At 47.0% G+C, this 62,696-nt stretch overlaps 1 protein-coding gene across 1 annotated transcript; it reads right to left on the bottom strand.

Moving 5' to 3' along the window:
- Positions 1 to 2,837: 2,837 nt before the first annotated feature.
- CCND2 (cyclin D2) lies at positions 2,838 to 33,634 on the bottom strand. Its single transcript, XM_042945556.1, has 5 exons — positions 33,127 to 33,634; positions 31,102 to 31,317; positions 28,262 to 28,421; positions 18,870 to 19,018; positions 2,838 to 8,361 (listed from the first exon to the last, which is right to left on the bottom strand). Exons 1-5 carry the CDS (start codon positions 33,319 to 33,321, stop codon positions 8,212 to 8,214), a joined length of 870 nt encoding a protein of 289 aa, XP_042801490.1. The 5' UTR covers positions 33,322 to 33,634; the 3' UTR covers positions 2,838 to 8,211.
- Positions 33,635 to 62,696: the final 29,062 nt, after the last annotated feature.

Raw genomic sequence — 62,696 nt, 5'->3', positions numbered from 1 at the left:
TAGGGGACAGGCAGGTGACATCAATGAGTGAGTCAAGCTCAGTGGATGCTAGGGGGCAGAAAACGGGTCAGACCATCATTGGCTGCAGCCCTTATTGTCCCTTGGGCCTGTCGTTGCCGGGACGTGGATTTAGCAAGAGTAGTTAAAATCCTGACTTTTATGTGGAAGCTCTCATCTTACATTGGCAAGTAAGTCCAAGGCAATTTAAATCATGGTGAGAGTCAAACTAAATGTGTCTGCAGGCTGCCAGTTTGCCAATCACTGAAGAGAGTCAGAAGTCATGAATCACACCAGCCCCTTCCAGATGGAGTCAGAATGTAGTAGTAACAGAGAAGCAGGTGAGGGAATTGCTGGTCCCTCTGGTGGCCGGAAACAGGGGTTCCTTCTGGGCAGTCATCCTACACCTGTTCACACAAGCATTTTTTTCTAAGTTGTTCCTGTCTGTGGTATTAGTGCCACCTTGTGGATTTCCCAGGAAGCACCGCATGTTTAGACCTGTATGTTGACTCCTACAAAGGCGGGAGGGTAGTCAGGGATGGGGGTGACCAGTTGAAGCCAGAGCCAAAGCAAATCACCACACATGAAACGGAAGCCATGTTTTGGATAAGCAGAAACTCAAGGCTCTAGTGGGAATACTGAGGTGGGGCCAGAGGGGCCAGCGGAATTCTGTCTTGCTGTTTTTTCAGGCAACTTAGTTCTGCTGGACTGAGCCTTGGGTCAGAGCTGATAGACTCTGCCCCTCCTCCGTGTTGGGGAGGCCCTCAGAGCCCAGAGCATGAAACCCTCCAGTCCATCATCTTCAAAGTGCCAGCCTTAGTTCTTTAAGCCTAGGAGAAATTGGGTAGGTAGGACTCAAAAATGAGTGTCTGTTGCCATGTTCATCCTGTTTCGTGAGGACAGCGTCTGTTTACGGCATTTCAAATTCACTATATGTGTTCTTAAGCTTTTTGAATATTTTCTCTTCATATTTTAATGTGCGTTACTCATTCTCTTCCCATCCCCTTATTTTTTGGAAAAGGCCAAACTGTTGTTTCTACTGTTTTCCAAACTATGCTGCGTCTTACCAAAACTGTTTTCCTAAGCCTCATTTGTTTGAGGAAACCTGTCCCATCTCAGAAAGTGTCCCCTCCCACACTTGGGGCGCCCTGGCCTTTGCTGTTAGAGCTCCACGCAGTCTTATCGGCTATGTGTTTTGTTTCCCCATTGAAAGCTCCTTAGCCGCAGGGCACGGGTTTTTTCTCTGCTCTTCCTTAAAGACTCAGCATAGGCCTTGCACAAGTGTTGGCTACGGATAGGCTGGACCTTCACATTCATGGTCACCAGTTGTTTTGCTGTCGTTACTGCTGTAAGGGCAGGGGAGAAACAGTCTGGTGCAATATTCAGTTTTGAATACTCGCTTCATGACAGTGTGTTGAGAAGATTACTAAGCCAACTGGAACAGTTTATTCTGGTGTTACCTCTGTGTCCTGCATAAAACTTCCAGATCTTTGGAAAGTCATAAGAAATACAAAAGTAGTCACCAGAGCACAAAAGACCTGAGATTTCTGGTTCTTCACTCCATCACAAACTTCCACTTTCACAAAGGGCACTTGTGTCTCAGGTTAGAGATTTTTCAAGTGTAGGATGAAATGGCTCTGAAAGAACCTGTAAAGGGGACCTTAGATTTATCAATAGCCAGCTGTGTGGAATGTAGCGCCTGCCTTGTCTTCTTCCCACACTTAGACATCCACAGTTCTGAACTGGAGAAGCCCTCGGGGTTACTGGAAGGCATTTGGAAGGAGTGGTGTTGTCCTGTAACAGACAGGCACGGCGACACTGCAGGACAAACAGATGGGGGAGGGGTGGGAGGGAGGGACCTGGCTGTACAACGGGTCTTGCAGAAGAGAATTCCAAGGATGGTTAGGAGTGGCAACTGGGGTCCTTGGAAACTCCCAAGAGGCCTTACGGACTCCACTAGGCAGAAACCCAAGAACAAAGTTATCCCTGCTTGTCTCCAAGAATGGTGGTTATCAGTGGGGGAATGGAGACAAAGGGAATTTTCTAGGGTCCTTGTAAGATTAGAAATCCTGTTAAGTGGAGTTGGTGGAGAATAACTGGCAATGTCTTAATCTGGACTTTCCCAATGACCAATTGCAACTCAGGTCAGAATTAAACGGGAAAACAGCCTCTAGTCACTTTGAAAGAGACAGGGATCTATAGAGAGCATGAGTGTTTATAGCAACATCAAAATGGCCATGAAGCCATTGCCTTTTGCATTACCCTCAGAAGCTGGTCTGAGGAGCTGTGGTCCAGGAGCAGCTAGGAACAGAGCCTGGCAATTCATCAAAGTGTGGACTCTCTCACCCCCTTCCTAGGCTCTGCCGTACCCCACCCCCCCAAAGGGTAGCTATGGCCCAGTCCTCCTGGGAGAGTTATCAGTGGGGCGCCACGAAGAGTAGCAGAATGGAGTCAAGAAAACTACAGAGGTGGAGTTCTTCACATCCCCCCTAGAATAGAATCTGGAGATGGCACTCAGGGCCTCTGGTGCCTCTCAAGGCAGGGATGCTCACTCACAACAGGAGTGAACAGCTGGCAGAAGTCAGGGATAAGCCCAGTCGTGATAGCAGGGACCTACCCACCTTAGGAAAGAAAGGTGGGCTGAGGCATCTAGTGCGTAAGATGGCTACACGGGGGCCCCAAAAGGGAAAAAAAGATTACTTGTCTTGTGATAACACAGACACATGTAGATTTGTGTTTTATGCCACTACCAATTGTTGCCAACAGAGTTCTGACATGAGAAAAGATATGTTCTATTCCGAGGACTGCTGGTCTAGAAATAAGTCGAAGTGGCCAGAGAATTTAGGTCAAGGTGAGTTTATTGTCCAAATAGCATAACCTAATTGCATCCAAAACCATTTGCAAATCCATCTTTAAGCTAGTCAAAATAACAGGCCATTATTTTTAAAAATCACTTAACACTGAACAGACAGGACCTCTTAAAAGGCAGCTGACTATACCATGTCACCATCATAACCAAGAAAACACTTTTGCCACACTTCCTAAAAAACCTTTTGTTTATACTGATCATGCTACTTTAGCACTTGCTAGCATCCTGACCAAATAAGCACCCACACCTCTTATAGAGTACATTGTGAGAGAATAACATTGACTCGATATGGCATCACACTCATTTTAAAGCAAAAAAAAAAAAAAAAATTATAATAATAATAAAAGAAGTCCAAGACGAGAAACTGTAACTGAGAGAGAAAGAGATCTGAGGTACATGGTACAAGGGTAATGAACATAATGGAAAAAATCCAATGGCCCAGTGATTTGCTGGGGATTTAAGAGTTGGCCAACGGTAAGAACAAAACCCAATTAAAAGAAACAAAAACAAAACAAAACAAAACAAAACTTTTTTTTTAAAGGACAGGCACCTGTCAAAATACATTGGATGCTGTAATGTCTACAGTCAGTAAGGCACTTTTTTCCCCAAAGTAGGCTGCAGGCAGAGGAAGGCATGCTGCAGCTACAGTGTGCACGGATACAGTTGCTGATGGCTTCTTGAAACCTGAGCCAAGAATCGGGTCTGATAGTCCAGCCAAGTCTAAAAGCAGAGACACACAAATGTCTGGCTGAAAGGACTGTTCTGGGCTGTTTAGAATCCAGAACCGTGAAAAGCCACGTGGTATGAGAAAGTCATAAACCTCCTCCTGAATCTTCCTGCCCTATTTTGTACAAACGGACGACAGCACAAGTAGCTCTTAAAAACTGCTCCGAGCCCACACCACTAGAAGCCTGCGCTCACTCGTTCTATAGCTACAGTTTGTTGGCTTAAGGGGACTTTACCGTCTCAGCACTAATTTCCCTTTTAAAGCTATACTCAGGGTTGGACTGTCTCAAAGATAAACAAAGAGGAATCCTTTTGGCTTAGAAGCCAACTGGCTTACTCAGACTTCCTCCCCATTCCTCCCTCCCATTCCCACACTACCAATATTATCTTCTTGAACTAGAAAATCATTATTTACATGATATAAGGTGCAAGTCTATTTCTTCTCCCAGCCCTGCCCCCTATGGCCCATGGAGAGAAAATTCCCCCCACCTTCTTTGAGAAAGTCATCCAATCCTGCCTAATGCTCTTTAACCTCATCCTCAGAGCCCCTGGGGTAGTGTAGAAGGCCCCAAGGGTGCCAGACTGCAGGAAAGCGACAGTTCCCCATGAAGAGGAGCCCATCCTGCTGGCGAAGGGACGACAGCGTGAGGGTTGCTTTACCTGACCCGCCTCTTGTACAGAGCACATAGACCAAAGGGGATCTGGCTTTAAGACATGGTGAACTCTTCAGTGGGGTCCTGGGGCAGTTCCAGAATAAAGCCTCCCCTAAGACAAGCTCCTTGCTCTGAGGAGCCCTCCTCTCAACACGGGAAGACATTCTACTGAGGGACCTGTCCCCAGCTTCCACCCTGCAGGGCTTCTTGGCTGTTACAAACCTGCATGGAATTGAATTATGCTTAGCATATATTTTTGGCATACTAGGATTTCTCCCCCGCCCCCGGGATTTGGCCAAACTAGGGGAGGGAATAAAATTTGGCAGGCTAGGGGAACAACTTAGCCCCCACTGATGGAGAAAAACAGTAATAGCAATGACCAAAAAAAACCAAAAAACAAAAAAAAAACCCCAAAAAACAAAAAACCAAAAACTGAAACAGAGAGGAGGAAGAACAGATAGAAAGACAACAAAGTAGAAAAAGACCAATAGGTTTGGAACCCCATTTGTGGGAGGTGAGAAAGAGGAAAAAAAAAATCTGTGGGGGAGAGCTGAACTCCGTCACATAAAAACTCCTACCAAGGAAACCAAGATCTAAGGAGAGGGCATCAGCTACTTTAACAAATCTAGGCTTCCTTCTTTTAAGGAGGGAGCAGGCAGAAAAGCCAAACAAACTAGCACCTTCCCCATCAGCCACACCACACCTCCCATCACACCAGGCCCCGAGGGCAAAAAGGAGAAAAAGATCACCCCAGTGGCACCCAGGAAGTTACAGACTGCAGGGAGAGTCTGCAGGCCTGTTCCCTTCCTTATTCATCAGGTTCTCTCATTTGCTGCTTCTGTTTGAGCCAGGGACAGTCACTGTTAAGTGACTTCATACCTCGCTTTCTTTAGGCTCCAATACTCCCAAGGACTTTAGGGACCACGTATCCTTCCATCCCGTGTTACTCCTCACGGCCCCAAAGAGTATCCTGTGCAAAGTGAGCTCTTGACAAAACACTGGCTGCTCAGCTTTCCTCTCCAAAACTTCAGAATTCACAACTCACCGCCCTACCAGAAACTCCCTAGAATTTTAGGGTCATGCTAACTCACCAAATCCTGAACCCTTCCAAACATACTTCAAGAGAGACTGACTCCTCTGGAATGGCATCTCTGTAGAGACACAGCCTCTCCACCTCCCTTCCACTACCAATCCAATACTTATCTGACCTATTTTCCCAATCTTGCCAATTCAATGCAATTTAAAACCTGAAGTCCATGTAGTGCCACTCAGCAGAGGGGCTGGCTGTGCATAGTGCCAGCCTGCCGCAGTCTGAGACAGGTAGGGGAGAAGGAACCCCCACGATACCACATGCTGCAGATTCACATGCCCAGATTCAGATCTAGAAGAGCCTCTGAGATTATCCTACACTGGGGATGCCCATGTCAGGGAAGGGGAAAGCTAGAGGGGAAGCTTTCAAGATGAAAGGACCCTAAGCAGATGAAAGCCCTGCTTTACGAAAGGGCCACAAGATGAGGGTCTCCAAATAGCCTGCTGGAATTCTTTTCAATCTGTCTCCAGATACCTGGTACCTAAGTGCAAATTATGACTTCCTAGTTCACTGCATAAAGGTTTTGCTGAATGTCTGCCTTGGGGGGGAAGGGGGAAGGGAAATCCCTTGGTTCTATTGTATTTTTTCCATCATGATGAGGATACCGGAGTCAAAATGGAAGCCTGATGACCTTCATGACTGAAAAGGTCCCTGGGTGTGAGACCCAGGACCCAAAACCACCCTACCCTCCACTGAGAGGGGCTTGAAGCCTCCTCCCCGACTTCTTTCCCCACACTAATGGCTCCCAAGCAGAAACTATGCGGCTGTGAGGTATTATGAAAACAAAAATGTGAATCATTTTCTTTTGTAGCTATTGATTTTGTCCAGTAAACCTGAGGTAAAGAATGTTCTGTCTTTGAAGAATGTGATCAGAGAGAGAGAGAGGGAAAAAAAAAAAAACAAAAACAAAAAACCCAAATGGAAAAAAAAAAAAAACAAACCAACAACAACAAAAAAAACCAACCATGAATACGCTACCAGAAGAAAATAAACTATGGAAGGGCTTTTCCAGTACGAAGAACTCCTATCTCAACCATCTACTTCAGGACTTGGGATTTAAGCAGTAAAATAATATATTATAAAAATGTTTATAAAATAGCAGCACACTCTGTGAAACATTACAGCTAGGTACTGTTAATGTGAATAAGGATGAATGATCTTAGCTTCTTAGCAGCGCAAAAAAAAAAAATAATAATAAAAAACTGAACACAATAAAATGAAAAATAAGAGACCCTTAGATTTTTCTCCATCTTCAACCCTCATACTACGAAACAAGGCAGAATCTGTGTATAAAATAATTCTTCAAAGCAGCCCTGTTCTGATTTTTCTTTTTTACTCAAAAAGGCAAATATTTTAATAGCTTCATTACCTGTCAATTATAATTGTGCAAAAAAAAAAAAAAAAGTTGTTGCTCCAACCTCTTTGCTAACTGAATGCCTCCAAGAAGTGGAGAGGAAAAAAAAATTCAAGTACGCTGAATACAACTTTGCAATGAAATTAACAAAAAACGGAAAAGGGAACACAATGCCACACTCTGATATTCATATTCAGCTGTCTGTCTGCACCAGCAATAACTTTTCTTTCCATGTCCAAAGGAGAAGTATATAGGTGGGAATTCAGATCCTTCTGTGCCATCAAAATGTAACAGCTTTTTGTTTGTAGGCTTTATGGAGGAATGTTGTGACAGGGATGTTGGTGGAAAGGGGTGTCTCTTGAGTCCTGGTAGGGATACCAGAACTGTGTACCAAAGAATGTCAGATACCAGAAGTGAATAGTCACCTGACTGAGGGCTGGAGGGGGAGGGGCACAGGACAAGGGAGGAGTCTATCCAGCATGATTTGCATAAACCATCCCATCTATCCCTCAGGAACAATTTTTCAAAGTGCTTTTCGAATGGAATGGTTTATAACAATGCTAAACTGTGGACCAGACATGCCAATCAGCACCAAAAATCAGTTGTTTTTTTTTTTAATAAAGGATGCCAAGGTCACATTACCCTCTTCAATACATTAAGAGAAAAGATTCCATTCCAGATCCCACCCTCGGTCTCCATCTGCCTCCATTTCATAGGAGTTTTGGTTATGGCCCAAAGCGAAATTGCCCCTTTTGATAAAAACACGGTGGTGTCTGCCACGAACCATGTTTGGAAGAAGAAGCATGATGTCAAAAAGACACGTGAAACCCAGGACCCCATCACCTGCGTCCGACTGGCAAAATAAAACCTCCTCTTTTAGGTAGCAGCTACTGTAGACAGCAAGAGTTCGCAACTAGAGATTCAGCTATGCTCCTGACTTAGTGACAAACAGGTGGTCGAGAGCAAAGGTGCTTCCACGTCCAAAATGGTTCGACCGCGTTAACAGATTGTTTTGTCCTCCCTGCCTCCATCATGTCCCTTATTTCTAATTCCTTCTTGAGTTCATTGCTTCGCAATCTAATGACGCCATAAATGGCACACGCAGTTCCTTGAAATTATCCTAAAAGGGGTGTGTACGTGCTAGTTCATAACATGAAAAAAAAAAAAGCCTCCTCTAATTTGTTCCCATATTTGCAGGCGTACATTTTTCTCTAGCTACTCTGCAGGGTCTCCTGTAAGCATTTTACTATTACTTTTAACATAATCAAACAATAACTGTTCGCATATACAAGGGATTCCCTTCTGTTGTACTTCAAATAGGCACCAAATGCTTTTAGTTATTCCATTTATATAGGACCTTTTTCTCTCACTTCTAAAAGATCTTTCAATATGATCTAGGTGGGGGCAGAATTTTTTTTTTTTTTTTTTAAGTTTCATCCTAAAACATAAAGAACAAAACACAACCAGAGAGAAGGAGAGAGCAGATGTGAACGCGTCTCTCCCATTCGGCCCGACTGCATCCTCACAGGTCAATATCCCGCACGTCTGTAGGGGTGCTGGCCTGGTCCAGTTCATCCTCCGACTTGGACCCATCCCCCTGGTCCTGACGGAACTGCTGCAGGCTGTTGAGCAGCACCACCTCAATCTGCTCCTGGCAGGCTTTGAGGCAGTCCTAAAAGGAGAACGGGTCAGACCAGAGCTGTTAGCAAGATCAACAATGTGCAGAGCGTTTCTGAAGAAAATGTACACAATGTAAGCCTTGCATATTGCATGCTAGTTTCCCAGTGGTAAGAAACGTGAAGTAAAGGAGATGTGTGTCCCCGTGGTGCCCTGGGACCACACTGACTCATGGGGCGTCCCCAGCCGGCCGCGTCAGTACCACCTGGGAGGCTTGTGGCAAATGCAGAATCACAGCCCACTCCTGATCAACCTATAACACAATCCATGTTTTAGCAGAAGGCCAGGAGAGTCGAATGCACATGAGAACCTGGCTAAGGTGACGAGCCACTTATGGACACGCAGCACCTGGTAATCAAGGTGCCAACTGGATGCTTTCTGCTTGTGGACACTGGGAGGTGACGGAGAGAGGAAAGGCCAGCACCACAGACAGCTACAGAACTAGGCAAGGGTAGCACTGGAAGAATGGATACAAAGAGAATGGATTGAACTGTACTCACACAAACCAGGTCTAAGTTCTTAAAAAAAACATTTTTCTGCTTACTTACCACCCTCAATTCTCATAAAAATGCAACACAGAATGTTTACAAAACTCCGGACACTTGAACCGTCCAATTTGGAAATAAGTAAGAATTTGCAGCATTGTTTGATATTATAGTCTATATTTGGTAGGGAAAACTCAGAGTGGGTTTGCCCCAGGCAGATGCTTCTGTTAGCCGGGTGCCTTGGAAGGCCAAGGCGACTCCTGGCTGTCACTAGGGAGGGGCTGGTTGCTCCAGCAAGTGGGGTGGGTGTGAGCTAAAGAAATCATTCTTACCAGACATCTTCCCCCACTCCTTTGCAAGGCTGCTTTTCTGCACTCAAGCAGCATATACATATGGAAAATACGTTAACTGGATTCTGCTTGGGTCTTTCCACAGCTTAATCTATGCTTCCCTTCTGTTTGTTTCACTGAGCAAGTTTCACTGCCCAGAAGTTACTGTTTGCCAAGCACAAAAGCATTATCTTTATTTTCCGAAGATCTAAAATAGAGTTGGAACTAACTACTCAGGGACACGGTTTCCATACCCCCCAAATTTTCCATTCGTATCTTGTCCATCCCACATTTCAAACTACAGCTTTTTACGAAAATGAAGGTTAGGAACAACAGCTATCCCCCAAAATGTAAGAAAAATGAAAAGAGGGACGGTAATATTTGCGACCACACACCGCACTTGTAGGCAGCGGCTACGTTTCGTCCACTTGTAAAGTAAGGATCAAAAATGCTCACAGGGTAGGGGCGCCTGGGTGGCTCAGTTGGTTAGGCGACCGACTTCGGCTCAGGTCATGATCTCACAGTCTGTGAGTTCGAGCCCCGCGTCAGGCTCTGTGCTGACAGCTCAGAGCCTGGAGCCTGTTTCAGATTCTGTGTCTCCCCCTCTCTCTGCCCCTCCCCTGTTCACACTCTGTCTCTCTCTGTCTCAAAAATAAATAAACGTTAAAAAAAAAAATTAAAAAAAAAATGCTCACAGGGTAAAGGTCAACTGAGATCACATATATAGGTTGTTAAACTCAGTAAATGATGACAATTTATTATGGAATGAAGATCATTCCAGGCCTGGAGTCTGGAAGAATTCTTTAGATTTCTTTAAGATGTGGTACAGAGAAGCATGTGCTTCAGACTGGTAAAGGGAGCACCATGCGTCTGCCACAGGAGGTGGATTGTGCCACAAGACATACAGAACCTGGCTGCAGAGGTCTGCGTGCCACCCCAAACAAGCTGAGGACTCAGGGACTGGCAACCAAGCACCCAGCAACCTCTCTCAAACTTCTGTGGCATGGTCACATCCCCCACCCTGTCTGACCCTCTCTACCTTCCCTTTGTTCCTCCTCCAAGACTCAGCCTCCAGGGGCTGTGCTCCCAGGTCACCTACCACTTGCCCAACATGCTTGGGGGTGAAGGCCAAAGGCATAATGTTTCTTAATTTTTTTTAATGTTTATTTATTTTTGTGAGAGAGAAAGAGAGAGAGAGACAGAGACAGAGCGTGAGTGGAGGAAGGGCAGAGGGAGAGGGAGACACAGAATCCGAAGCAGGCTCCTGGCTCTGAGCTGTCAGCACAGAGCCCGATGCGGGGGCTCTAACACACGAACTGTGAGATCATGACCTGAGCAAGCCACCCAGGTGCCCCTAAAGGCATAATGTTTCTAAGGGCACTTATGTTTCAGTGAGGGTTTCTGAACACTGTAAAGCCACACAATCTAAAGAAAACTGATCATAAATAAAGTCAAAGCTAGTGTGGGGATAAACACAGCAAACAAGTGACCATCAGCAAACCATGGTCGACTGTCCCTTGGGAAGGTTCTGTGTCAGAGATGGAGAGCAGGGCCCACTCTGCCAGTCTTCCTTCCAAAGTTGGAATTAGGTTGCTCTGTTCTCCATTTGAGCACCATCTGAAGGAGCTGACTTGTTCTTAAAGGCCGTGTTGGCATAATACCATCTTCACACACCCCGTCTCACATCTCCGGCTCCTTCAGCCCCCTCCTCATTCAGAAATGCAGGGTGGCAGAATTTAAATGAATATTAATTTCCTCTTTCTTTTTCCTTGCAGAGAATAAGAAGTTGAATCTAGGGGCGCCTGGGTGGCGCAGTCGGTTAAGCGTCCGACTTCAGCCAGGTCACGATCTCGCGGTCTGTGAGTTCGAGCCCCGCGTCAGGCTCTGGGCTGATGGCTCGGAGCCTGGAGCCTGTTTCCGATTCTGTGTCTCCCTCTCTCTGCCCCTCCCCTGTTCATGCTCTGTCTCTCTCTGTCCCAAAAATAAATAAAAAACGTTGAAAAAAAAAATTAAAAAAAAAAAAAAAAAAAAAAAAAGAAGTTGAATCTAGCCAGTTCTTATGGGACGCCCCTCCACTACAGAGGTCCTTCAGGAGCTGTTGAAGGTTATTGTACAAAAGTTTCTTTTCTGGGTGGCTCAGTTGGCTGAATGTCCAACTTTTGATTTCGGCTCAGGTCATGATCCCAGGGCCATGGGATCAAGACCTACATCGGGCTCCACACTGAGCATGGAGCCTGCTTGGGGTTCTCTCTCCCCCTGACCCTCTCCTCCACTCATGCTCTTTCTCTCTCTCTAAATAAAAAAAAAATAAACAAGTTTTTTTCTAGGAGGCAGGGAGAATGAGTCAGAACCCCTCCACACCATAAGGATGGTAACCATATGTTTGCCTCCATGGAAGACAAATCCTATCCAAAGCATATGGCATAAAGAGCTTTTTTTTTTTTTTTTTTTAAATCTGAAGTATAATTAACATACCGTGTCATATTAGTTGCAGGTATAGTGTAAAACAGCTTTTGTTATCCTCACTTCTCAGCCTTTCGGCTAAGATCAAGTGAAGAGCTTTTGTTATCTAAGGAGGACGGCAGGATTCTCAACTGATTGAGAAAGGGGGAAGGGGCAGACAATAGCTCTGAGCCATTAAATTAAAAAAGAAATGCCTGTCAGGTGTCAGGAATGAGGCCTCTTTAAAAAGAGGGCTTCCCATGGCACAGCCATTTGCTGAAGATTTCCTGATGTCAAGTTTGTGTAGAAAACCTTGCCCACACCACCACCCCCTCTTCCCCTCCCCAGGAAACCTCATGCCCCCTGGCCAATCCTGTCCAGCATTCCTTCCTGTATTTGGGTGCCATGGGGAGGTAATCAGGATCAGCACACCTTCCACCCCCAAGATACGACCATCTCAGGATTCCATGATCATCACTGCATTGGCCACACCAAGCATCCCTGAGAAAGATCGTCCTCCAAATGAGACAGAGCTCAGGAAAGCTAAAGAACCTGATTTCAGGCCGTACAGAGTCTTCCCTTGTGGGTCACCAATGTTTCTACTGTTTCTGGTATTTAGTCTTCCCCTCCAGCGGCCTGAAACCGGAAAGAAAGTTCTGGAAAAATCCTACAGGGAAGGCTGGGACATTTGGCAGTCACTTCTACTGGACATCAGAGCCAAGGGCCTTCAAGATATGAAGTGTCACATTTATAGAAGTTCCAGCCAAAAGCACGTGTATAGGCTTTCCCGAATAAACTGAAGGAAGTTTTCGTATAAAACACTTCTTCAACCCTGTTTTAATTTTAATCTATACTGTTACTGATGATGGCCAGCTCTTGACCTTTGATACCTCTTACTTGAAGAGTTAAGTAATGACTACAGCAGTTATCCCAGAAATGAGGGACCCTGAACCCCATTCCCTGTTCTCTTCTAGATTCACCTGGGACAGAGCAGGAAGTTAAATGTCTCTGGGGCCACTCATGTCCCCGCTCCTGGAAAGCTTTCTGGGGCCTCTGCCTAACCCTGCTCCAGGTTCCCCTTCTTCACAACTTGGCTGTTACCAGCTTGACTGTTAACTGCAGATACTACCACCCTTATCTAGATGAAAAACTTCAGGGCAAGAGCCTCTCACAGGAACAGTGTCGAACAGTCTGTGATGGTGGGAACAGAGAAATCAGCACCCTCCTGCCCAGACACAGAACTCACTCTCTGTATTTTTAATGCCTGCCTTTAGCATATTGTTAGGAGCCCTTCTTGGGCCTGCAAAGAGCATGAGGACTTCCAGTGAGCTGATGAAGAGGAAAATGTGTGGTGGCACCACTACCTGCGGCCAGACATGCCTACTTCACACACTCCTGCCCAAGGAGCCCCTGCTCTCCCGAGCAGAAGGGCAGGACAGTGCATGGGCCTGGGGTGGGGGAAGTGGTGACCTGAAGGGAGGGGTACCCTGCCACAAATCCAGCGGGGCCTGGAAAGAAAAAGGAGGCAGAGCCGGAGAGGAGCAGAACTAAGGTCATTTCCAAAGGGCAGAACTGTGGGACAACACACACAGGCGATTACAGAATCGGGGAATTTGGGGGTCTGAAGGGCTTTTGGAGCTCAGACAGCCACATGCCCTCATTTTGCCGCTAGAGAACAGAACTAAAGCCTGCTTGTCCCCCAGTTACATCTAGTTAAAAGCTAAGCCTGGCTTTAAATGGGCAAGCCTCCAGCTTCAGAACTGCTTCCCCTGACACCCTGTGCTTCTTCCCAGCTCTAAGTAAAGACATATAGGGCAGAGAATCTCCAAGAGAGGGAGTCATAGCCCAAGTGGCTGAGGCGGAGGGGGGCACGAGTGGGGGGGAACCAACAGAGCTTCCAGTGAAAAGATGCTACGTGCATGCAAAGTGCAGCGGCTCCGGGACCTCTGCTTTCCGGCAGCCTCCGAAAGCACCAGTCATTGTGTTAAGATGCCCCAAATTAAGCTGATTAAAAGGAAAGCCATAATGCTCGTCTGTCAGCCCGGACAGGTGGCACTCCACAGTGCTGGAGGTCGGGCAAACCTCCAACTTCGATGATGATAGGCCCCCTCCCTTGGCCCTGCATGCCCCCCTCCCCCCCAGCCCCAGAGCCCTGACAGCAGTGTTTGTGATCTCCAGCTCGTTACACGGGCCTCCGACTTCCTCTGCTTGCTGGCTCGGGCTCCGCGCCCTGCACCCTCCTCGGCCTCCATGAATGGGCTGACGGAACTCCTACCATTAGCCCTCAGTGTAACTGCATCACTCCATTGTCACCACACACGCACTGCACTCAACAGGGGGACAAAGGGCTGAATGAACCCCAGACCCGCGGCCAACTCAGGCAGAGACAACTTAGGAAACTATCTCATTCTTCCTTTCTTCACAGGCTGTTTGGCTATTTCCTTGCATACCAAATGAGGCCCGCAGAAAAAATAAGGCAGGAGAGGGAAGCATCAGCCTCCACTTCTATCCCGTCCCCCTCCCCACCCCCAGCCTCCCTTCCAGCCACTCTTCACAGGGTTCCTGACCACAGGCCCTGTGGAGTCTGCAGAGCCCCAGTCCTACAGGAGTCTTTAGGAGAAGGTGCTGTGAAGGTGTCAGTGCCTCTCACTAAGCAGGACAAAGACACGATGCTGGGGACCCTGTGAAGAGCATGTAGCCAAAATCGAGACTTCTTCCACAGCAGAGCTGATGGGTTTTTAATAGCTCTCAGACAACCAAGATCCTAGCATGCCAGGATGACCCTAAGGAAGGGATGTTCTAGAATCTTCTCTGGGTGATATTTAAGAATGCGACAGAGTTTGGCTGTAACCCAGGCAGAAAAGGATGACCTTGACGATCAGGTGACTAGCGTCTAGATCTTCTTCTGTTAAAGATCTCTGGGTAGCTTCACAGCATCGTCATGGCCCGGGAGCCCAAGTTCTGCCCTTTTTATTAGGCGACTTGTAAAACCGTGTCACGTGAAGGTGATGTGATTTGCTCAGGACCCTGACATGTAATTAGTGCTAAGAAATCTCAGGCTTTCCAGAAGACCTGGGGGAGACCAAAGAATTAGAAACCCACTCGAAGCCCATCTGCCTGGCCTTTGTCTGCCGTTCCTTCCTTCCTGCTTCCCTCCCTCTCTTCAGCATCATTCCCAAGACTCTGCCAGGGGCTCTGGATAAAGAGCGCAGTAAAAGTTGGGTCCTGTTCAAGAGGCTCTATAGACAAGCGAACAGAGAGATAAACGCTGGCACAAAGCAGGAGCCGAGCGCGGAGGGGACGGAAGAGGAGCCCCAAGTCTGCCTGGCGAAGCCGGGAAAGGTCCACTGGGGAACCGGGACGCACGGTCCCTCCTCTCAAACTCACCCCTGGCAACGGAAGGCCCGGTAGAAGTTTCCCCCAAAGCCAGCACTGCCTCGCTGGCTGGCGTCTGTTTTTAGCAACACTTATAACTGGAAGGAAAAAGTACTTAAAATATACCACCCTCTGAGACTTTTATTCCCTGTAAAACTGTCAGGCTTCTCACTCAGCTTTCTCTTTGGAATGAAGCGTTCCGGTTTATTTTGGCAACCAGAGGGAGCAACAAAGACCAACCTTCTCAGAGCTGCATGGGTCCCTCCTGTCAAAGCTATCTGCCTCCAGCCAGTGACCCAGAGGAATCAGGGGGGACTGGCTGTCTCAGAGGAATCGGGGTTGTGGGGGGGATGTGCTCTCAGCAGTTTGACCCCTGACAACGCACAGACAGAAAACACCGTAAGCTTGAAGACATCACAAATAACGAGGTGCACTGGCGAGTGCACCACTGTGGGGACTCCAGCGTGACACGTCAGCTCTTTCTGACTCCTGTCTGTCCTATCTCACCAGAGCCCATGTGCAAAACGTGGTGCTGTGTACTTGACTTCTCCATGGGAGAGCTCAACACAAACCTGTGGGCATTTCACAGTGTGGGTCTGAGAGCATTGTGTGTGTGTGTGTGTGTGTGTGTTTTAATTGTGGCAAAATAAGCTGAATGTAACATTTACCATTGCATCATTTTTTGGGTGTACAGTGGCATTTAGTGCGTTTACTTTGCTGTGCAACCACCTCCACTCTCCATTTCCAGAACCTTCTCATCATCCCAAAGTGAAACTCCATACCCATTAAATAACTTCCTCTTCCCCCCGCCGCCGGGGCCCTGGTAACCTCTATTTTACTTTCTGTCTCTGTGAACTTGACTACTCTAGGTATGGCACAAAAGTGGAATCATGTATTTTTGTCTTTTTGGGTCTGGTTTATTTCACTTAGCATGTTTTCAATGTTGTAGCCTGTGTTGGCATTACACTTCCTTTGTAAGGTTGACTAATATTCCATTGCACTCACTAAGGAGAACACATCTAAGGAGAATACATACCACATTTTGTTTCTCCATTCCAAGGACATTTTCTATCATCAAGTGGACTCTGCCAGGAGGCCTGCATTTTACAGTAGGCCTAGTAAGCTCCTTCCTCTACATTTAGAGTATATAACACTGTAGCATTCATTTCCTTATGATCTTAATTTGCTAGGATTTTGCACATTTCACTCTCGATTTGTCTTAGGATCGCTAAGTTCCTTCAGGCCAGGAACATCAGGTCTCATCTTCCATGCACTACCCACCTGCCTCCACTTCTACCTCCAAGCCATCCAGGCTTTCCTCATAATGCAAGCCTGCGGCTAGTGAGCCCTTAGTCAACATTCCCAGGAATGAACGGAGAGTCAAGTGCTTCAAACACCCCACCTCTCGACTCATGAAATAGTAAATGAGCTCAGGAAACAAAACTTGCCTCCCTCCAAATGCTAATGCTTTGTAAAGCCACTCCTTTCATTTTCCTTCACTCTCAGCCTCAGCACTTCAGACAGCACAGGCAGACAGATGGGAGGAGACCCAGCAGAACTCACGGAGGGCTCAAGTGGTTATCTGAAAAAGTGCTATGGATTTTACATTCTCCTCTGCTCATGCTTGGTTTTTGTTTTTTGGGGGCTTTTTTTGCTTTTAATTTTTATTTTATTTTTGAGAAAGAGAGAGACAGAGAGACAGTGCTAGTGGGTGAGGTGGGGGGAGGGGGGGTGGGGCACGGTGGGCAGAGGATCCAAAGCAGGCTCTGCGCTGAAAGCAGAGAGTCTGATGCGGGGCTCAAACCCACAAGCTGTGAGATCATGACCTGAGCCAAAGTCAGAAGCTTGACCAACCGAGCCACCCAGGTGCCCCTCATGCTTGGTTTTTAAATATTAAGATATGTAACTGAGGGCCCACCGGTAAACATGTAACATGTGCATGCAAGTCCAGTGCAACAGCTGGGATTTCTAAGAGACCTCTGAGCGGGTTTGCATCCATTTAACTCAGTCTGACAGCTAACTTGGATGGACTGGCTACATAGTATCTGAAAGGGGCAAGCACTTTCTCCAGTTTGCCCTGAGAAACTGATTTGCAGTCTTGAAAAGCACCCCAAGAGACTCCCAAGAGACTCCCAAGAGACTCTTGAAAAGCACCCCAAGTGGCACCTCAGGAGTGACCTCTGTCCATCTGAAACCAGTAAGGGGTGATAAAAGGACATGTGGAGAAGGCGGGAGACCCATGGGGCAACCGGCCAACTGGAGCAGATCTATAAATATCTTAAAGAGGTTACAGTGCCTGGGGTCAAACTGTTGTCACTGACATTCTTGTCTCTGGGGGGTGAAGGAAGAGCTGGTCTTAAGGTGGTTGCTGCTCGGGACTCCTTTTTGTAAGGCAGCCTTAATAGGAGATATTCAGAAAAGGAAGGAAGCTTCTCATTTCTATAAATGTTAGGTCCTGTCCACGATTTGTCTCTGGAGGATTAGAAAAGCATTCTGCACGTGAAGCTGCCTGGAGGGGTCTTTTCAATCTCTATTTTGGAAACCATGTTTTTAAAGCCTATGTTTTGGACCTAGAATTTTAAAAGCCTAAGAACTGCTTCACAGCAGGCCCCTAGGTTCCATGAGGCCCTTTAACACCTCCCTGCACTACTTCCTTGAGATGGTGATAAAGGCCAAGGCAAAATACAGATACGTAGGTGAGAAAGCCAGGAAGCTGCAGCCTCACACTCTCTGAGCTTCAGCCTTCTGCTCAGCATCCCTGTGGGGCATCAGCCACAGGCCCACAAACCACATTCTCTCTTAACTCAATATACTCCCACAGCAGGGCATTCGGAATCTCCCTGGAACATCCAGAGGGGGCATCTTCGTGTGGACTCTCCAGGGCCTCTGAGCTGACACACCTCTCGGAGTTGGTTTGGAGCAGAGGCCCTTCCCCAAACAAAAAGCTTTGGGAGCAACCACAAGGGTGGAGCGCAGAGTTCCCAGGCGAGGAGTCTGAGCTTCCTGGGTCCAGTCCCAGCTCTGCTAGTGCCCCACCCCCAGCTGCTTCCCTCAGCCCTCCGCATGGAAAAAGTCCCCACTGGAAGACGCAGGAACTGCCTCGCTGACCTCTCAGAACCACCCCGGCTCGGACCTTCTAAGGACTGCAATTTCCTACCAGCTGAATCAGAGCCTCACTTGACCCTGGTCTCTCAAGACCTTTCTTCTAAAGAGCTTCAAATTCTGGCAAGCAGAACTGCAGCCTCTGGGCAGTCCACGGGGCACAAGAATGGAAAAATCTATAGCTAATAATAGTTCTTTGAATTACTATGGCTCTTTATTCTTTCAGAAGTACTTTTTAATCCATTACCACATTAAACAAAAGGGAAGTGAGAGGCGGGTGGGGTTGAGAGGTGTGTCAAGGCCAGACACCATTCTCGTGGCAGGGCACCTCTTAGATCCCCACCGCCCCCAGTGCAGCAGAGCCAGGCTCTAGTCCCCTCTCCATGCTGTGTCTCCACCTTAGTGGCTGTAAGCAGAGCAGCACACTGTGGGGGAGAGGCAGCCTGAGGACATGTACATAAATGGAAATGAAGCAACGATTCAGACCCATGGGGAAGCCCACACCATGAAGGAAAATTAGTAAACAGCCCTCCTCCCACCTTGTTATCTGCCTGCTAGGCTCTTTTCTCTATTTAATGGCACACAGGCTTTCAAACCCTTAAGAGGAAGCCTCATCTGTTGGATTTTGTACTACCTTGGATGTTGATCTTGGAAAACAGAAACCACCAACAAAGAAAAATATCTCCAACACATCATCGTCAGGCCAACTGTCTCCCTCCCTGGGCTGAGAAAAGAGACATCTGGTTTTAACCAAGATGGCATCCACCTACCACATCCGTGTTGGTGATCTTGGCCAGCAGATCTACCAGGGCATCACCAGTGAGCGAGCTCACGTCCTCATCCTGCTGGAGCCCACAGATGGCGGCTCCCACACTTCCAGTTGCAATCATCGATGGCGGGTACATGGCGAACTTAAAGTCTGTGAGGACAAGAGGCAGAAGGTCAAGGCACAGGAAGAATCTGGATCCGGGAGCTCCCCAGCTTGAAGATACTCAGATATAGGGTGGTGATAGATCAGCTGCACAGGTAACCCCTTACCCCACAGACACAGTCTCTTTTCAGTCTTCCTTCACAAGATGCCCTTTATTTATTTATTTGCCATCCCTGTGGCAGGTCCAGAGCTAAAATGGGAAGACTGAGGCAGGGACGGTAGAAAGCCTATCTGAGTGCACAGTGAATTCTCAGAGGATTCAGGTCCCCCAATCCCTCATTCCACAATCCTGTGAGGGGTTAGCATATGCAAGGGGCAAGAAACATAGTCTCCTCTGGGGGTCATGGCAGGAATAGAGGAGGGAGGTCTGAGACGAGTCCAGACAAGGTAACCTGTGTGCCACAGAAGTGAGACAGACCAGGGGATCTAGACGGTGGAAGGCAGGAAAAGTGTAAGTTGGTAACATTTTATAAACAATAATCCTGATGTGATCTTGCCATATTCTGTGGCAAGTCAACAGGGACTGACATGGCCCATAACAAAACAACAGATGATTTCATTAAAAAAAGAAAAAAGGGAAGTGAGAGAAGCAGTAATGCAGGAGACAGTGCTGAGGGCCAAGTTTTGCACAATCCTCAGCTTCTAACCCAATGCCAAGGGCCCTCAGAATATTAGGAGGGAAAGCAGGCACCCAGTATTAACCACTGCATCACACGGATGACTTGGTTTAGATTTTATGGTTCTTGGGCCCTAAGATCGCATTTTCTTGCTGGAGAAAAAGAGCGGTTTGCTAATGAGATGTACACCAAGATCGATCGGAGGAGCTCAAACCCTCATCCACTTCCAGTTCTCCACAAGCAAAGAGAGGGGAGGCTCCTGTGAGGCCTCAGCATGGGAGACCAAACGCCTCGGTTTCCTCTGAGCACTCCCACAAGCTCTCAGGCTGAGGGATCGAGATCAGCCACTGCCCAGCCATCAAGGAGGAGACAAGGACACCCACACCTTACTCCCGTTGCTGCTGCTACTAACTGCTAACTACCCACATGTACAGTCCCTTCCGGGCTATGTCCCAGTTAATCCACACATCCACCACATACGGTGGGCACGAATGCCCTAACGTTGCGGATAAAAAAGGGCAGACTTCTGAGAACTTAAACTGCCTTTACCAGTGCCTTATGTTGATAGGTTAAAGAGGTTCCTTCCATCACTCACTGTCGTCAGTCCTGGAGTGGGGTAAATCCTCCAGTGTGCTACCTCTGGTTCTAGCATCACTCCAGAGAGTTTACTGTACAGAGGAGTGCAAGGAGGGGGTGGGAGGGAGGGACAGAGGGAGGACATGTGTCACACTTCAAATTACAGCATAAACATTAGGTCGAAACACAAAGTTCAACCTAACATTTCCCCTTTTACTGTAAATGCCCTATTACAACAGCATATTCCATAAAAGCACTTTTATAGGTGATCCTATTGTCCAGCGTCACGTTGGTGTTGTCAGAAACACTGCTGGAGCACTGAACCACACACACACCTCCCATGTTGGCCGAATCCCATGAACAGAGCGAGCCTGGCCGCCTGTCAGTCTGTTTCTATCCTTGGCTTTCTTTCCTTCGCTCGCTCACTATTTCTACTTCTTGAGGGATGTATACTACCGTGTTCTGGCCAAAGCCTGCTGTCCACTAACCCCTTCAGTTCCTTCTCTAGCCCCATGGATGGTGCCCAAGTCGGCCTCCCTGCCTCCTGCTCTGCTGTAGGTCTCTTCCACATGGGCTCACAGGAGTGTTTCTCTGCCCAATAACCTCGTTAGCTTCCCCCTGTGACATTCATAATGCAGAGGAGGCAGCCAGCCCATGGCCTTGAGCCCACAAAGGCCCTGGGTGGGAGCATCTGGCAGGGAAGGACAGGAGGATATCCCTGGCCCTCCCTTTCCTCTGTCCCAGGCCTCAGACCGGGAAGCACACCTCATACATGCCTGTCTTTTGTCACGCTGCTGCACGCAAAACTCACTTCCAATTTTAGCAAACTAATTAACTTCTGGAAGCCAGGGGGTATTTACAGGGTGGTCCTGGGGTGCAGCAGGTGCTAAGGTTGCTGTAAGGACTCTACGTCCCTTCTTGTTTTGCTAGGAAAATGCTGAACGGCATCCTCCTAGGGATACGGTCCCCTGCCTCCTGGAATTGGGGAGCATCATGGACAAGAACACAGCTGCCTCTTGGCAGCTCAGACTGGGGAGTGCTCCCGCAGCAAGGGAAGAGCTGCCGGAAGCTGGCCAGTCACTGCTCTTCTCCTCTGCCACCCACCACAGTGGCAAACCAGGGTCTCCTACTAGATTCCTGAGCACCTGCCAGGCTCTCCTCTGGGTAAGTCCAAAGGAGGTGACATTAGAACTGAAAACCAGATCCACATTGTGGGACCTTGGGTGAGTCACTTCCTCCTCCAGTCCCTGACACTCCATCTGTCTAATAAAGGGTGGGGTTGGATCGGTGTTTTTCTGACTTCCAGTGTTGCAGCTCATTGTTGGGTCATGAAACCCATTTGTGGGTTGTTTTTGTTGCTGTTTAACGGAACAGAACAAGATAGAAAGTATCAGGAAGTAATCATGTAGTAGAAGTAAATATCCTCTTGAAAAACTTTTGTATCAGTCTGATGTACATTTATGTACATCCTGAGTTATGTTATAAAATGTATTTTCTTTCTTCACGGCTTAGGTCAAAAAGTTGGGAGACAGCAGGCTGGCTCATCTCCCAGGTGCCTTCCAGCTCTACTTTGCTCTTCCTTAAGGATCTAGAAGAGCCACCCCCGAGAAAAGGACAAGCGAGAATCACTAGAACAGAGCATAGCTTCCGTCAGCCAACAAAGTCACGAGGCATCTCTCTCCACAGACAGCAGTGCTAGTTCCTCACGGCATCAGGGGCTGCCCCAGGACTAGGCTCAGGGACAACCCCTCTCTGCTGGTGGGGAAACAGCAGAGGAAGAAAACACCAGAATAAAACATCTGAAGGGTCATGTCCTCGTACTAGCTCTAGTTAGCTAACCTCCACGCTCACCCGTGGAAGGTTTCACCCAGCCCATTCAGCCACTCCTGGAAACCATAAACTTTGGCTTGAAAAGTGTTCACCAGATCCACTTGGGCAGGGGGGCTGGACAGAAAAATCAGATGGCATGCACGCTATGACCAAGAATACAACCTCCCAGAAACATCTAAATAAAAGTACATACATGCACATGCATGTGGTTGAAGCAGGAGGATTCACAGAAAACATTTTAAACTTTCCCGCAGTTAGATGGAAGAAATGGTAAGCAATTTTATAATACTTTCTCTTAATATTATTCTATTTCAGCAAAAAGAAAATACCAAGTAAAAATCTCTTAGAAATCTCTACATGTCTTGGTCAAAAATACCAACAGGTTGTATCTTGGTGCAGAGGCATATTCAGGGGCAAGGGTCTCTCTCTAGCCTCAGTTGCCCACCTGAAAAGGTAAGAGGTGACATCCTGAGCACCCTCCTTCCTCTGCAGCAGAGTGAGAGGCAATGAATTGACCAGTGATCCATTCTGACAAAGCACAAAGGGTTCCTCCCCATTCCAGGCAGCATGGATTAATCTGCCGCCCCAGTTGAAAAGCATAGTAATATAATACAGCATGGTGCCTTCTAAATGGCTAAGTACATACTACATGGGTAGCTTATAAAAAAACTTCTCAAAGAAAGGGGTGGTCAAGGGACAGGAGCATGAAGATACTTAGGAGGACACTCTCCAAGGGCATGAGAAGGATTTGGGCCAAGCAGCTGCAAGAACTGTAAGATGGAGATGTGGAGGCCGATGACCCACCACCTACCAGCCGTGTGAAGATGGACAAGTTACCTGAACCCTATGAGCTTCCATTTTCTCACCAGCAAATTAGAAGAATAATTATACCGACCTGGTAGGGTTGTTCTGAGGACTCAACTAAAATGATCCATGTAAAAGCACTGTGCTTGGCTTGTGGTAAGCTATCAAGTGTCATCACCATCACTATTCTGACCACGGGAACCTCCAACGGAACCGTGAAGGGGAATTCTGACTGTTGGAGATTCTGTTTAGCATCGGCAGGGGAGAGGAGGAAGGTGCCCAGCATCCCTGGGCAACAGGCGGATGCTGACAGCAGGCCAAGGGCACCAAGACCGCCAAGAAGAAAGGCTCTGTGCCGCCTGGAGAATCTTTCACTGTCACTTGTGTTGTGGGTCCCAGAAATGACCTCACTGAGTCCCCGAAGCCTCATGCTGGTTTGTCAGGAGTGGGAGAAAATGAGGCCCCCATACGATGAATGGAATACAGAAGTTGGCAATGGTCTCCCCGATGTGCCCCATATCCACTCAGCTGCGGTTTGCCCAGAGCCAAAGAGCAATGCCCACATACCGGAAGCCTCTGACATAATGTTCCCCCCTCCCGGGAGGTGGTGGAGGCAAGGGGCACACCTTGGGGGAACCCCAGCTCTACTGGTTGCTTACTCATCCATGTAGCAGTAGTGGTGAGGTATTAATAAACCGTAAAACTCATCTGTTTCAAAACACTTCCTTTCACAAGTGAATCAATGAATTCTTGAGAGGTTAGGTGACTTGTCCCATGTCCAGTGCTGGGCCTGGGGTTAAGGTCGGGACTTCTGGACTGTAGACCCAGTGCTCTTTATAACTTACCAGAATGTGAACAGCTCCTCAAGGCCACCTCCCACATCCCACTAAGGAACACAGGGTGATTTTCCTATCAGAAGTGGGAGAAAAGCCCCCAAAAGCAAGCCCTAGCTCAGGAGTCAGAGACTCCTAGCCATGGCACCAGTGATCTGTGTGGCCTGTACAACCCACTTAACCTCCCAAGACCACCAGAGGCATTCTGGGGGCCCCACTGGGCTTCTTAATCTGGGCAAGGGCAGAGAGGGCTCCATATTCATCAACTCGCTATCTGCAGGTCTTGGTAAAATTTCGCTGAAGAAAGAGTCTGAGCTAAGCAGGTCTAAAACCACAGATTAGATGGCCCTGCATGTAAGTTTAGTGCAGATTGTTTTGGCTACGATGTGGAGGCCTTGAAGCAGAAGAGTGATGGCCTTGCTTCTGACCACCACTAGGGGGCGGGAGATACTCGGTCTGAGGCTTAAGACCAACAGGGAAGCCCCCCCCCCTTTCCCATTTCCCCCATCTCTCCCCCTCCTCCCACCTGCAGCAAGGTGGAAGGTTAAAAGGCCAGAATCCCAGATGCTCATTGGCCAGCAGGTGATGGCCGCAGCACACACCTCACCTACCACCCCTGGAATAGGTTCAGCACACCCTGTCCTTGTGGGGAAGGACCACGGTGACATGGAACACTAATATAACTCCAAAGGCCTAGGTGGCAGGAGGAGGGGAGGGAGACGGCTGGAGAACAGCAAGCAGCCTACTCCTCATTCATTGTCCGGCCAGAAGGGAAGTGAGATAGCCCTGCCACACTGCTGGTCCCCACGGGATGCGCCTGCAGAACTGACACTGTCGGCTGCCCACGCCACTTCCCCTCAGCTCCGCGCCCTGTCAGCTGCGGGGGCAACACAGAGACAGGAAGGTGGCTTAAATTCTTCCCACCTGGCAGCCGCCAGGGCAAACCTTTTTGGGGTAAGGGGCCAACCCACCTACCTTCTCCGGGCCCCGGTTATAATTCTATCTTATGATAGAAGGTTATGAAACGCCTTTGGGTAAAGCCAGGAAGGCTGGAAATACAGCAGTTATCATCACTGGGGCTTCACTGGGGCTTCATTGGGGCTCCAGGGCTCAGGCCTCAGGGTGGGGAGCCTTGGGCGGGGCTACTCAAGTGCATGCTGCAAAGAGCTAATAAGCAAAACACCTTGAGGTGGGGCCCGAGGCAAAAAGAGGGAGATGTGGGATACCATGCATAGCTAGGGAGGTTAAGCACCTCCACCCCACCCCCACACCAAGTTCAAACTCAGTATCATTGGCGTTTCTAGACTAACTGGAATCATCTGTTGAGCGTGAGATCCCGCATCAAGAATCCTCCAGTGCCAGAGTGCAATCTTGAGTCGTATTAAACGGTACTTCTTTCCTCATTTGCAGACCTGGGGGACTCTACCATCACACCTACGACCAGGGGGGCACTAAGGCCCAGTCCTGCTTCCCCAGGATCAAAAGCTCCAGGAAAGGGAATGCCAGGGGCTGTCAGTTATGAAGGTCTCCCTCTCCCTCCAGTGCCTTCACTAACCATGACTGGCCCAGAGAGGGACACCAGGCAGGTGGAGGCAGTCTCTCCTGCCAGAAGCCATTTTGAGATGAGTGGTTGGGGGGGAGGGGGGGATGGGGGGAGAGAAGGGCATCTCTCTGCCTTGCCACCATCTTACCCTCTAGCCCCTAAGGAAAACTGCAGCCTCGCTCCCCTTCTCATGGCCCCTCTCTGCTCTCCTGCTCTCTCTTCCCCTTTCACACACACACATGCACTCCCCGCACAGACTGAGGAACTACTGCCAGCTCTTTCACAACCAACTTATCCCATAAACTAGCCACACAGCCTAGAGGATTGGCTACCATCTCCTCCAGACCCACTGTAAGTCTGCAAGACCCCGGCCACAGGTGCCTCTTGGGCTTCAGGGCAGAATATCCAGGATTGGGGGACAAGGACAGAGGCGTGAGGTGCAAGGAGCAAACTGGACCTCCTCGGTATCACCTACCTTTGGTTCTCAGTTACCTTGTGCCTGCCGCTTGCCAGACAGTCCTAGGCACTCAACCATTTGTCACACCCTGGCCCCAAAAGGAGGCGTTTCATCTAACTGGAAGGTGTTTCCTCCAAGAAAAGTAGATCTGGGCTTTTATACCATCAGGCCATCTGGTATAAAACTCCACAAAGTGAGGATTCTATGTAACTTGGTCATTCATACAGACTCAAGCACAGATCTAGAAAGAAAAGCCTTGTGAGACACAGCCATCCTTCCTAGACTCAGGAAAGTTCTGAGGAGCCCCCTCTGCTCTGACCAGTCCACACCTAAGGCTTAGTACATGGCTGGTGGTCTTCATTTAGTTGGAGTTATTCCCTGTATCCTTTCTTAGCCCTTGCCCAGAGCTAGCTCATGGCTCCCCAAAGGCAGTCTTCGTGACTTCCTGTGCCACTCCTTGGACCTCTGTCCTCAGTGCCTGAGTTCCAGCTCCTTATTCTGGCCCCAAAGTTGGCAGCCACCCCAAGGATCTGGGCAAGAAGGCCAGAAGTGGGGGGGATGGGACCCCCCAATTTTAGAGAATGGGCCTTTACAGAAGCTGGGGATCTGCCCATGCCTGGATAATTCCACCTACCATCCCTACCCCAATCAGAGATCAGAATGGGGAATGGGTGGACAGACCCCAAAAGATCTGTCAGTCAAGAGACAAGGTCAAAGCAGAATTCTGGCTAACAGCTGGGCAATGGGGGAGCTTCGGGTCAGAGGGTCGGGGGTCCTAGGGCTAGAGAAAAAAGGACTGGTTGACCCCTCCCCCACAGTGAATCATGACAATGGAGACGAAGGGACAGCAGGGCCTGGGAGACAAAATGACAAGTCAATGAGGGATTGACCTCTAGGGCCCCAGGCCAGACAGCAAGAGAAGCGAGGAAGCAAAAGAATGGCTACTGTCTAAAAGTCAGCAAGGTATCCACGGGGGCTCTGAAGAATGGCCTCCTCAGGGCTGCAGGAAGGACAGCTTACTCTCTCATAAAGGGGCACAGGACACATTAACATGGCCATGGGCCCAGTCTGGATCTGGAAGGGCAGGACTACAGAAAACCGGTGAGAAAAAATCTAAGCCCTAGAATCAAATGTGGGTGGCTGGGAACCCTACATTCACGCCAGGGAAGGCAGAGAGTAAGGGGTCCTGTTGAATTGGATTAAGGCAGTTGCAACACTTAAACATGAAGATGGTGGCATTTTCACAATTAGTACCACAACACATGGTCTACACGTTCCTTGGTTCATAAAGTACCTCTTTGCACATTGTCTCTTTCTGGTTTTTGTTTTCCTAACCACCCTGAAAAGGCTGTTAAGATCATGTATCAACAGGTGTGTTTTGCAGATGAAGAAGCTCAAGTTCAGAGAGGTTAAGCAGCCGTCCAAGGTCATCCAGTGATAAGTAGCAAAGCCTGAACTTTTGACTGAGAACACAGAGCATATACACTATTGCATATTGTGTGATCCATTTGTACATACTTACAAATAACATGTAACAAAACATTGGAAAAAGGTAACCCAGGAGTCCCATCTCTAAAATTCAACAACTCTTAGCGAACTTGGGCTGAACCCTCTGGATACCCCCCCACCAACTCCCCCCCAACCCCCCCTCCACCACAAAACAAAAGACATGCCCAGTCAGTTCTTTACCTATGATGTCTTTACCTATGACTAAGGTTTCAGGGTCTCTCCCATGGCCACTACCAAGGAACAAAAATAGTAGAAATTGGCCAAGGCTCAGTTTAATGAGACAGTTGTCAAACCACTGCCTTTAGTTTATTAGGGAAATGCAAAGCAAATGGGCCAGTAAGAACTATGTATCAATTGTGGGATCAACGTGGTGGGTGGAAAGCTTTTAATATGAAAAAGCCACTTGCGCTTGCTGGTAAAGGCTGCAACCAATTCAAAACAGCAGCACTTAAAGGGAGGGCAGCAGAACTTAGTGCTCAGAAGGTGAGTCCTTGATGAGAGCCAGCCAGGTTCACTCCCCCATCCACCAGTTACCCAGCAGTAAGTGCCCTACAGTAAAGAGAACTCCTTCAACCTCCCTTACTGCTTATCAGGGCAGGCAGCGTATTTATCAAGACAGTGTTCCTTTAACCTATATTTGCCCCCACCCCCCACCCCCAAATTTCCTCTTGGCCTTATCTCCAAGCATCCTTTTCCTCAAAAGATTAAAGATTTAAACACAACCAGAGAGCAGTATATATAATCTTCAAAGAGCACTTTAGACATCATAAAGAATATTTTAACAGGCACTTTTTTTTTTTCCGCTTACCACACCTGTCCTCATAAACCATTTATGAGTTTAGTAGAAAAAAAGAATACACCAGCTCAGATAAAATAAAGAACACACAGCCTGGGCATGAAAACCTTGTACTCTAGATTACTTGGGACCACCCCTCTCCTGAACCCCTAAGCCCATGCCAGTTAGTACCCCCATCAGTCTCTCCCTGACCACCCCCCCAAAGGGCTCTTCAGCCTGTGTCCCCGCCCCCCACAAGGCCCCCTCCGGCTCCAGCCTGCTCCTACCGGTAGCACACAGAGCAATGAAGGTCTGCGCATGCTTGCGGATCAGAGACAACTTCTCGCTGGGCTGGGGCAGCTTGCGAAGGATGTGCTCGATGAAGTCATGAGGAGTGACAGCCGCCAGGTTCCACTTCAACTTCCCCAACACCACCAGCTCCCACTCCTGATGAGGGAGGGAGGGAGGGAGACAAGAGTATAAAACCCAAAGGCTGACCTGGTGTCAGGGACCAGGGGCTGGGGTCCGGACCAGTTCTAATGATGTTCAGGAGGATGCTGCTGGATCCTGAGGTGGGCCCATTTGTCCAAGCCCCCCACCCACCCCCCAAAGCCTGGAAGTCACTGGCATCTCTTCTTCTGCCTCAAATGTGAGGCTCCACCAAAAATAATGAGAGCCCAGGTAGCTGTTGCCAAGATTCTACTTTTTCCTCGTTCTTTTCCTCTTCGGCTCCCCCCACCCCCCCAGCCAACATGGACTTCCATGCAGTCCTGTTGGCCCCCCCCCACCCCCCCAGAAAGCTGAACTTACAAGGCACTGCCAAGGTCATTGTGGCCCTTAGATAGTAATTTATTGTACAGGTCTCTATCGCTGGATTAATAGTCTTTTTTAATCCTCAGGGGAAAATGATGCACACAGATAAAGCTCAAAATAAGGTTCCTTGGCTCAACTCCTTGGCAACCAATTTACTTGTAATTGGTGCCAATAAGTGCCACTTTTCTCAGCTTTAAAACTTTCCCCTCGACACATAATGCAGAAGTCTTGGGGAAATGACATTCGGCCAGGAGAGTGCCCTTTCCCTGGCACTCTGGGACATGTTCCCTGGTGACATGTTTCATAGGCCTCTGTCACCGAGACTGGAGGACCCACCAGGATGGTCATTAGCAACCCCATGCTGCAGCTGGAGGTTGAACAGGGCAAAGTGAAGGTGCCTGGGCAAAGTCATGGAACCCCTCAGTCCAAATGCTGAGGGGGGACAATATGACCCCCTCTCTCATGGACTTCTCACCATTGGTCCACCTAGTGAAAATCCTTTTTTCTCCCTTACTGAGATACATTTGGGGAATTGTGTTCAGAGTCCAACAGGCCAGAAAGGAAACTTTAAAACTACGTGCGATCAGAGGGAAAACAGGCCTATCCATTAATCATCTTCAGAAGAGACAGGAAGAGACCACTGTGCCAGTGCACGCTACTCTCCCATTCACCCTAAGAACCCCGGCTCTCTTCCATTTGCTACACCAGCAACCAGAGCCCCAGTCCCCTCCTGTAGCACTAGGTGGCTGTGTGATCTGAGGGGACTCCCTTCCCCTTCCAGAGCCTCAGATTTCTCATAAGTAAATAGGAGGATTCCTGTACCTCCCACCTTCTGGGATCAAGAGACAGGGAAAGGGGGTCAAGGCAGGGTGCTTGTGAAGCAACATGAATTGGCTTGGCTGGTCCTGGAAAAACGGGTGCCAAAGAACACCACGACCCACCATCACGTTGAAACAAATGAGCCAAATGGAAGATTCATTTTCCTGGTTTCCCGTTGAGAAAAACAAACTGGTGATGAACTCTAACGACTTTTCCTTTACATGCTTTAAAGTCCCCCTTGGCTTTTTACAGAGGATTGGGGTTTAAAAAGAGGAAAAAAAAAAAAAACTGGTAAAATTACTACACAACCAGTGTCTTCTAAGATGGCTTGAAATTCCAGCCCTTTCTTCTCACAGGGGAGTGTGAAATAAACCACTCGTCTTGTACTATTATTAAAGGAAGCAGATCTCCCAGAAGAAAGCACCTTTCTGGGCCTCCCGGACCAAACCAGAAGCAGCTGAAATCTGGCAGCAGTTCAAAGGTGAAGTCATTCATGCCCCTCTCTACATTCCCCGCAATTCCTCCCCCATCCTTGCACATGTCTGCCACTAGATGGCAGCACAGCCCCAGAAAGGAAGGCCTTTTCACAAAGAGCTCAGTTCTGGGAGCCAGTCCTAGCCCTGTGGACTTTGTGCAGGCCTTCCCAGTAGGAAGGGGGAGGGGCGATCAGAAGGAGGTGGGGGAGGGGGCTCTTCCAAACAGTGCGGAGAAAAGGTGTGCAGACCACAGAAGGTGGGCTTGGGAACCACTCTACCATTCCACACTGCTGCCACATGGACGCCTTGAGTGTGAAGCTGTGGGGAAAATGAGTTAGACTGGGTGGGGAAAAGGTTTGCTGTTAGAAAACCTGAGTCAAGACAGGACCCCTGTCACCATACAGAGGTCATCGCCGGCCTCCCCGGGAACCAGGCCTCAGATTCCTCCAATTAAAGGACAAATTCTGACTTGGCTCAAACGTCAGTGAGCTGATATTTAGTGAACAGCTACTATGTGCAGGTATCTTGAAAATTTATAGATAGATAAGACATTACCTTTGAACTCTGGATTCTTAGGAGACGCACCACAACACCCTTTTACCACGGGAACACATGCCTACCATGTGGGAAGTTGAGCTATTTTCTCAAAATTCAGTGGTTGAAAATTTGGAATTTAATTAAAATGTGATCACCGTGTTCCAAGTCTCCCCTACACACACCCATGCATGCACACACGCGCACACACACAAGTGCAAATGAATTCCCCCAACACAAATGTCGCGGGGATCTTATTTGTGGATGTAGCCTCAGGGCTTAGCATGGTGGCTGGCACACAGTAGGAACACAAAAAAATTCGTATTAAAAGCGGTATCTCCTAAAGTGTGAAAATCCCAACGATGTGGTAATTTGGGATCCTAAGGATTCCTTTGGGGAGCAGTGGGCAGAAGCTTATCAGGACAGGAGAGAGCAAAGAAGGAAGGAAGAGCAGAAAGGGAGAAAAGAAAGGAGGTAGGCATTACCAGCAGCTCCTGAGGCTTGATGGAGTTGTCGGTGTAAATGCACAACTTCTCTGCTGTCAAAGGGATGGTCTCTTTGAGCTTGGAGGCCAGGAACATGCAGACAGCACCCAGGAGCTGCAGATGGGTCTTAGGAGTTGGGACCCCAGCCAAGAAGCGGTCCAGGTAATTCATGGCCAAAGGGAAGACCTCCTCTTCACACTTCTGTTCCTCACATACCTACAATGGGAGTGGGGAAGGGTTGGGGGGTTGAGGTAATAGTGTCAGGAAAAGACAAAAAAAAAAAAAATGAAAGGCACAACCTATGGAAACAAGCAAAAATATTTAATTTTTGAGTGGGGAGGGGGAGGGGAGTAGGCTATGTGATAAGAATAAAGAGAAGGAAAACGGGGTAAATCTAAATAGTCCATCCGTGCTGGGGTATTCCCCAAGAAGGTAAAAAAAAGAGGTGAATTGAACATCCGAAGCCAGGAGGCAAACAAATGCGCAGTAGCCGCCCGGCTCGGCGACGCTCCCTTTGGCTACTGACTTCTTTGCTCACTCTAACTCGCTCACACTCTCTTTTTTGGATTTCGTCATCTTTTCAAAAAATCAATAAAAATATTCTGGAGGCTCCGGGGGTCTTCTTCTTGGTCTCATTCGGATCCCCGGACCCTGCTCTATCATTCCCGACAATTGGAAAAAATGTCCGGGGGGGTCCCTGCGGCCCAGGCGCCGCTATTGGGGGGGTGGGTGGGGAGAGGTGGGGAAGAGAGGGGGAGGGAGGAGAGGAGGAAGAGCCGCAGCCTCGGCGGCTGGACTCGGGAGCATGGGGAGACGGTTTCAAAAAATAATGAAAAATCGAAGAAATATCCTAGAAAAGCCCTTTTGGCGTGAAAACCCCAAAGAGGATCCAGGCTTCCCGAAACGGAGGTTTCGGGTGCCGGAAAGGTCTGTATCTCGACCCCTGGGGCTTTGGATCCCGAGGGGAAACTTGGAGGGGTGAGCGCCGCGGCAAGAGTGTCCGGCTGCGGCCCACAAGGGCAGAAACTGGGGATCGTGGTGACGAGCTGGGGGAAAGCCGAGGAACGGGGAGCCTCCAGAGAGAGGCACGGGGGACTCTGACCTCTCCTTTAGGGGTGCCCCGACATCTCCCCCCACACACACCTCCTCCCCCCCCCCTTCCTACCCCACCCAAATCTCCGCAGCGAGGAAACTGGAAAGCCAAACTGTAAGTAACCTTCCTGAGGTGGGGGTTGGGGAAGAGGGCACTATTACAAGTGGGGTGGCCGGAATAATGGGGTGCGAGGAGGGAGCGGGCGACGTTTTCCAGCCTTTCCAACCGGAGTTTGCAAAGCAACATGGCGAAACCACGGCAGGTCCAGAGCTGTGCATACGTGGGCACACGGCTTGCTCGGCAAAGATTTGGAGCAAGGGTAAAGAAGTGGTTCTTTTGGGTTCCCCTAAAACACATGTTTCTTCAATGCGACTTCCGGGGCTCCTGAATTCTCCGGTTCTCTCCTCCTCCCTCCTCCCCCTCCCTCTTTCTCTCCCCCCCCCCCCCTTAAGTGCCAACGCGGAGTCGCGACCACATGCGGGGACCTGAGGCTAGGACGAATTTTCTCTGGCTTTTGGGGGGCTGCTTTTTGGCTTTTTTTACGTTTGGGTCCCGATTTCACGCTCCTACTCCCTTCTTCACTGCGCCGAAAGCAGTGGCGGCCTCGCAAAAGACAGGTCGGCTGGGGGTGGGAAGAAGAGGCAGCCACATGCAGGCACACGCGCGCGGGATGCTCCCCCACCCCCGCTCCAGGACAGCCTCGTTTATCCCAGATTTTCCTCCTCCCTTCCCTATCCCCTTCCCCCTCCCCCAGTTAGCCTTGCATCCTGCAAGGAACAGAAATGAAGCCACGCGTCTCGCCAAAGGGCTCGGGGTAACCTCGCGCACAGGAGCGGGGAGGCGAGCGCGGAGCCTGCCCTCTCCAAGTTTTAGGTTCCCTGCGCTGGGGTGGAGTGGGGTGGGGGGAGCGAGTATCCTATCTGCAGACCTACCTCCAGCATCCAGGTGGCCACCATCCTGCGCATGTAGGGCTGGATGTCCTTCTGCACGCATTTGAAGTAGGAGCACTGGGGAAGGTAGCGCTCCTCGATGGTGAGCAAGTTCTGCAAAACGCGGTCATCGTAGAGCAGGTTGGCGTCCGGCACGGCCCTGCGGACCGGGTCCACCTCGCAGCACAGCAGCTCCATGGCCAGCCGGGTGCCCGCTCGCTCCCTGCTTTCTCCGGACTGGAAAATTGGGGGTTTTTGGAGGGGGGAGGGGAGAGGGTTCCCCTTACCTCCTTCCTTTGGCTAGGTAGGGGGTTTTCGGGAGAAAAGTTATGGGGCAGAGAGAGAGAGAGGCTGGGGGAGAAGAGAGGAAAGGGATGGGCGGTGGGAGAGGAGAGCCTCGGGGGCTGCTGACTCTGCCTGCCCTCCCCTTCAAAGTTGTCTCGCTCTCTCCCCTGCTCGCTCTTCTCTGCTCTGAGAGGCAGTGACGCAAACTGGCTGGGCAGTTAGTTCTCCTCCCTCTCGCCTCGCTCCCCTCTCCGGTTCCTCCTCCCCTTCCCTCCCCTCCCGTCCCTCCCCTCCTCCTTTCAATCTCTCCCTCCCTCCCTCCTTTCCCCTCTTGTTATTAAGGAGAACAGCAGCTGGCCCGACCTAACTTCAAACGCGGTCCCCCGCCCCCCCACCCGTCTCCTTAGCTCTCCGAGGCCCTCTCCCTCCATCCAGCCCGGCATGCCAGGGGCCCCGATAGGGGAACCCACAAAAAAACCCACACCGATTCCTCTTTAGTCCCTCTAATTTCGCACATTCTGTAGGTTGTATCATGCCAAAATACGACCAACTTGGGCTTTTTCAAAATTGATCCTTACACTCCTGCCCATGTATGTAAGATCCGAGAATGACGGGTAGATTACTGGAAGATGGGGTAGGCTCGTGCAATTTTGAAACAGACCCCTTAAGTGAAAAATAAGGAGAGCGATTTTAGAAAATAGCAAGCTCGGATATCCAGAGATAAAGGTTATATCCCGGACGTTTAAGTTCCTGATCACTGCAAGGCTGTTTCAAAAGTCCGATTAAAGGGACCAGAACAACGTCCCCCCCCCCCCAGCCCCCAAGCCCGCATTTGTGTGTGGAGAGGAAGAGGAGGAAGGGGTGGGTGTTAGGAGGGAGGGGGCAGCTTCTTCGACGTGATAGAATGTGACCCTAGAGCAGAAACCAGCCCATTCTTGGGGGCGCTACAGGCGCCTTGGGGAGCAGCGGAGAGACGCCCAGGGCTGCCGCAGGCCGGCGGGGGGCGGGGGGGCCGGTTTGCAGGGCTACCATTGGTTCCTCCGCGGCCGGCGGCCACGCAGGAAAAACCCGCTTCCTCGCCCCTGCATCTGCTGACAAGCTGCCCGAGGTGTCTGCGCCGAGCGTGGCCACACTGATACAGCTTTCTAGGAAATAGCCCGGGAGGGGGAGGGGAGGGGAGGGGGGCAAGGGAGGGATTAGGTCTGGCTCCCCCTCTCTCCCCCTGCGCAAACAACACCACCCCTTCCTTTCCTCGGAGGCCCAAGACTTCCACCCAGTGTCCTTCGCTTGCATCCTCGCCGACCCCTCGGGGTTCACGCCTCACCCGCCAGCCAGGGCTTTCTCCCCGGGAGCGGGATTGTGGTGGAGATGCTGCCAGCCTAGTCGGCTCAGACATGTGCTCAAATGCATCCCGGGGTCAACGCTGCTTTTATAGGGGATATAGTGGCGTTTCCTCATCTCCTTCCTCCCACCACCCCCGCCCCCACGACTTTCAGTGTTATTTCACTTTGGGGGGATGGGGAGGGAGCCCAGAGCCCCCAGCAAGTTGGCCGAACTGGCACGTGCAGCGAGCATGGCGTGGGTCAGGGCCCTGGAAACACCATGGTCAGCTGTGCACCTCCTTCACCGAGAAAGGGGGCCCAAACCGGGGCGTGGAGAGTTAGCAGGGCGGGAGGGGGGGGCGAGCTGGGTGAGCTGTTCACTAGATTCCCTGAAAGAAGGGGCCGAAGTGGAATAGAGAAGGCCGGGAGTGAATAAACCAGAGGTGCAAGCGATTTGCTCAGGCCCTGAAGCGAGCCCCTTTAAACGAGGGTGGGGCGGAAGGGGTGGGGGGGGGGACGAAGGGGGGGCATATCTCTTTAAAGTGTGAGTAAGAGTTTGGGGCGCCGTCTCCCCTCCCTCTATTTGCATAGCCAATAGCTCTGGGGCTCCTGCTACTGCGCGCTGATTGTTACCGGGCAGATTACTTTTTTTCTTTTTTTTTCTTTTTTTTTTTCTTTCTTTTTTTTTTTTTTTTTTTTTTTTTTTTTAGTAGGACGCGTTCCCCGCTACATCAAAAGGAAGCCAAGGGAGGGCGGAGGGAGAGCGGGGACTGGGGCGGGCGAGGGCTGGGGAGAGGCCGCGGTGCCTCCGACCTTATCAATAGCCGCGGGAATTAGTATCCAATCTACCTTAGGTAAAGAAAGGGGAGGGAAGGGGGCGGGCGAGGAAAATGTCTAATTGCTGTGGAAGCCATTAGCTTTCGGGAAGAAAAAAGCTCAATGAGAAACCCAAGTTGCAACTCAAAATGAAACAGCCCTGCACAGCGGATGACACTCCGGCTAAGTACAGTGTTCCTCGGAATAGAGTCGGTCCCTAACAATTACCTATTGATTTTAGTCAACTTGGACTTCCCGACTCCAGCTTGAGTCACTCCGGATAAATATATTAACTTACATTTTAAGACCCCATAAAGGAATTACTCAAACTTCACCTCAGCCACCAATGAGCGGTTCAAAGAAAGCTGCTGGGGAGGTGGGGGGGGGGGGCAGTGGGGGTGAGAGAGGTATTTTTAAAGTATAAATCTAGCCCGACAGGCAAGGACAGAAGTCGGCGAAGGCTTCCAGCCTCTTGACATCACTTGATAACTAACCAAGCACGGTCTTCTCTCCACCTCCCGGCAGGGAAAGCATCCCCAGCCCTGGGGCTCCTGAAATGGGGAGGAGGGGGGAGGGGAAGAGGCGGGTGGTCGTCCTCCCGGCCTGGCCCACCCTGGGGGGGGGGGTGGGGAGAGCCTGGGTGGCGACGTCTAGAGTCTCAAAAGCAAGCCGAGGGCCCCTCTAGCCCCTTCCCTCCCCCCGCACCCCTACCCCTACCCCTGTCTGTCTTCTCGGAGAAATTCCGGCGGGGCGCGGGGCTGGGGGAGCGGCGGCTGGGAGGGGAGGGGCGCAGAGGGGCGCGGGCGGTTGCCCCCTCTCCCGCCGGCCTTTGCATTCACTCAGCCCCACGCGGGCGGACGCTTCCCGCGTGGCAGGCTTGCTTCTTCGAGTTCCCCCATTCACTTCCACTTCCTATTACGGACTGTTCCCGAACATTAACCTCGCTTCGAATCCGTCCCCCAGTTGGGTTTCAGTCTCCAACGCACGGGGTGGGGCGTGAGAGGGTGCGGAGGTTGGCAGGAATGTCTCCGGGAGGCTTGGACTGGAAACTGAGTTTTCCCTTTCGGTCGCCACTCCGACCATGTGTTAAAACCTTAATTTTGCTTGTTAAAAAGCACAGCACCTAGCACGCGGGAAAAGGCACGTTGCCTTCTGGGCAAATGTGCGAATTTTCTTTGAGTATAGACTCGGGTTTGCGGGGGGGGGGGGGGGGGGGGGGGACCCAAGCGCCTGTGCTCTGCCTTTTAAGTCAAAACTGGTCCCTGTGGAAAAAGGGGGGAGGGGAATAATGTTGTTTTTTCCTTATCCCCTTTTCACCCTCAAGGAAGAAAAAATCCTGTCCTTCATAGGATCAGTGATAAACTCTGGTGAACATAAGTTTTATTGGACTTTTATTCCCTCCCGTGCAGGCTCCCCACCCCCTTGTTCCTCGCGTTTTGGAGTTTCGGTTGGAAAGTGTACAAAACCCTGTAGGTGTAGGGTGCAGCAGGGTGTTGGGTGTTTATAGGCACATTTCTGCAGGAACCTGCAAACACTAAGCACACACACTCCCAAGCTCACCTGGCAGATGCCCGCAGGCCAGGTGATCACGCCGTCGGCTCACAGCTTCCGAGCCGCGCGCTAGTTCGAGCCCCGCTGCTGCGTCGCAGGGGCGATCTAGCCGGGTGGGGGGAGGGGAGTGAGTTCAGGCTCCGGAATGGGTACCATCGCCCTCCCCCGAAGTCCCTGAAAGAGCAGGGCTGTGTCTGTGTTTCTCCATTGAAGGATGGTTAGACAATGAAAACCAAAAACCCGACGGTTACTTCAAAGTAGGTGGCAAGTGACCTAGTCTCAGTTCCCGGCTCCCGGGACACAGGAAAGAGCTAGAGAAGGGAGAGAAAGAGGAATTGGGGAGGGGGGCGGTCACAGGAAAAGAGTGAAAGCAAACTGAAAAAACGTGTGAAAGGAAAAGGACAGGTCGGGAACTGGAGGGCGCATTGCGAGGAAAGTGGGAGGGGACGAGCCGGAGGAGGGCTTCCCAACCTGGGCCCTGGGACTCCAGGTGTGAATACGCTTCCGGGACCCTGCTGCCGCGGCCCCCACGCCCCCCGCCCCGCCGGTCGCCTCTCTGGGGCGCCCGGGGTCCAGCGTGGGGGGGGGGGGGCAGCGTCGGGCCCGGCCCGTGTGTTCAGACTGCCCTTTCGGTGTTTCAGCTCGGACCGGGGCTGTGTGCCTGATGCAGCAGATGCGATAGGCGTGGGTCCCGACGGCTCGCGCCTGCCGTCTGTTCACCCACCTAGCATCTCACTCCCCTCCCTTGGAAAAAAAATAAAAAATAAAAAGACCCGAACTTCCCCCTCTTCCTGTCTGATTCAGCCGCAAGACACGCCTCGAGAGGCCGAAAATAGATCTGGAAATGCATTAGCTTTATAAAAGTGAATTTTCCAGTAAGATTTGGGGCGGGGGGCGCCTGGCTCGCGGCGTCGGCGGCGGCCTGCCTCCCCGGAGGAAAAGGAACCGGCCGTCTCGGTGCTTCGCCCTCCTCCCCCCTCCCCTCCCCGGCGCGCCCGGGAGGGGGCCGCTGGGCGGCGGAATCGCGCCTCCGCTCGGGGAGCCACCACGCGGCTTTTTCGCGGAATTTTGACGTCACCCACACGTGGGGGGAAGGGGCTGGGAGAGCTAGAGGAAGCGGCGGGGGAGGGGGCCCGCCGGCAGGGGAGCGGCGCGGGGTGGCTGCGGCGTGTCCGGCACAGCGCGGTGGGCGCACGAGCGGCGGGGCAGGTCCGCGGCCCCCGGCCGGCCGGCGGGGTGGGAGAGGCGGTGCGGGCCTCCCCGCGAGCCGGGGCGGCGACCCTCCTTCCGCACCCTCCCCTCCCCGCCGCCGCCTGCCACCCCCTCCGACTTTATTTTTGCACTTGGAGGTCGGGAGCAGCTCTTGGCTGCAGAAAAAGCTCATTGCTTTGGGTCGTGGTCCGGTTCCGCTCCGTATCGACACCAGACTGAATATCACGACTCCTAAGTCGCGACGCCCCGCCACTCGGCTATTTTCTACCCTCTTTCCTGTGAGGGAGACGGGACAGTGTTTTTCTGTTCTTCGGGGCATGAGTTCTGCGTTTGCTTTTACGCCAGGAGTTTTTCACGCGCGGCATATTCGTTCCTGCCCCCCGCCCCCTTCACCATTTAAACACCAGCTGGGTTGGTCGATGCTCTGCCTCCCGAAAATGGACATGAGCGATATTAGATGAATTTTACTGCACGAGGAGCGAATCCGTCCAGAAATATGCTTGTCAAAGAGTTCCACAAATAGACCGGCAAAAGTGCAGGGCGACTCCCCTCCCACTCTCTGGGTACCCATGTGGTGTCCGTACTCATGAAGAACCTTCTAGACTGCAGGGGCTGGAAACTCCAACTGCAGGCAGAGCCCAAGCACCTTCAATTTCCCCTAAATTTGGGCAAAGCCTTTTTAATCTTTGAGTCCGGGGAGGGGGGGTGAGATCTAAAATATGTCATTTTCTAAACCCACAGTGATAATCCTGATTTTATGCTGAAATTTACAAGGAACTGTAGTGGGATGTGTTTGGGGGGGTGGCGGAAATAGTAAATGTGAACTTGCTTTTACCTCAATGAGGTAGAGACTGTTGAAAGAGCCAGATGCAGAAAGCTAGGGGCTTCTTTGAAAATGTGAATTTGAGGTGCAATTATTTGTCTCAAATGTAAAGGAAAAGCTTTCTGTCCCAATCAGATATGAAGTGTGGAAGTGTTTCTTTTTTAAGATGACAGAGTTTGGTTGTGAGTATTACTTTCTTCACTCGTTTTAATACATTCCCTCTATTTTTAACTTATTATTTATTTCTTTTTCGTTTAATGGTTGCTGATCTGACCCAAGACACTTTGTTTTGTTTCTTTTGAAAAAAAGAGAAGAGTTAAAATTAGTGATAATATCAATACTTGCTGTTGAAGTTCAGTCTGAGTGAACTGTATGTGAGAGGGCTTGCTTCTGGGTGCCTGATTTTATGGACACTTGGTTTGTTTATACAAAGGTAAAAAAATAGAATAAATTATTGGGAAAAAAAAAAAAAAAAGGAAAGACCCAGAGGAAGTGCTTAAAAAACTTAAGAGATAACTGCCCTTTAAATTTTGCTCCTGCTTAATTTCAGACACCTAAGTTGTGGAAGGTCAAGTTAAGCACTTTGTAGATCTAAATTCTTGGTAAAATGTCAAGACTACCCCTACCAGAAATTTTTTTCGAACAATAGTGATTTTTGTTTTCTAAACACTTCAGTTTTGTCCAAGTTCATTCATTCCCCTTTAAAAATCCACTTTCTGAATGTGATTGAATATTCTTTTGATTTCATGGTTTTATTCAGCTGTGCATTGGTTACAACCAATTTGGAGCAATATAAAATATTTCTAATAAATATTCCTTATTTCATATTTTATTTGGCAATCATTAAACACAAGGATTGCCAGCATCTGCTAGTTCAGTGTATAACATAATTCTACAACATGCTGAATTCATATTCTCCAAATTTTTAAAAACTAATTAATAAAAACTGGAGAAATAGTTTTCTTGTTGAGGCTTTTGGGATTTATTTGTTTGTTTGTTTGTTTGTTTTTTGCTGGTGGCAAATTTCAGGGGGCAGATTAAAAATTTTTCTAAAATTATTTTCTTGGTGGTCTTTTAGTGGCATTAAAAGGAATGAGTTTTGAAATGTGAAAACAGGTTGTTTTAAAATTTTTATAATTTTCAAAATGTGCACCTCTGGAGAGATATATTCTTTCTATTTTAGGACTGACCTGAAAGCAAGCAGTTTGTATAAGTGTGCTTGACAATCCAAGTGAGGTTGGATTTAGGCTCTTAGGAGGAATGCACTTCCTCTTTGCTCAGCCTTACTTAAGTAAGGGCATCTGCTCTTACATGAACTTGAAACAAAATCTGTGCCTGTGCATTGTGTAAACAACTTAGGAAAGCACAAATCCAAAGCAGAGGGGTTTATGTGGAAGGTGAAATTAGAGCAAAAAGTCCTAATTTATTTCTGCTGTTAGCCATCTCATATCACACTTTCATTGTGGTCCCTTTAAGTATAAACCAAATACTTCTTTCTTTGTGATGTACAGAGGTGAGTTCCTTCAAGCTCTATTTAGTGATGATGATGTTGATGATGATAAGAATTCCCCTGTCTCTTTCTTTCAATGAGTGTATGTGTGAGCCTTCACATTATTTTTCTCTAAAAATTGTCATCAAATTGTCAGAAAAAAGTTATGAATACTAAGTGAAGTTTTTGTCCTGGGAAATAACACCAAAAGCATTCAGTTTTGCACTTTTGAAAATAAAAAGTCACCAAAATTTAGTAGACCTATTGCTTAGGGGGAGAGAAAAACATACAAGATTAAAAAGGAGCAAGAAAATTCCTTTGCCTAACTTCCAAATCCTTTCCTTCATCGTGCCCACATATGTTTCCATTTTTGAGAGCAGCCAGCCAGTCCGTCAGGCAAATGCAGACCCAGGACCAAAACTTTTTCCTGGTGTCAAGGAAGATGTCCTGAAGAAAATGGTTTAGGTTAGTTTACATAAGATTTCAGATGAAATGTCTTACATCTGGCCACCAATTATTTCAGGATCATGAAACATTATTTTAAAAAAATATTTTGAGAGAAGGGAGTCTAGACCTGTACAGGCCATTCTGTGTGGGGATCTTCCTGAAATCACTTAAACTCAGGAAATTTAGCTGTATCAAGTAACAGTGCACGAGATCGCTACTGTGTGATTCCAATAAACTGGGCTAATCGTAAGTTTTTCTGCCCCCCCCCCCCCATTTCTGAATATGTTTTTCTAGTGCTTCTCTTTTTAAATAAAGTGGTGTATCTAATTAAAAATTTCCCTAACAAAATACTGAAGAAGGCTCAAATTTACTTGCCTTTGTACGAGAAAAGTTCATATAAATACTCTTTGTAGTGTAATTGCCAGCAATTTTTTGTCATCTAGCAGATGATGTAAGTCAGTCAGTAATGGAACTCTGGTGAAATTGGCTACACTTGGGATGAAAATCATACTTACCCCAAGAAATCAAAATCTCACCTTCTATTTAGACACTTAAGACTCTACCTAGGCTGCCTGTATGTTTCACTGAACGGAAATCTTTCAGATTGAGGAAAGCCTTGTTCTCTACTGTAGATTAGATGCAGTCTTGCTTAGAAACGGGAATGTACTGTAGGACCTCATGACATTTTGTCCAGTCACAGAATATGCCTCTGTGTCTAGGAGCCTGCAGTTGAAATTCTATATTGTATTCATGCTGAGCAATCACATATGTGTTAAACTGGTAACATCACAGGTCTGTGCACAGATATATCAGAGCATGTCGGGGGCATGCTTCAGATTTGTGAGGTAGAATTTTAATGGTTTAAATGGAGGAGTCAAACATGTAGAAGTTTCTGTGCTTTGGAGAATGTCTTTAGCTTTTGTGATTTATTCATTCATATTTTTAAATAAAAACTGAGTCCTTACCACGTGCCAAACAGTGTGCTAGGCATTGGGAACGTAGTGGGCATACAGTTAGACACTCAGTGAATGTTTTGGAAGGCAGGCAGGAGAGAAAAAAGAGTTGAAGAATACAGTCCCTAACTCTGAAAAGTACATTTCCTAGTGGGTAAGCATGAGAAATGAGTGCTTTAAAAATAATAAATTATAGAGCAAAAGACATAGAATAAGATACTGTGTTTTACCCATCTTACACAACCCACCTTAAGCCAGGGACATGGAAATTTATCTTCCCTTTAAAACTCGGTCTAATCAAGTAGTTATTACTTGAATTACATAGTGTTTTTTACAGTGTTCTTAAATTATTCTTAAATTATGCTCTTAATTTGTCTATACTGGAGCTAGTTGGTTGGATGTCTGGGTTACATGTTTGGGGTCTGGTTAGTCCTATTAAAGTTGCCAGAGATAGAGCTGCTTTCTTGGTCCATCATTCTGAGAGCATTCCTTTCTTGGAGTAGCTGTATTTCCCAGAGCATCTGTTTCTCGTCTGAATGAATCCTCGTTGAATCCGACAGGGTATTGATTAGTGTTTCACTCCTTTGGTTAAGAAGTTGAGGTCAGAGTAGTTCATTTACTTGTCCCTAGTCACCCAGACGTTGATAGAGCAAAATATAGACCTCTAATTAGTAGCCTGGATGTCTTCTAAAATTGATGCATAAAATAGTGTCCTCATGGCATCACGTTGGTGAAATGGCACTAGGCTAGAATTCAGAATATTTGCATTCTGGTTCCTACTTTGCTACCAAGCAGTACTGTGACGTTCAGGTACCTTAAATATTTCTATTTTCACAGCTCCCCATCTACAAACTTAGCTAGCTATAGTAAATGATCATTAAGATCCCTTTCAGCTTAAAGTTTTTGTTATGTTCCCATGGCTTTATCATCACCATCGTCATCATCATCATCATCATCATCATCATCATCAAAATAGGAATTATATCTTATAGCATCTTTTATATATTTTATGTTTTACATAACAATTCTTAAATTGTGAATTTAGGCATAGTCTCCCTCCCTAAGTATTCGGGAGTTGTTAACTCATCACAGATTGGAACCTTTAAAATTCAGTTCCCCTTATAGGCAGGCACTCTGATGCATGTTGTCAGCTAATAGAGAATACCGTTTTCCTAATCCTAAATTAATAGAATAGGATGGCAGTCTTCAAAAAATATATGGAATGTAAAAATATATAGAGGATGTAAAAATACATGAAACATATATCTGTTCCAGAGTGCTTAAGGAAATCCTAACACATGGGTTAAACTAACCAAATGCTTTATTCCTACAACTCAAACACAGTCCCCATTAGAGCACATATAAACATATAGTTTTGAATGGACCCTAACTTTCAGGTCCTTCTTTAGGTAACTAAGAGATGGCTCAGAGCCTTATGGGAATCTTTAAATGAGATTTATTCTGAGCTATGCATCAGATCTCATGTGCATCAGGTGGCTTCTTTGGTGGAAAAGGAGTACAGCAAATTTCAAGAGTTGCCATCTTTACACAAGATACCCATCCCTGCTTTCTGGAATGTCCTAATAACTAAGAATGAGCAAATAAGGCTTTCTGCTGGGTCCTACTTTTCTTCCTCACTTTTCAAAGCTTTGAACATGTGAGAAACTTCATTCTTTGGGATTATTTGTACTCCAGTGAAATCTACTTAGATTTAAACTATCGGGGCGCTTGGGTAGCTCAGTCAGTTAAGCATCTGACTTTGGTTCAGGTCATGATCTCACAGTTCGTGAGTTCGAGCCCTGCGTCGGGCTCTGTCCTGACAGCTCAGAGCCTGGAGCATGCTTCCAAGTGTGTGTGTCTCTCTCTCTGCCCCTACTCAGCTTGCACTCTGTCTCTCTCTCTCAAAAATAAATAAACATTAAAATATTGGTTAATAAAATGATTTAAATTATCTGCTTTATAAAATTATGTGTTTGTAGACATGTTTCCTTCTTAAAATGTGGCTACTGAGAAAGAGAAACTTGTAATGAATAAACAGATACACTTGGAATAGTTTCTAGACAGTGTTCTATATAATTTTTTTAATGTGTGATATGTGGGCTGGTGAAGAGAGCACTGGGCTTGGAGATGGAAGGGGCGGGTTCTGTCCCCATTGTGCCACAAACTATGTAAATTAGGGCAAGACTTATATGGGATGACAACATTTTAGGGTTGGAAGAGACCTCCATGGGTCTCCCAGTCCATACCCTATCTGTCATAGAGGAACCTCTTTAGAGTGTCCCTGAAAGATAAAGATGATGCCTTTGCTCAAACATTTCTGCTGATGAGAACCTCATGTCCTCTAAGGTATCTTCATTGTCTATTCTATGTTTATACAGTGCTTTCATAGGTTGGACAAGACACTTCAGAGGCTAAACTCAGTAGCATTGGTGTCTACTTACTATCAGTGGGTCTTGAACTAGGTCCTTTGCCTTATAGGATATTCCCAAGAACCATGTGCCATTATGATCCCAAAGGATAACAGATTAAATGACTTGTTGAAGATCACAAAGCTAGTCAGGTGCCCAGAATTTTCTGCTTCCTGGCAATTTCTGCCCACAAATGGTGTCTTTGACCTCTGACACAAGGCAGATTGGCCATCTTCCTCATTTATGCTGACAGTTGGTCAGATACTTGAAAATGCCATCCCTTCATCCATTCTCCCCTAGGCTAGGTTACTCTTTCCCTTCAGCTCTTCAGTAGGATGCTAGTCCCTTATTAGCAGGCTGTCCTCCTCTGGATCCTGACTAGGTCACTGATATCCATCTTACAGTATGGTGTATTTCTTAGCACGTGACTAATGAGAAGAGCAAAGTGGAGCAAGTCCAGAAACCGGCAGACCATTAGAGTGGTTACGATGAAACACACTAGGGCCATGAGCCACATTTGCCTTCCCTCACCCACTTTTCTGGTACCACTTTTCTGGCATCCCCAGTACTATTGAGGCATACTAGTCTAGACAGGAAGTAGAAAATGCTTATCTCATCTTCTGGAGGCTGGTTTTGTAATGAAACCCACAATTGCACTCCATTTTCTCATCTATAAATTGGGTGAATTAAACTACAGATGATCTTATGTTTTGTGGCCCCAGGGAACAAAACTAATGTCTCTGATAAAACATCAAAAGGAGGAAGATTTCTGCTCATATAATGAGCTTTCCCTACAATACATTCCAACACAGCAAGGGTTACCTCCCAGGATTAATTAAAGGACCTATAGGAACTCATTAGGGTGTTACAAGAGTATTGATGAGTCATTTATTTGCTCTGAGCTTGGGTTTCCTCATCTGTAAGATGGGGATAATAACATCTAATGAGGAGACTGATTGTAAAGAGTAAAGGTTGTGTGCTTAGCACAGTGCCCTGGCATACAGTAAGTGCTGAGATCAAGCTAAGTCAAACTCTACTGCGTCATGTTCTTTTAGAATCAGTTCAGCTCTGGTAGATGGTATTATTAATGTCTTTCATCTACTCTATGAAATCATGAACCTTTCTGTCCCAGATGTCAGCTCTGGGGTATCTCCACCCACTTTTTACCACCACCATGGGTCAGTGACTCAGTGGCTGCTGCCAACATGGCTTGGTCACACATGTAATCGTGTAGTCACATGTAGTCCATAGTAGACTCCAAATTACCTTGTCCTCAGAGAGACACATACTGAGAGGTAACCTTCCAAAGTGAATAGGAAGGATAGGGGAAAACCCATCCACACAATCATAGATGTGGAAAGAACCTTACACATCAAACCCAGTGTTTATTAAAGTGAGGTAGTTGAGATGAATGGATAAAAAAGATGTGGTTTCGGGGGCCTGGGTGGCTCAGTCGGTTAACCGTCCGACTTCGGCTCTGGTCATGACCTCACGGTTTGTGGGTTCGAGCCCTGCATTGGGCTCTGTGCTGACAGCTCGGAGCCTGGAGCCCGCTTCAGATTCTGTATCTCCCTCTCTCTCTCTGCTCCTCCCCCACTCATGTTCTGTCTCTCTCTCTCTCTGTCTCAAAAATAAATAAACATTAAAAAAAAATTTTTTTAAAGATGTGGTTTTTATGTACAATGGAATACTACTTGCCAATGAGAAAGAATTAAATCTGGCCATTTGTAGCAACGTGGATGGAACTGGAGGGTATTATGCTAAGTGAAATAAGTCAGGCAGAGAAAGACAGATACTGTACATTTTCACTCATATGTGGAATCTGAGAAACTTAACAGAAGACCATGGGGGAGGGGAAGGGAAAAAAAAGTTACAAGAGAGGGAGGGAGGCAAACCATAAAAGACTCTTAAATACTGAGAACAAACTGAGGGTTGATGGGGGGTGGGGGAGAGGAGAAAGTGGGTGATGGCCATTGAGGAGGGCACCTGTTGGGATGAGCACTGGGTGTTGTATGGAAACCAATTTGACAATAAATTATATTTAATATGTATAAAAAAAACCAAAGTGAAGTAGTTGGTACATGGAGGACCATTGTGTATTTTAATGGTTTGATATTTATTTTAATGAGTATTAGAAGAAAATGTAACATATCAAACTGATGATTTGGCAAATACTATATTAGTGTCGAGAAAAGGAATCAGTTTTTGTATTATTTATTTATTTATTTATTTATTTATTTATTTATGTATTTATAGTTTTAATGTTTACTTTTGAGAGAGAGAGAAAGAGAGAGAGAATGCAAGTGGGGGAAGGGCAGAGAGAGAGAGAGAGGGAGACATAGAATCTGAAGCAGGCTCCAGGCTCTCAGCTGTCAGAGTAGAACCCCACACCGGGTTCAAATTCATTAATGGTGAGATCATGACCTGAGCTGAAGTCAGAAGCTTAACCAACTGAGTCACCCAGGTGCCCTGGAATCAATTTTTTTAAAAGTTAAACTTACAGGGGCCCCTGGGTGGCTCAGTCAGTTGAGTGTCTGACTTCAGCTCAGGTCACAATCTCATGGTTTGTGAGTTCAAGCCCTGCATCAGGCTCGCTGCTGTCAGCATAGAGCCTGCTTCATATCCTCTGCCCCCCTCTCTCTCTGCCCCTGCCCTGCTGTCACACTCTCTCAACAATGAATAAACATTTAAAAAAAACTATAAATAAAAATTAAATTGACAAAGTGGGATATAGATATGGGGAGTTTAAAATCAGGAAGGTTGTATACAAATAAAGTTTGGGAGACAAACTCCAAACTCCGGTTCTTCCATGGAAAACTAAGGGATAGCATCTCACTTACACCCACAATCATGTGGCATGTTAGTGACAGTGCTGGGATTAAAGTAGCACTCTTCACTTTAAAAACTAAAGAGGTTAAGGGGTGCCTGGGTGGCCTAGTCTGTCAAGTGTCAGACCCTTTGTTTCAGTTCAGGTCATGATCTCACAGTTCATGAGTTTGAGCCCCATGTCAGTCTCTGTGCTGACAGCATGGAGCCTGCTTGGGATTTCTCTTCCCCTCTCTCTCTTCCCCTCCCTGGATTGCTCTCTCTCTCTCTCTCTCTCTCTCTTTCTTTCTCTCTCTCTCTCTCAAAAAATAAATAAACATTAAAAAAGTAAATAAAACTAAAGTTAATACTTTGCATGGATCTTTTCATTTAAACTATATCGTTACAATTTCCCTATTTTTGTTTCTTCTGTCAGTATTTTATTGTGTTTCACAAACTTATTCTGTTCTCTGAATGGCCTTAGATACTTATTGCTCATTTTAATTTTAATGATTTTCCCGACTTTGAAGTTTTGCACTGGGTACCTTGCTTTTTACCAGATCATAACTGCCTGTGACTTTTGTCTGTCCAAGTAAGTTTTCCTTTTGTCCTGTCACCCGTCCAAAATTCTCTGCCTTTAAAAAGGCAGAGAAATGTCATTATTTGACTTATTTGGCAGTTCTCTGGAAAAGCTGCAATCTCAGGGTTTGTCATTATCTGACCTGAGTCAGAGCTTGCTTTCTGTGAACAGCCTTATCGCCAGCATGTTCGTCCAAAACAATCAATTGCAGTCGTTTAACATTCCAACCACCTGAGGTGGCAATACCCATTGGGTTTAATAAGAGGCTGGCTAAAAAAAATTAAGGAACACTGGAACATGTGCTGTCCACAGGGGCTTTGAAAAGCTCTGATATGTTCTTGGGAATCTAAAAGGCTACATTCATGTGCATGGCTTTGCATGTGCCCAGGAAAGACCTGAGAAAGCCCTAATTACTTGCCACCAGCTGATCTTGAGCATCTGTGCAAACAGAAAGTGATAGCTAAGGTAGAGTGTTAAACTGCCTACCAGATTGTTGAAGGTATGCCCACACATACACTAGAGTCCCTTGGCAAAGGCTAAGAGACATATTGGTTCAAGGCATTTAAGGAAGTCCCCGTCCAATCATTATTTGACCATGAAGCAAGCTAAACAGACTTCCATGGTTGGGCATGACCAGGAATACAGATTTTACAGAATTAGTCAGGAAAATCACTAGGCAAACAAACAGCAACAAAAGCAATAAACCTGGCACCATGTGTGTGTGAGTGGGGGTGGGAGGATCTGATTTGCAGAGTTGCTACCTTATATTATTTCAGATGTCTAGTTTTCAATAAAAAGTTATAAGACACACAGAAAAACAGGACAATGCGACCAATACACAGGATAAAAAACAATCCATAGAAGCCATTCCCAAGGCATCCCAGATATTGCATTTATTAGACAAAGATATTAAATCAGTTATTTAAAGTATAAATAGGTTCAAAGCACTAAACTATCTCTAAAGAATTAGAGTATAAAAATAGAAAATATCAATAAAGATAAAAATTATTAAAAATATCCAAATATGAATTCTGAAGTTGAAAACTATAACTAAATGAAAAATTAACTAAGTGGCTTCAACAGCATATTTGAACTAACAGAAGAAAGAGTCAGCTAACTTGAAGATAAGTCAATTGAGATTACCCAGGCTGAGAAACAGAAAGAGGGATGAAGAAAAATGAGCATCTCAAAGACCTGTGGGGTATCACTAAGTATACAAACATACACATAGTGGGAGTTCCAGAAAGAGAAGAGAAAAAGGGGCAGAAAAAATATTTGAAGAAATAATAGCTGAACACTTCCCAAATTTATTTTAAAACATTAACCTATGCATTCAAGAAGCTCAAAAAACTCTAAATAGACTAAACTTAAGGGCAGTCACACCTACACACTTCATTGTCAAGTTTTCAAAAGACAAAGAAGGAATTTTGAAAACAGCAAGAAAAAAGCAACTCATCCTATACAAAGGATCCTCAATAAATTTAACAGTTGACTACTTATCAGAAACCATGAAGGCCAGAAGCAGTGGGATAACATTTTCAGATAAACAAAAACTGAGAGAGTTTGCTGCTAGCAGACCTTCTTTGCAAGAAATACTAAAGGGTCACCTGGGTATTAAGCATTTGACTCTTGGTTTTGGCTCAGGTCATGGTCTCATGGTTTGTGAGTCCTCAAAAACCCTGTGGGGCTCCATGCTGACGGTACAGAGCCTGCTTGGGATTCTCTCTCTCCCTCTCACTCTGCCCCTTCCCTGCTGTGCTCTCTCATTCTCTCTCTCTCTCTGAAAATAAATAAACTTAAAAAAATACTAAAGGGAGTTCCTATGGTTTATTTTATGTATGTATGTATTTATAGAGAGAATGAGCAGGGGAGTGGAGCAAAGGGAGAGAGAGAGAGAGAGAGAGAGAGAGAGAGAGAGAGAATCATAAGCAGGCTCTGCACTCAGTGTGGAGCTCCATATGGGACTCGATCCCACAAACCTTGGACCATAACCTGAGCGAAAATCAACAGTTGGACACTCAACCAACTGAGCCACGAGGCACCCCTAAAAGGAGTTCTTGTGGTTTAAATGAAAGGACACTAGATAGTAACTCAAATCCACCCAAATAAATAAAAAACACTGGTAAATGTAAACACAAAGGTAAATACAGAGATAATATAGATGTCAGTTTTTTTCTTTTTGATAATAATTTTCTTCTACCTAATTGAAAAACCAATTGCATAAAGCAATAATTATAATACTGTGCTAATAGGTTTATAATGTATAAAGATGTAATTTGTATGACAATAATAGCAAAAAGAAGTGAAAAAAACAGTACTAAAATTTTGTGTACTATTGACATTTAGTTGATATTAATCAAAACCATATTGTTTTAAGGTAAAATGTTAATTGTAATCCCCAAGACACCCACTAAGAAAAGAATTTTTTTTAAAAAGGAAATGAGGGGCACCTGGGTGGCTCAATCGGTTGAGCGTCCAACTCTTGATTTCAGCTCAGGTCATGATCTCACAGTTTCATATGTTCAAACCCCACATCAGGCTCTGCACTGACAGCATGGAGCCTGCTTGGGATCCTCCCTCTCTCTCTGCCCCTCCCCCACTCATGCTCTCTCTGTATCTCTCAAAAAAATAAACTTAAAAAAAATTTTTTTTAATAAAAAGGAGAAGTGCCTGGGTGGCTCAGTTGGTTAAGTGTCTGACTTCAGCTCAGGTCAAGATCTCACAGCTCTTGAGTTTGAGTGCTGTGACCTAACAATTATAAACATATATGCACCCAATATAAGAGCACGCAAAATTCATAGAAAAAAAATCTGTTTTGTATTGAGCAAAACCTACCCCCATTGCTTTTACTTGTTGGTCTTATTTCTGCCATCTAGAGCCTCACACAAAGTAGATCTAATCCCTATGTGACTTGAGAGCTGTTCAGATATTTGAAGACAACTCTCATGTCTTTTCTCACTTAATTTTTTTAATATGACCCTCATCCTTCCTTCCTTCCTTCCTTCCTTCCTTCCTTCCTTCCTTCCTTCTTTTCTTTCTTTCTTTCTTTCCTTCTTTCTTTCTTTCCAATTTGGTTATGTCCTATAATAAAGAAAGTTACTGCAGTGTTAAGAGTGGAACCTACTTTCATAGACTTGCAGAGTTGGAAGGAAACTAAAATTATTTTTTTCACAAACCTCTAATTTTATAGATGAGTGAATGGGAGCCCAAGCTGGTTAGATCCAATTGAACTGATTAATGGCAGACCAACATCCATAATCTAGACTTCCAAACTCTCTTCTAATGCTTGTTGTAACATTTTCCTTGTATGATCCTTTTCCCCACTTTGGGTACTAAGAAGGGTTTCTGGCTTTGGATGAGTAAGCAGCTTTATAACTTTTCTTTCTCCCACTTTCTTCAGTAGAATTTAGCATCCTTCATCTCAAATTTGCCATAGAAGAAAAAAAGCTAAAAGTAATGGAAGGAACTACACTGAGCACTAAGAAACATAGGTGCTCATGTTTTTTTGGTCACTAACCAACTTCTGAGATCTTGGTTAAGTCACTTCAAAAGTAATAAGGATTACTATCTGGGTGCCTGGGTGGCTCAGTCCGTTGGTCATCTGACTCTTGATTTCAACTCAGGTCATGATCTCACTGTTGGTGGGATCAAGCCCCCTGTCAGACTCTGCACTGACACAGCCCCAATCCTGCTTGAGATTCTCTCTCTCCCTCCCTCTCTACCCCTACCCTGCTGGCACACAGGCTTTTTCTCCCTCTCTCTCAAAAATAAATAAATAAACATTAAAAAAAATTCTTATCTATTCAGTAAGTACTGTTTACCAGGCACTGTGTTAGAAACTTTACCCACAAGCCTCTATATTTGTGTTCAAATGTGTCTCCTTTCTTGTCTATAAAATAAACAGGATGTATTACATGTTGCCCACTGACTCATCCAGTTCCAGAATTGAGTGATTGTGAGGGGCTATCTTTATTAGGATATTCTTATAGTTCCTGAGGCTCCACCTTATTTCCCTCTTTCCTATTTCTTAGCTGGCAGTGTGAGCTTGCTGTTGAATAATTGCTCCAGACATATCACTATAGTGAGCCCATGGGCTGTGGCTTCTCACCCTCTACCTTCCCAAAGGGCTTTCCATTTTCTGTAGGAATTGACGTTACTCTTACTGGCCCATTTCAGCGTTTCCAGGGTTGTATTCTCTGCCCTTTTCTCTCTTTAGATTCTCCTCATAGGCCTTTGTTTCACTCTGATGACTTCTTACTTCACCTGAGGGCTCAGAGAAGTCAACTTGGAAAAGGTCACTCAACTTATATAAAAGTCGCTGACTTGGCAGCTGCTGACATCATTGCCTTTGTTATTTCTATGATTCCTGTCTCTAAAAGTTCACTTGTTCTAAGTTTTTCACACTTGTTTAAGACCTACCTCAAGCCCTGCCTTTTCTATCATCACCTCACTCTGGCCAAGTGCTCTTCCCTCTCAATTTACCCTGCATGTGTTGTCTGCACTACCCACACAGCAGGTGCCGCCTTGGGACTTCTGCCTTGGGAGCCTCTATGGTCTAGTGGTTATGAATGTGGGGTCTGGAGTCAGTGAGCCAAAGGATGAATCTCAGCGCTACTACTTATTAGCTGTAAAACCTTGGGAAAATGATTTAACCTCTCTGGGCCTCAGTTTCCTCAACTGCAAACTGGAGATGTTAATAGCACATACCTCATAGGGTTTTTGTGAGGATATATGTGTAAAGACAAGTAGAGTGGTGCCTAACCCAGGAGAGAAGTACCCAATAAATTGATTCCATCTCCAGATCTGGGGATGAACCCTCATTGGCTTAAGCTGATCAACAGAATCCCATCTGCCTTGCCAAAGTGGTTGAGTTAGGGATGGGTACATGAACTTGACTGGTCCAGAGGAACTTTCAGGACTGTAGTTTGATAATGTGGTCTCAAAATTGAGAGCAGAACAGCTGGAGTCATTTTTTTTCTGCTAGCAGGAAGCTAGCCCAAGAACAAAGCTGACACCTACAATACGGCAGAGCTAAGAAAGCCAAAGAGAACTGGAACCACAGTTCTGATCTCCTGAGGTGCCTCAACCTCTTGAATTTTCCATTGCTCCAGGCAATTAAAAAAGTTACTATTCAGGGGCGCCTAGGTGGCTCAGTCGGTTGAGTGTTCGACTTTGGCTCAGATCATGATCTCGCCCTTTGTGGGTTTGAGCCCCACATCAAGTTCTGTGCTGACAGCTCAGAGCCTGGAGCCTGCTTTGGATTCTGTGTCTCCCCCTCTCTCTGCCCCTCCCCTGTTTGTCCTCGGTCTCTCTCTCTCTCAAAAATAAAATAAACATTAAAAAATTTAGTATTCAAGATACTTTATTAGTTTCTTTAAAAAATCATTTGCAACTAAAAATATCTTAATTGATACTCCATATTATTATTATTACCTTCCCATGTGTATTCAACCCTTTGTCATGAGATTATAATGTCATTTGGAACAGAAACTAACTTACTAAGCACCATGTTGCCGTGCCACTGGGCACGGTGCTGTCACATCACAGGTTCTCATTCACTTAGGATTTATGCCATGATATTTGCTCCCCCTGGTATTTCTGGACTTTGAGCATCTATGAGGCAGAAAGAGACAGTGGCCAGAGTCCCCAGCAGAATGATTCCCTGTTGCTTCTTCATCTTCTTACTGCACCATAATAATAAGAAAGTAAAATACTTCATAGATTAGCTAAAGCTAATCTTACTACACTCTAGGCATTATATACACAGAATGATCTTTTTTCCTCTCAGTCACCCATGGCTGCTTTTACTGATGCTTGGCGAGGTTATTTAAGCATGTAGTTCACACATTTTCTACATATCATCATTTGGGATCCTGCATTCAAATGACTGTATCCACGTCTTTAAGTTCCCATTCCACTTCACAGAAAACAAAACTGGAAATCAGAGACAATACATAATGGGTGTGGCTTACATGTGAAAAATGATGTAGAGCTCTGTGTCAGATGCACGCTGAAAAATGCTTACGACCTGGGAACCTGGCTGGCTCAGTCAGTAGAGCATGCAACTCTTGATCTCAAGGTCGGGAGTTCAAGCCGCATGCTGGGCGTGGAACCTACTTCAAAAAAACATGAGCTTGGGGTGCCTGGGTGGCTCAGTCAGTTAAGCATCTGACTTCGGCTCAGGTCATGATCTTACTGTTTGTGAGTTTGAGCCCTGTGTCGGGCTCTGTGCTGACAGCTCAGAGCCTGGAGCCTGCTTTGGATTCTGTGTCTCCTCTCTTTGCCCCTCCCCCATTTGTGCTCGCGGCTCTCTCTCTCTCTCTCTCTCAAAAATAAATAAATGTAAAAAATATTTTTTAAAAAAACATGAACTTGGGACTGATATCAAGAGATGGATAAATAAATGCATATTAACTTCAAAGAAATATCCAAGGTACATATGATTTATTTTTTAAAAATAATTTCTTCCAACATTTTCAGATAACCCATCACCTGCTCAATCGCATCAGAGATCTTTACTTTTGGGTATATTTTTCTTTTTTTTTTTTTTTTTTTTTTTTAATTTTTTTTAACGTTTATTTATTTTTGAGACAGAGAGAGACAGAGCATGAACGGGGGAGGAGCAGAGAGAGAGGGAGACACAGAATCGGAAGCAGGCTCCAGGCTCTGGGCCATCAGCCCAGAGCCCGACGCGGGGCTCGAACTCACGGACCGTGAGATAGTGACCTGAGCTGAAGTCGGACACTCAACCGACTGAGCCACCCAGGCGCCCCGGGTATATTTTTCTTTTGAATAAGAGTTTAAAAATCTAAATAGGACCATGCCAAACATACTATTTTGTAACTTGATTTTTTTTTTTGTAATTAACAATAATCTCAGGAGTCTTTCTATGCCAGTACATACAGATGTACTTCATTCATTATAAATGGTTTTCAATATCAAGAATGTATCAGAATATAACCACTTCTTACAATTAATAAGCATTTGAGAACTCCCTCACCAATTTTTTGCTTTTATAAAAAATGTTCCATCCAGCATCATTGTACTTTGCTTCTTTATTCGTTCAGGTATCCATGGGAGGAGAAAAATCTTGGGGTCTTGATGTTATAAATTAAGTGGTCTGAGATAGAAAATGAACATCTTGGGGTAACTGGGTGGCTCCATTGGTTCAGCACCCAACTCTTGATTTTGGCTTAGGTCATGATCTCATGGTTCCTGAGATCGATCCCCATCTGACTCTGTGCTGAGAGCTCTGAGCCTGCTTGGGATTCTCTCCTCTCCCTCTCTCTCCCTGCCCCTCCCTCTCTTGTGCTTTCTGTCACTCTCTCTCTCTCTCTCTGTCAAAATAAATAAATAAATAAACATTAAAAAAAAAGAAAATGAACATCTTGAGGTTCCTATCTTCAGCAACCTTATAGTCTATAGGGGACCAGACACATGCATACATAATTTTCACATTAATATAAGGGAGAGGGAGATGGGGTCACCTCAATGTTATGGGAGTGCAGGAAAACAGAAAATAAAAGGTTTGGTCAGGTGGATGAATGACAAGGCGGCATGGAGGAGGTGGCCCTGAAGTCTGGGTTTGGAGGATAGGAAGGTTCTGAGGTTTGGTCTGCTTGTCTTCCTATCATCCCCTGGCAATGTGCCTGTTATTTGTCTGGACTCTTTGTTCGACCGTCTGGTTGGATGAACAGTGACAGAGATGGAAGGGAAAGGTGCTCTGGAGAAAGGAGACAAAGCTCAGGAACAAAAGTGGGAACATGCATGGTGTGCTCAGAGGGCAAAGAACAGGCTGCCGTGGCTGGAGCACCTAGAGTTTCAATTGCCTCAGGGGAGCGAGGGGCTGGACAGAAGTCAGGAGTTATCAAGGGCATGGACTAAAAAGCAGCTAGGAAAGGGGCGCCTGGGTGGCTCAGTCAGCTGAGCATCAGACTTTGGCTTAGGTCATGATCTTGTGGTCCGTGAGTTCAAGCCCCGCATCAGGCTCTATGCTGATAGCTCAGTTCCTGGAGCCTGCTTCAGATTCTGTGTCTCCCTCTCTGTCCCTCTGCCCCTCCCCTGCACATGCTCTGTCTCTCACTGTCTCAAAAATAAATATAAACATTAAAAAAATTATTTTTAAAAAAAAGCACCCAGGAAGAACTTAGGTTTGCCTGGAAGAAATTTTTCTTCAGCGTGTGGGATGAAGGTTGGATAGAGAATTTCAGGACAGAGGAGACAGCTCTCTGATCGGGATGATAGGAGCCAGAGAGACAGATCGCTGTCATTAAAAGTAGCCCTGCAGCTCCAGGTTTTACTGAGTCTGTTACTATGACTATGCTTCACTTTCGGGGGGTTGTTTCTGTTCTGAATTTAAATGAAATAGCTCTGTGGAAGAAAAACTGCAAACTTCTAGAAAAGAAAAAAACCTACCTACTTTCAGCTGCCACTGTGTCCACATCCATAAAAATCCCCTCCACTCCCCATGGATTTCAACACGCAGTTTATCTCATTCGTTCCATAAAACATCAGATGCAACGTTAATGGCCTCACCCCAAAAAGATAACTGGACAGCCCTCAAACATTCAGCAGCATTCCAAATAACCTTTTGCTGGAGCCGGCCTTCTACGGGGCCGTGTGGATGTCAGACACACACAACGTGAGTCACGCTGACATAGCTGAGATGCCTGGGTTGCGATGGCATCTCAGGGGTACCAATCACAGGCCAGAGAGAAGCCATTGGCTGGAGGAAACAATGCCAGAGTGTTCACATCAATGCAGAAGGAGAACTGGCAATAATGACTGCAGCCAGAGGAAGACGAGGACCCCGAAGCAGGGTGGGCACATGTTGGGGATGCTGGCCCCACTGGGCAGATGCATTCCAGAGGCTCAGGCCATGGTCACACGCCCTCCTTATTCTGGACTCGCACCCAGAAAAATGAAGAAGGCACAGATTTTCCCCCAAACGACTTCCTGAACAGAATGCCTTCCCATCTTCTGGGGTTCAGAAACCCAGGGTTGATACCAATAGCCCAAATCTAGTAAGCCCTTACATCTATCAGGCACGGTGTTAAGGCATCTGGCAGGTAACCCATTTAATTAACTCACAACTCCGGAGTGAGATGATTTTCACAACTCCCGTTTTATGAAGGAGGGAACCGAGGCTAAGAAGGATTAAAAATTTACCCAAATCCCACAGTCAGTATCTGGCAGAGCCGCCACTCGAACCACAGTCTTTCAAAAGCCAAGGCCTGGGCTTCTGACCGCTGCGCTCGCAGCCACGTGGCCAGTGCGTGGCATCTGCACCACCCACAGCAGCTGCCCTCCCAGATGGCGGAGCTCTGAGCATTGGGCAAGCAAGACAAATTTTAAGAGGGATTCTTTTTACACTCCTGGTCTCCTGGGGGTCCAGCAGGCACGTTTAAGGGTGCCGTTCACTCTGCACTGCTTTATTTCAGTACCGAGCTGTTAGAGTGGCCAGGGGAGGCAGGGCGGGAGCAGGGGGAGGGGGTGAGGGCGTGCAGGGTGGACCTGGGTGTGGCAGCTCTCAGGAGGAGCTGCAGACTGCAGACAGTGTGGCCGGCTCCCGGATTTGCAAGGCCAACTTGCGAGATTCTTCCATCTCCAGCAAGTGCTCATTACTTTTCTGGCCTGGGTCTGTCTTCATTTGTTTTCCTTCTTTTTTTCGTTTTCTTAATTTTTTTGATGTTTTTATTTATTTTTGAGACAGAGGGAAAGCACAAACCAGGGAGGGGCAGAGAGAGGGAGACAGGGGCTCCGTGCTAACAACAGAGAGCCCGATTTGGGGCTCGAACTCACAAACTGTGAGATCCTGACCTGAGCTGAAGTCAGATGCTTAGCCAACTGAGCCACCCAGATGCCCTGTTTTCTTTCTTTCTTTAAATATTTTTTTTCCCTTTATGGTGTAAACCTTTTTCTGGCATTATGTATGCCAAGTACTGGTGCTAAATCATTCACATTAAACCCTCCGTAGGCAGCATCTCGTTTGGTCCTGTAACAGTAGAATGAAGTAGGTACTGTTATTATTCCCATTTTCAAATGATGAAGAAACTGACCCTCAGAGAGGTTAAGTGATATCTCCAATGTCTGCCTGATTCCATGCCCTGCACCCTTAACCTTGATGACGATGTGCTGACGATGAGTTGTGCCCTCACACCGTACAAGGCACCGTTTCAAGTACTTGTCTCGTGGTAACTCATTCAGCCCTCACATCACTGTGATAAGGACCACTATCATCTCTGTCCAATAAATGGGGAAACTGGGCACAGAAATTTGCCTACCCTCACTCAGCCTAGAAGTGGCAGAGCTGGCTGGCATTCTATTTGACTGCTTATATTCTGTGATAAAATAGGAAGACATCCCCTGGTTTTTGTTTGGCTTTCCACTTGAAATCTCTGGTGATAGCTTGGACGGAGAAGCCAAGGTGCTGAGAACAGAGTCTCTAGGCTGGACTGGAAGAGGGTGCCAGTGACGCTGCATCCCTGCAGCCCCAGGATGGGGGCGGCAGAGACAGCAGCCACAAGCTGGGGGCCCTGCCAGGAAAGGCCACAAAGCCCACTGGTGGGTTGGCACCCCTGTGCTGGGTGGTGCACAGGGACGAGTCGTGGCTTCTAGAAGGCCAGCAGAACATGGTCTTTGGGAGAGGAGAGAACCCAAGGGAAGGGCTGGTGTGACCTCAGCATTCAGATCTGAGAAGGGCTGCCCTGTGGGATAGGGGATGTAGGTAGCGGCCCTCCCAAGAGCCAGGCGAGAAGAAGTAGGTTTCTGTTTAGACGACAGTGAAGACGTTTCGGGAAGAAAGCAGGATACATCCCCAACGGGCCACAGAGCCTGTGCCCAGAGGAGGGACTTGTAAGAGAGAGGAGATGGTCCACCCTGAAGCTAATCTCTTCATTATCTCTGCCCCTAACCTTCTGAAACCCTATCCATTTTTGGAGTTTTGACTCCACTGTCATTTCCTCCACACAGCCCACCCTGACCACTCCCCACACACTTGTAGAACTCAGTTTCATTCAGGGGACAGAAAGACTAAGTATTCTGAGGTCTAGGCTAGTCCACATTCATTCAGAGCAGGGGTCCCTCCCCAGAGGGCTGGGACCAGTCATTCAGGTGACTGATGCCTCAGATACTCTGGAATCCAACCCAGTCACTCCTGGGACCTCTTCTCCCAATAAGCCCATTCTAATGGCAAATATGCCTTCTCTGCTGTTCATTTGGGCTTGGACGTTGGATGCCTGTCACCTCTCTGGGATGGTGTCTCCTGGTGTTAGCAGCTTCTTGCATACATATGTGCATTTCTCAGGTGCTCCTGCCACACTTATTGAGCACGTACCATATGCTGAGCACTATTGTAATGGCTTTCCAGGGGTTATCTCATTTAACCCTCCCAACAACCCTGGGAGTTGATGTTATGATCACAGCAAGTCACAGAGAAGGAGATAGACACCCAAATCCTCAGCAGCTAAGGAGCAAGCCCTGGCCCAAACACAACGTCAAAACCTTGGCCATCAACATCTGGGATTTGTTTCTGACTTGTCCTCAGTAAAAAGAAGTCAGAGACCTTTGTATCTCTCCTAGCAAGTGTCTGTGCATAACAGTTATTCCATAAGTGTTAGCTTATTGACTGTGCAAAGACATTTATCATCTGCTTTTTCCATGTTCAGTGAGTGAAAGTGCTTTTGAGAGGGCAAGAGAGTGTCGAATCCTTGCTAGACAAACTCAGGTACTTCTTGAAGAAGTGAGAGATTTGTAGGCAGTGTCCTAGAAAATTGTGTTCGAAGTCATTATAGGAGCTGTGATATAATATAAAATTGATATTTGGTTTTTGTCCCTGGATCCTGATACAGAGTTCCTAACTCCCTTGGAATTTCCTCGGTGAGGGGAGTGATTGGAGCATTCTTTGTTCTAGGAAGACCACTCTTGGTGGCCCCTACATAGCTTTAGGATGGAGGCCTGTCACCAAAAAGACACAGGCATGATTAGAATGTTGGAACTTTGAGCTCCTTCCCCCAGCCTCCTGAGAAGGGAGAGGGGCTGGAGATTCAGTCAGTCACCAATGGCCAGTGATTTAATCAGTCATGCCTAGGAGTGGGGAACACCCCAACTCCCTGGAGACAGAAGCTCCCGTGCTCTGGATTCTTCCAGACCTCACCCTATGTACCTCATCATCTGGCTGTTCATTTGTGTCCTTTATAGTACCCTTTATAATCAACTGGTAATAGTAAGTCAACTGTTCTTGAGTTCTGTGAGCCATTCTACCAAATGATCAAGCCTGGGGAAGGGTCTTATGGGAACCCCTGAATTTATAGCTGGTCAGTCAGTAGTGCAGTTGGCACCTGGAACTTGTGACTGGCGTTGGACATAGGGCAGTCCTGTGGGGCTGAGCCCTTAAACCATGGGGTCTGTGCTAACTCTGGGGAGTTAGCATCAGAACTGAATGAATCCTAGGGCACCCAGTCAGTGGGAGAATTTGTTGGTTTTGGGGAAAAGCCCCCACATTTTGTGCCAGAAGGATTGTGAGTAAACACAGTTCATAGAAGCAAACAGAAAGGGGAAAAGCAGGGGCGCCTGGGTGGCTCAGTCGGTTAAGCGGCCAACTTCAACTCAGGTCACGATCTCACGGTCTGTGAGTTCGAGCCCCGCATCGGGCTCTGGGCTGATGGCTCAGAGCCTGGAGCCTGCTTCGATTCTGTGTCTCCCTCTCTCTCTGCCCCTCCCCCGTTCATGCTCTGTCTCTCTCTGTCTCAAAAATAAATAAAATGTTAAAAAAAAAATTAAAAAAAAAAAAAGAAAGGGGAAAAGCAGTTGGGAATGAAGGGTACAGGGAGACAACCCCATATCAGCATAACCTTGATTAATTGACTCAGCCCATCAAAACCACTTTATTAACTGCCCTTCCCTCTCTGTCTGCCGCTTTTAGGAGAAAACTGGCTCATACCAGGATTGATGTTGAAAATGCACCTTCCAGGGGTGTCTGGGTGGCTCAGTCGGTTAAGTGTCCAACTCCTGATTTCGGCGCAGGTCATGATCTCATGGTCATGAGTTCAAGCCTTGAGTTGGGCTCTGAACTGATGGCAGGGAGCCTGCTTGGGATTCTCCATCTCCCTCCCTCTCTCTCTTCCCCTCCAACTCACACACACACACACACACACTCTCTCTCTCAAAATAAATAAAATAAACATTAAAAAGAAAGAAAGAAAGAAAGAAAGAAAGAAAGAAAGAAAGAAAGAAAGAAAATGCACTTTCCAGAAAATGCCAAGGCATCAGTGTAGACTTGACTTGATCTCTGCCCAGTCTGTCTACATCTCCAGACCTGGACAGTTAAGATCTAGTGCCCAGTGGTGACATCAAGTCAGAAGAAGTCTCTGGGGCACCAGGGTGGCTCAGTCAGTTAAGTGTCCGACTTTGACTCAGGTCATGATATCACGGTTCATAAGTTTTATCCCCGAGTCAGACTCTGTGCTGATGGCTCAGAGCCTGGAGCCTGCTTTGGATTCGGTGTCTCCCTCTCTTTCTGCCCCTCCCTGTTCACGCTTTCTCTCTCTCTCTCTCTCTCTCTCTCTCTCAAAAGTAAATAAACATTTTAAAAAATTAAAAAGAAGAAGAAAAAGCCCCTGAGATCACCATGAAGGTTGCATTCATTTCTCTTGCTAAGATAGGAAAGTAGCCTCTTGGTTGTGAGACTTTTTTTTGTAAGAAGAATTGAAACATAAAAAGGGTTTTTTTTGGTGAAGTTCACATCTAGCTCATAAAAATGATGTTTGAAGAACTTCTCCAAACTCTGTATGCTTTGGTCAATTGACCTGTTACTGTAACGAGCAAATCGGAAGCCACAAATAAATTGAGGAAGAAGGTATACTCTTCACCACAAGATTCGTTGCTTATCTAGACACTTTATCATGGTACTTCTTTGTTTCTTTTTAATTGTTTTTTAATGTTTATTTTTGAGAGAGAGAGAGACAGAGAGACAGAGTGTGACTAGGGGAGGGGCAGAGAGAGAGGGAGACACAGAATCCAAAGCAGGCTCCAGGCTCTGAGCCATCAGCACAGAGCCTGATGTGGAGCTTGAACTCACAAACCATGAGGTCATGACCTGAGTCAAAGTCGGATGCTTAATCCACTGAGCTACCCAGGCACCCCTCGTGGTACTTCTTTAAATTGAGAGCACTTCTGGTACATTTTAAATGCTTTCACTCACTTACAAGTGAGATTTATATATTCTATCCAGAAAATCTGGTGAAGTGTCCTCAATTTTGAAATCCTTAAAAATCTTATCATGTTAAAGCCAAAAGGGGCATTTGTGTCTCTTTTCCTCACTTCAAAGATGAGGAAACAGCAGCCTGGAAAAAATTATATGGCGTGGTCACATCGAAAGGCTTTGTCTGTGACAGGCTGTCCAATTTCAAGTTTTTCCCCATTACTGTGCATCTTCCTTGTATCCAACATATCTGTTAGTCCCTGTTTAGGATCCTCTGTTTGGTCCTCAGCTGCTGTCATAGATGCTTAATCATTCCCTGATTCCCCTTTTGTATTTTTTCCCATTTGTTATTGAAAAATTTCAAACATAAAATAGAGAATATAATATAAATAACTCCCATGTGCCCCTCACTCAGCTTCTACAATTATTAACATATGACCAATCTTCTTTTATCTGTACCTTTCCCCAGCTTCCCTTCCTGCACAGATGATTTTAAAGCAAATCTGAACAATCACATAATCTCATCTATAAATACTCCATGTGCAACTGTGTAAGAACCCTCTCATACAAATACCTATATCTGTATCTACAATACAATTATCACAACAAAAATTAACAATAATTCCCTAATAGCATCAAAATTCCACAATTGTCGGTTCACCTCTCTGTCTGCATATGTGTG

The sequence above is a fragment of the Panthera leo genome, chromosome B4, assembly GCF_018350215.1.
Source record: "Panthera leo isolate Ple1 chromosome B4, P.leo_Ple1_pat1.1, whole genome shotgun sequence".
Classification (NCBI taxonomy): Eukaryota; Metazoa; Chordata; class Mammalia; order Carnivora; family Felidae; genus Panthera; species Panthera leo.
This window is presented reverse-complemented; position numbering and strand designations above follow the sequence as displayed.

What these genes read in the sequence shown, in the direction of transcription:
- CCND2 (XM_042945556.1), bottom strand. Translation starts at nt 33,321, where the DNA reads ATGGAGCTGCTGTGCTGCGAGGTGGACCCGGTCCGCAGGGCCGTGCCG. An exon ending in TCAAGCCTCAGGAGCTGCTG is followed by an intron (nt 28,422 to 31,101) that starts GTAATGCCTACC and finishes CTCCCTCATCAG; the next exon opens with GAGTGGGAGCTGGTGGTGTT. An exon ending in AGATCACCAACACGGATGTG is followed by an intron (nt 8,362 to 18,869) that starts GTAGGTGGATGC and finishes TTCTCCTTTTAG; the next exon opens with GACTGCCTCAAAGCCTGCCA.